This window comes from Bos javanicus, chromosome 15, assembly GCF_032452875.1.
Source record: "Bos javanicus breed banteng chromosome 15, ARS-OSU_banteng_1.0, whole genome shotgun sequence".
NCBI classification, from domain to species: domain Eukaryota; kingdom Metazoa; phylum Chordata; class Mammalia; order Artiodactyla; family Bovidae; genus Bos; species Bos javanicus.
Window position 1 is genome coordinate 48792711 of NC_083882.1, and position 72089 is coordinate 48864799.

At 37.5% G+C, this 72089-nt stretch overlaps 3 protein-coding genes and 2 pseudogenes across 3 annotated transcripts; 4 read left to right on the forward strand and 1 right to left on the reverse strand.

Annotated features, from left to right (window-relative positions):
- The window catches only part of LOC133260987 (olfactory receptor 52A1-like), a 1019-nt pseudogene extending 112 nt beyond the window's left edge, over positions 1 to 907 (forward strand).
- Positions 908 to 14484: 13577 nt separating this feature from the next.
- On the forward strand, positions 14485 to 15588 carry LOC133260988 (olfactory receptor 52A5-like). The gene is made up of 2 exons (XM_061439601.1): positions 14485 to 14502; positions 14578 to 15588. Exons 1-2 carry the CDS (start codon positions 14485 to 14487, stop codon positions 15586 to 15588), a joined length of 1029 nt encoding a protein of 342 aa, XP_061295585.1.
- A 7837-nt stretch (positions 15589 to 23425) lies between these two features.
- Positions 23426 to 25691, forward strand: LOC133261292 (olfactory receptor 52A1-like; annotated as a pseudogene).
- A 10306-nt stretch (positions 25692 to 35997) lies between these two features.
- Positions 35998 to 36948, forward strand: LOC133261293 (olfactory receptor 52A1-like). The gene has a single exon (XM_061439796.1). It carries the CDS (start codon positions 35998 to 36000, stop codon positions 36946 to 36948), a length of 951 nt encoding a protein of 316 aa, XP_061295780.1.
- A 24545-nt stretch (positions 36949 to 61493) lies between these two features.
- Positions 61494 to 62679, reverse strand: LOC133261294 (olfactory receptor 52A1-like). The gene has a single exon (XM_061439797.1). It carries the CDS (start codon positions 62430 to 62432, stop codon positions 61494 to 61496), a length of 939 nt encoding a protein of 312 aa, XP_061295781.1. The 5' UTR covers positions 62433 to 62679.
- Between the last annotated feature and the right edge of the window lie 9410 nt (positions 62680 to 72089).

The window sequence follows — 72089 nt, forward strand, 5'->3', positions numbered from 1 at the left end:
TGCCCTCTGTGTTGACACTAATAGGGATCCCAGGCCTAGAGTCTGTGTAGTGTTGGATTGGGATTCCATTCTGTGTCCTGTATCTCATTGCTACGATCAGAAATGCCTTGCTTCTGATCATCATCAAATGAGATCCCAGCCTCCATGACCCCAAGTACATTTTCCAAGGCATGCTAGGAGTCAGATATTGTACTTCTTACCAGTATTGTGCCCAAGATGCTGGAACCTTCTGGTTTCATGTACCAGAAATATATTTTGATTCTTGCCTGCTTCAAATGTGGCTCATTCACACATTTCAGGGCATAGAATCAGACATCTTGCTGGCCATGGCCCTGGACCACTATGTAGTCATCTGTTATCCACTCAGACATGCTGCCATCTTACCCACTTTCTATTCACCCAAATAGCAGCTGCAGTAACACTCAGGACTGCCATTCTTGTAACCACATCCTTAGTACTGATAAAGTTCCAGTTTCAGTTTTATTATAGAGCAGTCATCTCCCACTCCTACTGTGAGCATATAGCCATTGTGAAACTTGCTGCAGAAAATATCAGGGTCAACAAAATCTATGGTATGTTTGTGGCTTTCAACATCACAGTGTTTGAGCCCACATTCATTACATTGTCCTATATGCAGATATTTATCACAGTTTTTTGATTTCCCCAAAAGGAGGCCAGGTTGAAAGCATTAAATACTTGCATTGCTCACATCTGTGTCTTTCTCCAGTTCTACCTCCTTGGTTTCTTCTCATTCTTTGCACATAGGTTTGGTTCTCACATCCCACCTTATATTCACATCCTCTTTTCTAGCACTTATCTATTGGTCCCTCCATTTCTCAATCCACTTGTCTATGGTGCAAAGACCAAGCAGATCTGTATCCATAGGGTAAAAATGTTCTGTTTATAAAGTTTACCATGAATAATACTTTCAGGCTTTTCCTTTTGTGCAATAGTAACAATCTTTCAAAACAAAACAACAAAAATCCGTGTTATTTGTGAATCCAGAATATTCTAATTGTTATTTTTTACTGTTCTTATCTTTAATTTGCTAGCATGTAAGCTGGTTTCCAGATTCTATTTGCCCGTGACAATTATCTGTCAGAAGGATTGGTGATTCTACTTGGTTAATGAGAATAAGAAACATAAAACAATACAATAGTGAATGTGTGTCTTTTCCTTTTCTTGCAGAAATTATGATGTAATGAAAAATTCAGGAAGGGGTTTGTAGGTGCAAATAGTGTTATATTACTCAAATAGATTTTACATATTTATGCTTATATTGTGAAAAATTATTTAAGCTTTAAAACAAATGATTTGTGTACATGTGTTAGACTTCAACATAAAGCTTTAAAATAGTAAGAAAATAAATCCTTAGAAATGAAAACAAAAGATAGAAGAAAGTCTGAGGAATTCCTGTAGGTTAAAGAAGTTGAAAGAGATATGAATATTAAATACACTGTGTTGATCCTGAATCAGATTGTGGACAGTTAGACTATTTGTCTGCAGAAGGAAATGGCAGCCTACTCCAGTATTCATGCCTGGAAAATTCTATGGACAAAGGAGCCTTGTAGGCTGTAGTCCATGGGGTCACAGAAGGACTGAGCAACAAACACTTCACTTTCCCTCTCTCAATCTTATGAAAAATAAAATGGTTTCTTTCTCATCTTCCATTTGCTTGGGTTTTTTGTTGCTCAGTCACTAAGTTATGTCCAACTGTTTGTGACAACATGGACTGTAGCCCATCAAGCTCCTCTGTCCATGAGTTTCCCAGGCAAGAATACTGGAGTGCGTTGCCATTTCCTTCTCCATGGGAAGCCTGACCCAGGAGCTAAATACACATTTCCTGTGTGTCTCCTGCATTGTAAGAGGATTCTTTACTGCTGAGTCACCAGGAAAGCACCTGGCATTTTCACATAAACACTGTTGTATTTTCAACATAAAGTATAAAATTTGTTGATTCTATATCTTATTCCTAATATTACATATGCAAATGTGCATTCCGCCCCCCCCACCCCACCCCACTTGACTGCTTTCTTGCTTTTAGATTCTAGTTAGGCATTTCCTTTAAGGAGTTTAGCCATTTTCCTTTTTTTTTTTTCTCTTCCCCTCCTAGTAGCACTCATGCTGTGTATAATATAGATCACTCTAATTTATTTGTATATTCATGACCTACACATACAAGACACACTTTAATTATGAATAAATGCATAATGAATGGAACATTCAGAAACTAAATACATAAAAATGCTACCAAATTTTCATAATAAGCATTTATTCTCAGAAGAGTAATAATAATGACAATAATTTACATGATTTCCTAATGAGGGAATGTAGAGGAAGAGGTGTTCCAAACTCAAAAAACTTATTTTCACAGCTATAAAATGATATTTCCTGTTTTTTAATTATTTTTAATTTATTTTTAGAACAGTTTAAGGTGTTTACCAAAAAGTTGAGTAGAATGCCAAATTCCAATATAAACTTTTTCCCCAGGATAAATATTTAACAACTATATTTGAGCTTAGCTGCCATCTTGATCATTGAATCACATCACCACAATTATTTTATGTATTCTAAATTTAAAAGCATATATCTGATATATTTTTTTAGTATGGCTTCTGTATACTATAATGAATCTTTTCTTAAATTTATTGAGATATAATTTACATTCCATGTAGCACAATCTTTTAAGAGTATACAACTCTGGTTTTTGAATGTCCAAAAAATTGGACATTCATCACTATTATCAAACCCCTGAACATTTTCATCATCCCAATAAAGATTTTCCATCCCCCTTTAGCAGCCACTCCCCATTTCAAGGCACACATTAATTGACTTTCTGTGTCTGTGATTTCATTTCTCTGGACATCTCATATAAGTGAAATGAAACAATATTTGGCCTTTTATAACTGGCTGCTTTCACTTAGTCTAATGTTCCCAAGGTTCATTTGGATTGTAGCTCTTGCACCAAGGAAACAGAGCTCTGCCGGGGTCCAGCCCTGGTGGATCCAGGGAATTCGAAGGGGAGACGGCTTCGGCGATCAGGATACGATAGAATTAAAGATATAAAGAGTGATCAAATAAGGATAGCTCAGTGAGAAAATTTAGTGCAGAAAAGAGGCTGAATAACTTGGTTTACGTGGAAAGCTAATAAAATTCCAAAATAAGGAATTTGTGTCACCTACGTAGGCCGCAGGCATCCTCCCATTCTCCCGAAGGAGAGGAGACACTAAGGCCTCCCTGGTCAGATCTTAGAAGCCCAGGCACAATTAGTAGGCTTGATGAGCCTCCATGGTCTGAATTCTGGCTGGGAATTCAGCCAGAAGGTGAGAGAAAGAACGACTTGAGGAGACCAAGCTTCAGTGAACAAGGCCCGCACTTTATTTTCCAAAGTAGTTTTTATACCTTAAGTTGTGCATAGATGATAATGGGGGAAGGTCAGCAGTCCTTGATCCTTATCGAAGCCAGGCTTTCAAACTTATCATATGCAAAAGTTTAGGTGATTTACATCATCTTCTGGCCAGGGGGCCTGTCAATATTTTAAGATCCTTTCTTCAGAAAACTTATTTTTCTCTAAAGGTGATTGTTCTAAAGTTAGGCACCACCCTCTGAAAGTATTAGATAAAGTTGCATTCCTATAGGGCAAAGGTGTGGTGGGCTATAACAAGAAAAGAATTAACTCAAGGGTCCAAGGTTACAAACATTAAAGCTACTACTTACATTCCTGTACACCAATTATATTAATCAATACACTGCCAGGGGCACAGTAGGTAAGGGATATGGAAACTTAGCAGCAAACATTGGCCCAAGAAGTGAAAAACTCTTCACCAATACAATTTCTTGTCTATCTTTTAACTGCTCAAAGGAATCTGTATTTAGACAGTTTAGAACATCTCATGTCTCTCATGATTGGGAGGCTCTGAACAATCATATGTAGCTGGAAGAACCTGTTCAGGCAGGCTAGAGGACTTCTAAAGGAGTTTGTAGGTTGAAACACTCTTGTCATGCCCAGGAATTTTATTAACTGGAGCTGTAAGTTAACTCTTTTTCAGAGTGAGGTGGTGGGGGACAGCCCCCCATAAAGTCAGAGGTGTAGGTGAGAGCACAAAGCAGTAAAGTAGGCAGATTCTGGTTTTGGGGGGTAGATGCTTGAGAATTTCCAGGAGGACTCCTGAGGCTTGATACCGCCTTTGCGTATGCCGAGCCTCCTTCCTCATGATCTTTGCCATGGGTGGAGTTCCTCACGCTGGCTCCCGGCAGATCTCTCTCCAAATAAGCTTTGCTATGATCCCTCTCTCTCTGCCTGGTAATGACATCCATTTTCACTCAGAAAACTCCACAAGGGATGTCCAGGCTTGTTTTTATTTTTCACATTTCACTTAAACTTATTTCTTTTTATTTGATTATGTGCACTGGTTTTGGGTTTTATTTCTCCGGTGCAGATACTCAGCTGTGGCTGATTTCAATCTTCTGATGTGAATCACTGAGTGCCCAGGTGTGAAGACATGCACATACCCTGATCCAGGCTGATCTGGCTTATCTGTATATCTGCCTTCAATCCTATACCATTGCTTTTTCTAAGATGATGATGATTTTATTGCTGTTTAATAAGAGGATGTGGTCAGTGAGTCTCCTAATTCAAAAGGAATAGAGCTTCTAAATAGGACCTGACCCAATGACATAGGGCAAAACCAGTGTGATTTTAATTAAGGCCTTTAGGTAATCCAGGGTTGATAACTTCTCTCTTGTACTTTTCAGAAAATTGAAATGTTTTCCTTCCTCCTTTTGATGCTAAAGTTTAAAATCCCTACTGTGAGTCATAAACCTTGATTAAACCAAGTAAGTATAATACCTGACATAAATAACAGTTTCAGGTTGGGAAATTGATATAAATTTTAGAAGGACATTAAAAATTTTGAAAATGTATACTATTTTTTCATGATCACTCTGAACATAACTGGGACAGTTTGGAGAGAGATGGTTTGGAATCAGAAAAGATTTATGTCACCAGATTTTGCCCAGAAGAAGATCAGAAACTGACTGGTAACTGAGGCTCTGAGGTGAACATTCCCAGTCAGTCCCAACCATGTGCATAAAGAAGAAATATTTGTACCCCAACTAGAATTAAACTACAAAAATACATATTTTCACTTCTCTGCCAGCATGTCCACGCTGATCAATCTGAGTATCTCAAGATGTTATTGAAAGGTTGTTGTTGAATCACGCGAATACACCGGGATTCTTGGCCCCTGGAGGAGAAGAATTCAATCCGGGGCCAGAGACGAGGCTTGATCGCTCAGAGCTTTTGTGTAATAAAGTTTTATTAAAGTGTAAAGGAGATAGAGAAAGCTTCTGACATAGGCATCAGAAGGGGGCAGAAAGAGTACCCCCCTGGTAGTCTTCAGCTGGATGTTATATAGTCACTAGCAGTCTGTTAATGAAAGAAAGGAATGTCTTAAAATTCAGAATGGCACCAGGCCCCTCACCCATAAGATGCATTTTGGGATAATCTTGGCACCAAATGGTTTATCCTGGGCCATAAAATGATTAACTTGAATCTTGAAGAAGGGCAGACCACCATACAAATAGTTTCATTTACATAGATTAAGGGAACAATATCTGAGTATAACATACTGGTTTGTCAAGTAGGTTCTGGGCCAAGAGGCGGAACCAACTTGGAGACAGAGTTTGGGGTAAAGGCATAGTACATTAGCATAGCTTAAGACAAACATTTCCATAAGAAAAAGGCATTGGTTATCTCTAGGCTCAAGAATAGCTAACTTCAGGCCAAACCAGGTGTCATTATGGCAACACAGTATTTTAAGAGAAACCTCCCTTTAAATTTGTATGGAGAAGGAAAAAATATTGCTAGTTTGTTTCCTCCTGCCGCTTAAGAGAGATAAAAATGTCTGACCCTTGTAGGCTATTTCCTCCATTTGGAGACCCCTGGACTTCCTGCCTGTTACCCTCTCATTTTCATCGACTCCAGTCCCCAGGTCCTGGTCTACAAAGACTGTGAAAAGTTTGTCCTTTCTTCCTCCTTGAGAATTCCAGACCCCTCTCTCCTTGGGGACCCCTAGATTTCCTACCAACCTGCCTAGGAAATGACTCTCTCATTATTGTCTACCTTTATTATTTCATTATTTTTTTAATAAGCATCATTGATTTTTGTGTGTGTGTGTGGTCTTGGGACACTGTCTTCTCTTTTAAAAGGAGACTCATTTTATTTCCCAGTCCCAGAGTGAAACCAAAGTTTGAGAAATTTTTCTAGGTGAAAAACCATTAGAGAATAAATCTTGTATGTTCTGAACAACAGTGTGCCTTTTTCATTCTTGTCTCCAGTGAACCCAAAAGCTCACCAGGGACTGGTAAAAACCAGTCCCCCAGGTGCATGCTACAGTACAAAACATTCATCCTTCACTATCTGAAACGTCAGATCATTTTCTGCTTTATGGTTTCAACCTGTTTCACCACAGAGGATTCCTGGTAAGTCTTTGGGTTTGAAATTCTGCACTGAGTGTGGGAAACTGGAGGCTTGCTATTATATACATATATATATATATATATATATACACACACACACACACACACGCACACACACACACACAACTTGATCATATAATTCCAGGATAAAAAATATATAATCTTACAGTAATTAAGTGATGAAACACTAGGAAGACATGTCCTATGCTTTTCACAGCATTTCAGAATCAATTAAGCCATGATTGGTGCCAAACTGTTAAGTGAGGTGGACAAAATGAAGGACCTTTAGAGAATAATATGCATGCTGATAGATGAATGGAAAGCTTATTTTTTAAGAAATCAGGAAATTATACATGTTTAGACTAGAAAAGATGCAAGAAGAAAAGATACCCTTCAAGTAATTCAGTAGAAATTCTCTTTAAGATAAAATGCTCTTTTAATATCTCGAGTGATTTGTGAGAAAAAGGTAAAAGTTCATTTATTAAAAACTGGCATTTATTGAAAGATCAATACATCTTATGTTTCCTTCCAAATATTTAGATGGATTATGTCATATAATACTCACAATCACACTGTAATATGTCTCTATCCACGAATATGTCCTTAGTAATGAAATCGAGACCATGTAAAGTTTCATAACTGTCTGTGTCAGATTTAAAATCTGTTGACTGACTTCAGATCCTGTGCAATTCACTGCCGTGACTCATAGCTAATGTGTGTTGTTGGATTGCATATTTGGGAATTTAATAAGGAATTTAGAAGGAACCCATTTAAGGATGTTGTACAGAAGATCTGTTTGACATTCAGAGCTGACCTGAAATGTGGCAAGCTATCTGAGAAAACAGAGAGTCCTCTGTCACTGGAGGACTTGAGATAGAGCTTAGTGGGTGAATGTCAGAGAGTTCATTGAGGAAAAATTCCTGAGATTGTAGGGAGTGTGGATTTAGAGCCCTGAATTCCTTAAGTCTTTTAGATCCTGAAATTCAGTTTGAATCAAAATTGGACCTGTATGTAACACTAATAATTCAAGTTTTATGCTATAAAGATGACCGAAGTATATTTACCCTAGCTTATGAATTTCAGCATTTAAGATATCTTTCTTCTCTTTCTCTGGGGCTGCGATTGCCCCCTTCCGGCTCTGGCTGTAAGACCAGAAACTATAAAACTCCTAGAGGAGAACATAGGCAAAACACTTTCTGACATACATCACAGCAGGATCCTCTATGACCCACCTCCCAGAATATTGGAAATAAAAGCAAAAATAAACAAATGGGACCTAATTAAACTTAAAAGCCCCTGCACAACAAAGGAAACTACAAGCAAGGTGAAAAGACAGCCTTCAGAATGGGAGAAAATAATAGCAAATGAAGCAACCGACAAACAACTAATCTCAAAAATATACAAGCAACTCCTACAGCTCAACTCCAGAAAAATAAATGACCCAATCAAAAAATGGGCCAAAGATCTAAATAGACATTTCTCCAAAGAAGACATACAGATGGCTAACAAACACATGAAAATATGCTCAACATCACTCATTATCAGAGAAATGCAAATCAAAACCACTATGAGGTACCATTTCACGCCAGTCAGAATGGCTGTGATCCAAGAGTCTACAAGCAATAAATGCTGGAGAGGGTGTGGAGAAAAGGGAACCCTCTTACACTGTTGGTGGGAATGCAAACTAGTACAGCCACTATGGAGAACAGTGTGGAGATTCCTTAAAAAACTGGAAATAGAACTGCCTTATGACCCAGCAATCCCACTGCTGGGCATACACACTGAGGAAACCAGAATTGAAAGAGATACATGTACCTCAATGTTCATCGCAGCACTGTTTATAATAGCCAGGTCATGGAAGCAACCTAGATGTTCATCAGCAGATGAATGGATAAAGAAAGCAGTGGTACATATACACAATGGAGTATTACTCAGCCATTAAAAAGAATACATTTGAATCAGTTCTAATGAGGTGGATGAAACTGGAGCCTATTATACAGAGTGAAGTAAGCCAGAAAGAAAAACACCAATACAGTATACTAATGCATATATATGGAATTTAGAAAGATGCTAACAATAACCCTGTATTCGAGACAGCAAAAGAGACACTGATGTATAGAACAGTCTTTTGGACTCTTTGGGAGAGGGAGAGGGTGGGATGATTTGGAAGAATGGCATTGAAATATGTATAATATCATATATGAAACGAGTCGCCAGTCCAGGTTCGATGCACGATACTGGATGCTTGGGGCTGGTGCACTGGGACAACCCAGAGGGATGGTATGGGGAGGGAGGAGGGAGGAGGGTTCAGTATGGGGAACACATGTATACCTGTGGCAGATTCATTTTGATATATGGCAAAACCAATATAATATTGTAAAGTTAAATAAAATAAAATTTAAAAGAATAGGCATGTAGGATATTATAAAATAGTGGTGAAATAACAACTGCGGCTTTTGAAACCAGTTTTGTAACAAAATATACAAAATAGATGAAAAAAAAAGATATTTTTCTTCTCTTTCTAAACAAACACATCTATACATACAAAGTTTCTTGCATCTTGTCTTTTGTCATTCATTGCTATAATTCTCAACCAAAGAACACTCAGCCTCATCCCTTCCAATTTCTGTTACATAAAGACAATGAGTCCAGCAGATTTTGCATTCTTTTTATTCTTTTGTAGACCACATCTCCTCATAATATAATGTATGGACTGTCACAAATATCTTTCTGACTTAGTCTCCCATCCAAGTCTCATCACACTGAGCTGCCATGTCTTTCAAGCCATTCATCAAGCTGCTAGAAGATGAATATTTTTACCTTCCAAAAAAAAGATGATCTTAAATCCTAAAATGTTAAATCATTTGGTTTAAAACATTAACTTCACTTTTTGTATTCTTTGCTTGTTATTATCCATCATTTCTGCTTATGAAATATATTACATATGAAACACATTTTTTTATATACAGCCCTGCCATAGCTCACAATCTTCTGTGGTTTTTGTACAAACTATTTTCTCTTTGAGTGCCCCCCACATCTCGTTTATCTGATTATGATTCCACTGAAAAATGATTCCACTTCCTAGGCAATTTATTCCCCCAATTTGATTAAAGGCACATAACTGTTAATTCTTAATCATTAAAGACTGTCATTTTTTTTTTTTTTTCCTGCCCTGTAAGAAAACAGGAGAAGGCAATGGCACCCCACTCCAGTACTCTTGCCTGGAAAGTCCCATGGACGGAGGAGCCTGGTAGGCTGCAGTCCATGGGGTCGCAAAGTCAGACACGACTGAGCGACTTCACTTTCACTTTTCACTTTCATGCTTTGGAGAAGGAAATGACAACCCACTCCAGTGTTCTTGACTGGAGGATCCCAGGAACAGAGGAGCCTGGTGGGCTGCCGTTTATGGGGTCACACAGAGTCGGACACAACTGAAGCAACTTAGCAGCAGCAGCAGCAGTAAAAAAGCATTTAATAACCAAGGAAGCCTTACTATAGAAGAATATTAGGACTCATGAAGTTGGTGTCAATGAAAAAAACTAATCTAAGAAATAGAAAGGGCTACAACATAGTAAAAAGCAAAGACATTGCTTTGCTGACAATGATCCATATGGTCAAAGCTATAGTTTTTCCAGTAGTCACATATGTATGTGAGAGTTGGACTGTAAAGAAGACTGAGAGTCAAATAATTGATGCTTTGGAACTGTGGTGTTGAAAACTCTTGAGAGTCCCTTGGACTGCAAGGAGATCAAACCAGTCCATCCTAAGGAAATCAATCCTGAATATTCATTGGAAGGACTGATGCTGAAGCTGAAGTTCCAATACTTTGGCCACCTGATGCGAAGAACTGACCCATTGGAAAATACCCTGATGCTGGGAAAGATTGAAGGCAGGAGGAGAAGGGGATGACAGAGGGCTAGATGAGTGGATGGCATCACTTACTCAATGGACATGAGTTTGAGCAAACTCCAGGAGACAGTAAAGGACAGGGAAGCCTGAAGTACTGAAGTCCATGTGGTTACAAAGAGTCAGACATGGATGAGAGACTGAACAACAACAAGAAATATAAAATGTTATTTGAGCCAAATTGAGGGTTATAACTCAGGAATAGCATCTTAAAAAGCTCTCAGAACTTTCCCTCCTATTAGAACTCAAAGCTACTACTGCTGCTAGGTCACTTCAGTTGTGTCCAACTCTGTGTGATCCCATAGACAGCCCACCAGGCTCCCCCATCCCTGGGATTCTTCAGGCAGGAACACTGGAGTGGGTTGCCATTTCCTTCTCCAATGCATGAAAGTGAAAAGTGAAAGTGAAATCCCTCAGTCGTGTCTTGACTCTTAGTAACCCCATGGACTGCAGCCTACCAGGCTCCTCCATCCATGGGATTTTCCAGGCAAGAGTACCGGAGTGGAGTGCCATTGCCTTCTCTGAGAACTCAAAGCACAGTTATATAAATTTTTTGAGACAGACAACTGTACCTTAAAAGATGTATTTTTAACCCTTTACATGATCCAGATCTACAAGTACAAAGTGGTGGGTTATTCTGAGCCCTTACAAAGAGTTTTAAGGAGTTGTCTTACTGGTTCCAGGAGAGTATTGCTGTTTATAGTGGAGAAGGTATGTCTGCAGATGGGAGCAGTTTGGTCAATGCATACTTCATATAAACAATGCATAGTAGGAAAGAAGGGAGACAAAAGGACAGAGGGTATGTTTTCATGTTTAAATTTTTTGTCTTATGTATATAATACGAATTTTATTTCACATTAGAAATGTAAAACTATCACCTGTAAAGGAAACTACTTTAGTACTTTCTTCATAAGAGATATAATCTTTCAGACAGAAGACACTCTTGTCTATTTTACATATCTGCTTGTTTGTTTACTGCAGTCTTCTCTTGTTGCTCAACTTTCTCTAATTATTCACAATATTTACTTCTGTAGAGCTTTGACTTCCATGGTATTCAGATTCTATTGAACAAATATTCCTTATATGACGAAGTTAAATCTCTCAAATTAACATTCCAGATCAAGAGAATAGCACACATTTTTTTGAGAAAAATCACAGAGATTGTTGGAGTGTATGTGGAGGAATGATATTGCAAGTGGGGTTCTATGTCAGACATGTAGCATCTGATAAACATATACTATATTGTATGTGTTTTGTGGTGAATTAAGAAGTTAATATAGGAGATATTTTCTTTCAGATTCTGAGGAAGAGCAAACTGATTGAAATATTTAGTGTATTTTCATTAAAAACCCATTCCATTATGATTTAGTTACACTCTGATGTCTATCTCAAAATATTTACTAAATTAGATCTGTAAAATCTTGGAGGACACAAACTACCTTTTTATTTTTTCTGGGTCAATAGTCCATAGAATTTAGATCAAAGTATTATTTATAATAGCAAAATGTCTTGGTTTTCACTAAAAAATAAGGTAATGATGTCAATGGCTTCTCTGGTGGCTCAGTGATAAAGAATCCATCTGCTCATGCAGGAGATGTGGGTTTGATCCCTTGGTCAGGAAGATCCCCTAGAGAAGTAAATGGCAACCCACTCCAATATTCAGACATGACTTGGCAACTTAAAAACAACAAAATGATGCCAGTATCTTAATCCAAGGAAAATAAAGTAATTTAAAAGTTAAAAACCTTAAAAACAGAACAACACAAAACATATTCGATAAATGGTCGTTACTTTTTGGACATCACTTTTTGAATTCCAAGCACTCTGCACAATATAGTTACTTCATATGCCTACAATAAATAAGTTGATATTTGTTTCCCATTTTCTACAAATAATACTTGGATCATAGTGGATGTTTAATTAACATGTATTGAAGAAAATCGCTAGGAAATAAACTTTTCAAATGTGTATAGTAGTGTTACATTGTAATTTGCAAAGCATCTATTCTGGCATATTATGTATTTGCTCAATGGAGAGATCCTGAATATAGGTCTCCAAAAGGAAAACCTTGACAGCAGATGAATAAATTAAAAAAAAAAAAAAGAAAGCAATAAATGCTCTTGCAATTGACCTGAGATAGGTCATAGACATCATTTTTTGTCTCAGAGATAATCTACCAGGGAGAAAACTTGAAAGATAACAGAAAGGACAAGAACGTGAGATTTTTCTTGTTCCAAATCTGTTGTTTTAGGACTTCTCCTTGTCTTTATGTTTTATATGTTGTCTTAATAGTTCCAAAAATGAGCTGTACAATTAATCAAAGGAAATATTTACAATTAGCAAATTCAGATTTTACTTTTACTGGGGTTAAAGACACACACATATGAACATATATTTTTTGCTATTCAGGAAGAAATATTAGGGAATTGGTGAGAAGATGTGCTGGAGAAGGGATAGGCTACTCACTCCAGTATTCTTGGGCTTTCCTTGTGGCTCAGCTGGTAAATAATCCTAATGCAATGATGGAGACCTGGGTTTGATCCCTGGGTTGGGAAGATCCCCTGGAGAAGGGAACGGCTATCTACTCCAGTATTCTGGACTGGAAAATTCCATGGACTGTATGGTCCAAGAGATCACAAAGAGTCGGACACGACTGAGCAACTTTCATCAGCAGGCAAGAAAAACCCTGAAGACTTTGGAAAATGATAAGACAAAGCCACTCATAGGAGGCCCTGGAAGCATACAGTGTTATGGGTGAAGTAATCACTGAAGGGCAGAGACTAAGAGATGAATCTGCTCCTATGAAAAACAGCTATATAAAATAAAAAAGTTTACCTTGATAGAAATTGTAGTTTTAGTGGCTATAAGATGCCCAAGGCTTTAAGTAAAGGAAACATTAAATTTCATAGAAAGTTGTATGTTACTGCAAATAGTTAAGAAAAACTAAATATTCAGGCTTAATTTTATTGATAATGAAAGGGAAGCATAGGAGGTATAGGTTGGTATTTGAAATTGAATATAAGTGATGTGCACACAACAGGGCATAGTGAGAAAAGATCTAAAAGGGAGATCTTCAAGCTAAGGATAAAGAGTAACTTGAAGGATGATGGAGAGGACAAGAACATTAGATTTTCCTTCAAGCTATCCTTCAAGCTAAGGATAAAGGTAACACCCATTATCTAAAAAGAAATTATATAAATGAATTTATGTACAAAACAGAAACAGACTCATAGACTTTGAGAATGAGATTAGGGTTGCTGGGGAAAAGGAAGAGGGAAGGGAGTTAGGGAGTTTGGGAACAATGTGTACAGACTATTATTTTATAATTGATAACCAACAAGGACCTACTGTATAGCACATGGAACCCTGTTCAATGTTTTGTGGATGGAATTCTGTTCAATGTTATGTGGCAGCCTGGATGGGAGGGGAGTTTGGGGGAGAACGGATACATATATATGTATGGCTGAGTCCCTTCACTGTTCACCTGAGACTATCACAACATTGTTTGTTAATTGGCTATATCCCAATACAAAATAAAAAGTTTTTTAAAAATCAAAAATAAAATAAAAGTAATGGATTTATCTTATCAGAGTTTAAGAAACGGAAGGTAAAGATGTAGAGCTTGTCTTTAGGAAAATACTGAAAATTTGAAAAATTAGATTTAAAGCAGTCTGAGAGTCTATTGCAGAGGGATCCAATCATGAAGAGACTAACCTAGAAAAAAAAAAGTGAGTTTCAAAATGAAAAAAAATTCTCATTAAACTTGTTTTCTGATTATAATCAAGCAGAATGATTTACCACTGGTATAGATCCTTCATGTCTAATCTAGGTACAGTTTAGTTTTTGAAATTCTTTACTTTGAATTAAATGAATTATTCCCTCAATTTGAATTGGTGGGTCATAAAGACAGCACTGAGGGTGATTAGCAAACACAAACTAAAGGGAATTTATTTGTTCCAATAGTCAAGGACTAGAAAGAAGTTATCCAGTCCACTTAATTTTTCTCATTGAAAATGATAAAGGCATGCAAAAACATAGAATCTCATAATTGATCATTGAAAGACATTGGGAAAAGAGATGGAAAATTAGAGAGGAGCCATGGGGACCGATAAAATGGTACCCTCCTAATTGAACTAAAGTATGTTTTACTTAAATAATTTAACCTTATTTTTAATTTTTTAGACTTAACAGGGAATAGGAGATGAAACAGCGGTATCCCTACTTGAGTCTACTGACCAAATCGCCGTGCTCGGACCCAATGGCTCAGTCTTCATGCCCTCTGTATTAACACTCATCGGGATTCCTGGCCTGGAGTCAGTGCAATGCTGGATTGGGATTCCATTCTGTGTCATGTACCTTATGGCAGTAATTGGGAATACTCTAATTTTGGTGATAATCAAATATGAAAACAGCCTCCATAGTCCTATGTACATTCTTCTTGCTATGTTGGGGGCCACAGACATTGCACTTAGCACTTGTATTCTCCCCCAAATGTTAGGCATCTTCTGGTTTCATTTGATAGAGATTTCTTCTGAAGCATGTCTTCTACAAATGTGGCTTCTTCACTCATTCCAGGGAATTGAATCAGGTGTCCTGCTGGCGATGGCCCTAGATCGGTATGTGGCCATCTGTAATCCCTTGAGACATGCCAGCATCTTCTCCCAAAAACTCTTGACTCACATTGGGGTTGGGGTGACACTCAGGGCTGCCATACTTGAGGCACCATGCCTGGTACTAATCAAATATCGTCTCAAATTCTACCGAACCACAGTTGTCTCCCACTCTTACTGTGAGCACATGGCCATTGTGAAGCTGGCTATTGAAGATATACGGATCAACAAGATCTATGGTCTATTTGTTGCCTTCACTATCTTAGGATTTGACATAATCTTTATCACCTTGTCCTACATTCAGATCTTTATCACTGTTTTTCAACTGCCCCAGAAGGAGGCAAGATTCAAAGCCTTTAATACATGCATCACTCATATTTGTGTCTTCCTGCAGTTCTACCTCCTTGGCTTCTTCTCTTTCTTCACACATAGGTTTGGTTCTCACATACCACCATACGTTCATATCCTTTTATCTAACCTTTACCTGTTGGTTCCACCTTTTCTCAACCCAATCGTCTATGGAGTGAAGACCAAACAAATCCGTGACCATGTGCTAACAATATTTGTATGCTCCAAACATCTTAATCATTAGTGGATCTTTCTAAAGAAAATTTAGGTTAGTTCAAAGTAGCAACATCAATATGCTAAAAGCTAGGTCTTCTACACATTTCTACATTTGAAAAAATATTTTAAATCTCAGATACTCATAATGGAAGGAGACACTTAATGAATCATCCAATACTTAAGAACTTTGGTTTACTACTCTAAGAAACTCTTATATTGTGATTTCCAATTGTTTCCATTATTGTTTTTGCCCTGTCCTTTACAACCTAGAGCTTTCACTTGAGTAACACTTAGACCTGCACAGATAAGTAACTTGTAGAAAACAGCAGTTGATCCCAGATAACTTCTAAGGATCATGTCAAACATTCATATCTTCAAACTATTAATCCAACTCTTAGCTGTAATTCTGGCCATGAGTCATTTTCTGATATCTCCTTGTGAATCTATATGTTGAAAATTTTAATGACATCTAGTTTTGTCTACTTTTTTCTGAAATACTGATATAAAAATAATGTAAAATCAATAATACCAATGACAACAACACGAAACCTATAAGATGGAAACCAAATTCTGTAAACATGGAATAAGTGGTATAAGAAAGATAGCACAAAAAAGATTTATAAAAATAAATTAGGTCTATTCACAGATAAAATGTTTTTAGGAAACAAAATTATTATAGGACTTAAATAGAGCACATCCTTCAAAAGGCATTTTAATATGTTAACCCAAATTTGAGTTTTACCCAAATTTGAAGGTTTAAGTTGTAGAATTAAAAATAGAGACAAATTCCAATTCTTAAAAATCATCTACCACAAGTTTGTAGAGGACAATAGCTTTGTCTTATTTACACTTGTGTGAACAAGGATAATACCTGAGACTTCTTAAAACTTCAATAAAAATGGCATTGTATAATGAACAATTTAACATTTCCCTATTTTTTATCAATTGTATTCAAGATCAATTAATCTGAAGGCTTTAAGATAACATATAACATTATCTTACAGAAAATCAGCATTATAGAGAGTTTAATCGAATATTATCAATGTAAACGATGATGCCCTGAATGAATTAATATATCATCTTAAATATGAGCTAAAATCATGGGAGAAACTGACTTCCAAAAAAAGACTTCAGATCTTTCTTTACTCTTTGCTATTCCTCTGCTCATGCACCTTCATGTTTTCCCAGGATGCTGCACTGATAGAGATCATGTTTAAATTGTCTTCAATGAATCTTTAACACTGAGGACTCATGGGAGTTTTTAAGAAGAACCAAGTACACAGGGAGGGACATTTCGTTTTCTAATAATGGACTGATGCACAGTTCAAGAAAGAAATAAACCAAGGAAACACTTTATTACAATAAAGCAAATGGAGCACACTATTAAAGATATGGAGGCAGAAGAAATTTTGGAATGAAGTCTTGTTGAGTAATGGAGAAATAAATTTGACCCATAAATTATTTGGCTTTAAAAAGCTCTGTAAATATAAATCATGAACCAAAATGTGAAAAAAATACAGTGAGAGAAGGACTACAAAACTTGTTAATGGATAACCAGATATATGTAAAAGATATAAGACTAAATAAAAACTAAATCTAACTATATACTATCTACAAGAGAGTCAACGGATTTAAGAATTATGAACACATGGAGGCTGAAAGTAAACGCGCAGAAGAAACCTCATGACAATGGCAAACAAAAAGCAGGTATGGGGATGCTTTTATCAGACAAAATAAACTTTTAGCTAAAATTGTCAGCATGAGTTCCCTGTAGGTCCAGTGGATAGGACTTAGCACTTTCACTGCCTTGGGCCAGGGATTTGGTCCCTGATAAGGGAACTAAGCACTTCCCAGGTGGCTCAGTGGTAAAGAATCCCCAGCCAATGCAGGAGACACAGGAGATGTGGGTTTGATCCCTGGGTTGGGAAGATCCCCAGGAATGGCAACCCGGCTCCAGTATTCTTGCTTGGAAAATTCCAAGGACAGAGGAGCCTGTAATCTAAAGTCCATGGGGTTAATCTCTGGGCTATATTCCACGGGGTAGCAAAGAGTTAGACAAGACTGAGCAACTAAGCATGCATGCAGAGAATTAAGATCTTGTAAGCTGCAGAGCATGGCAAAAAAAAAAAAAAAAAAAAAAATCACTTAAAAGCAAAGACATCATGTAATATTAAAACGGAGAATTCACTATGAAAATACATTATAAATACTAGAGACGCCAAATATGTGAAGGAAGCATTCATATAACTAAAGGGAGATATACACAGCCACACAAAAATAGTAGGAGAGTTCAATATGCCACTTTCAATAGTGAATGAAGCATAAAACTCATATCAGAATTGCCTCATTAAAAGGAAGGGTCACATAGAAGGAATTCTATTTAAATAGAATTCATTAGCATAGAACATGTTTGCATTTAAATAGACTTTATACTTATTTGTCAATGAGAAAAACAGAAAAGAAATTCAGCCTATGGTGCTCTGGGAGGGATGGGGTGAGGAGGGAGGTGGGAGAGGGCTTCAGGACAGTGGGACACATGTATATACCCATGGCTGATTCATGTTGATGTATTAATAAAAAAACACCATATTGTAAAGTAATTAGCCTCCAATTAAAATAAATGAATTAATTAAAAAAAACCCTCAGCCTATTAAAATTAAATCTCTGTACTTAGCCTGTGTGTGGTGTGGAGGTGGAGAATGGTAAGGAATTATCTGAAAGTTGTAGCAATGATTTCAGGGATATTGCATTTGGTCCCATCACTTCATGGGAAATAGATGGGGAAACAGTGGAAACAGTGTCAAACTTTATATGTTTGGACCCCAAATCACTGCAGGTGGTGACTGCTGCCATGAAATTAAAAGACGCTCACTCCTTGGAAGGAAAGTTATGACCAACCTAGATAGCATATTCAAAAGCAGAGACATTACTTTGCCAACAAAGGTCCGTCTACTCAAGGCTATGGTTTTTCAGTGGTCATGTATGGATGTGAGAGTTGGACTGTGAAGAAAGCTGAGTGCCAAAGAATTGATGTTTTTGAACTGTGGTGTTGGAGAAGACTCTTGAGAGTCCCTTGGACTGCAAGGAGATCCAACCAGTCCATTCTCAAGGAGATCAGTTCTCTGTGTTCTTTGGAAGGACTGATGCTAAAGCTGAAATTCCAATATTTTGGCCACCTCATACGAAGAGTTGATTCATTGGAAAAGACTGTGATGCTGGGAGGGATTGGGGGCAGGAGGAGAAGGGGATGACAGAGGATGAGATGGCTGGATGGCATTACCGACTCGATGGACACGAGTCTGGGTGCACTCCAGAAGTTGGTGATGGACAGGGGGCCTGGCGTGCTGCAATTCATGGGGTCACAAAGAGTTGGACACAACTGAGTGACAGAACTGAACTGAGGTGCAGATAACCCAAGTAGGCATGATTAAAAACCCTGTGTCATTAGCTAGTGGGTAATAAACGCCTTGCTTTGTGTTTATAACTCCTCCTTCACAATTCCATTAGAAAACATTAAAATCAGTAGCTAGCAGCTTTTTGTTTCAATTCAAGCTGAATAAATTGATGCTATATGCCAGAGTAACACATATCTTGTGAGTTTTACTGGAGAATAAATGCAAAAACATTATCTCAGACAGACCTACAAAAAATGAGTGATTTCTGTATTTCACATAAAAAAGAAAAGCATAAAAGGTTATCTCAGAGATGGGCACCCATGGCAGATGGCCCAACACCACATAATTAAAGTTCCTGATGTTGACTAGGTGCAGTTACAAAGGTACAGGTAAAAGGAAGAGGTATTTCAGGACACATTCTGCAAAGGATAAGACAAGCTGAGGAGTTCCAAGCCATGGGTGATAGTGATATGAAAATGACAGTACTCTTCATGTATCTAGTTAGAGCAGAACCAGCTCCCAGCAGTTGGTGAGTAAGTCTCTTTCTGATTAGATCAGATCAGTCGCTCAGTCGTGTCCAACTCTTTGCGACCCCATGAATCACAGCACACCAGGCCTCCATGTCCATCACCAACTTCTGGAGTGCACCCAGAATCACGTCCATCAAGTCAGTGATGCCATCCAGCCATCTCATCCTCTGTCGTCCTCTTCTCCTCCTGCCCCCAATCCCTCCCAGCATCACAGTCTTTTCCAATGAGTCAACTCTTCGCATGAGGTGGTCAAAGTATTGGAGTTTCAGCTTTAACATCATTCCTTCCAAATAAATCCCAGGGCTGATCTCCTGGAGAATGGCCTGGTTGGATCTCCTTGCAGTCCAAGGGACTCTCAAGAATCTTCTCCAACACCACAGTTCAAAAGCATCAATTCTTCTGTGCTCAACCTTCTTCACAGTCCAACTCTCACACCCATACATGACCACAGGAAAAACCATAGCCTTGACTAGACGAATCTTTGTTGACAAACTAATGTCTCTGCTTTTGAATACACTATCTAGGTTGGTCATAACTTTCCTTCCAAGGAGTAAGCGTCTTTTAATTTCATGGCAGCAGTCACCATCTGCAGTGATTTTGGAGCCCAGAAAAATAAAGTCTGACACTGTTTCCAATGTTTCCCCATCTATTTCACATGAAGTGATGGGACTGGATGCCATGATCTTCGTTTTCTGAATGTTGAGCTTTAAGCCAACTTTTTCACTCTCCACTTTCACTTTCATCAAGAGGCTTTTTAGTTCCTCTTCACTTTCTGCCATAAGGGTGGTGTCATCTGCATATCTAAGGTGATTGATATTTCTCCCAGCAATCTTGATTCCAGCTTGTGTTTCTTCCAGCCCAGTGTTTCTCATGATGTAGTCTGCATATAAGTTAAATAAATAGGGTGACTATATGCAGCCTTGACGAACTTCTTTTCCTATTTGGAACCAGTCTGTTGTTCCATGTCCAGTTCTAACTGTTGCTTCCTGACCTGAATACAAATTTCTCAAGAGGCAGATCAGGTGGTCTGGGATTCCCATCTCTTTCAGAATTTTCCACAGTTGATTGTGATCCACACAGTCAAAGGCTTTGGCATAGTCAATAAAGCAGAAATACATGCTTTTCTGGAACTCTCTTGCTTTTTCCATGATCCAGCAGCTGTTGGCAATTTGATCTCTGGTTCCTCTGCCTTTTCTAAAACCAGCTTGAACATCTTAAAGTTCACGGTTCACATATTGCTGAAGCCTGGCTTGGAGAATTTTGAGCATTACTTTACTAGCGTGTGAGATGAGTGCAATTGTGCGGTAGTTTGAGCATTCTTTGTCATTGCCTTTCTTTGGGATTGGAATGAAAACTGACCTTTTCCAGTCCTGTGGCCACTGCTGAGTTTTCCAAATTTGCTGGCATATTGAGTGCAGCACTTTCACAGCATCATCTTTCAGGATTTGGAATAGCTCAACTGGAATTCCATCACCTCCACTAGCTTTGTTCGTAGTGATGCTTTCTAAGGCCCACTTGACTTCACATTCCAGGATGTCTGGCTTGAGGTCAGTGATCATACCATCGTGATTATCTGGGTTGTGAAGATCTTTTTTGTACAGTTCTTCTGTGTATTCTTGCCATCTCTTCTTAATATCTTCTGCTTCTGTTAGGTCCATACCATTTCTGTCCTTTATCGAGCCCATCTTTGAATGAAATATTCCGTTGGTATCTCTGATTTTCTTGAAGAGATCCCTAGTCTTTCCCATTCTGTTGTTTTCCTCTATTTCTTTGCATTGATCACTGAGGAAGGCTTTCTTATCTCTTCTTGCTATTCTTTGGAACTCTGCATTCAAATGTTTATATCTTTCCTTTTCTCCTTTGCTTTTCACTTCTCTTCTTTTCACAGCTATTTGTAAGGCCTCCTCAGACAGCCATTTTGCTTTTTTGCATTTCTTTTCCATGGGGATGGTCTTGATCCCTGTCTCCTGTACAATGTCACGAACCTCATTCCATAGTTCATCAGGCATTCTATCTATCAGATCTAGTCCCTTAAATCTATTTCTCACTTCCACTGTATAATCATAAGGGATTTGATTTAGGTCATACCTGAATGGTCTAGTGGTTTTCCCTACTTTCTTCAATTTAAGTCTGAATTTGTCAATAAGGAGTTCATGGTCTGAGCCACAGTCAAATTTATCTTCATAGTTTTTCATTACCATTTTTTTCAATAATAATCAACCCATCCCATCATCCTTGTATTCACTTACATACTTCCCACCTGCTATTCGTTTCTCTGTACTTGTCAGATCATGTTCAAATCCTACATTAAAATTACCTCTTCATTCTTTTACTTGCATTTTAGCAGCACGAACCACAGCTGCTTCCTGCATTACTGCACGATTTATTAACTATTCATTGTAGGATTTGCTTCTCATGAGATTACTGACATAAAGCAACTTTATTGGAGAGTCTATGAAAGAAAGAAATAAGCTAACTTTATTTTCTCAGAATTATAAACATTTCTCCAATGTATTGAGGATTATTTGATTGAAATTATATAACATTTAACAAGTAATGCTTTTGATCAGAAAAAAAAAATTAATACAATTCATGACCCAGGTTTTCATAAAAAGTTTTTCTCAGTGAATTGAGAAGTGATCAAAAATTCCTCAATTTCTCAGTAGTCTCTGCTCAATTATCTCTAATGTCCCAATGTCAATCCTCAGTTTTCTGTTTCTATTCTATGTTTAACTCCTTTTAAGGAACATATCCTTACATTTCTTCATTTTCTATTAATTCTTTATGTGTGGGTTCAAAGCATGACACAAGTATTCCAGATTATCTATTTCATTAAGAACTGATAAGCCTAAATTATCCAGATCTTATAGTATTGGTAACTTTGAACTGTTTAAACCCACAAAACAAGGCTCTATTTCAGTCAAGTTACATATTTATGCATGTTCCTATATCCTTGAGTATTTAAGAATGAGTCTTAAAGAATGAGTCTTCTTACTGCTATACATGACTCATGATGCTTCTCTTGCTTCCTTGGAGATTTCTCCATTTAGGTATATGTAATATACATTACAGTTATTAAAGACTTTTTTAATCTAATGTAAGGGTAAAAATGTTATGGATTTAAACTATTAGAATTATAGGCAAAAATATAGATTTACTAGAAATGTAAACTGTAGCAATGAACTTTAGCCCAAATTCACTAAATCTTTATGGATTTCAATGACCTTTTCTTAAACTCTTCATTCACATTCTCCTGAAGAATATTCTGTCTTAATAGGGACAGATAGTATAGTTTGAGGTATGTATGTATATATATATAAAACTTTGGGTCAAAAGTATTTATATCTCTATTCTCTTTCATAGGAAACTTTTCACTCTCATATATTGGTCAGAGTCTGAGTATTTGCTGGTCCAAACCGATTCTTTCTGATTTAGAGACAACTGACAAAAAACAGTAGCAAAGCAATTAAGTAGAATGTGGAGAAATTCATCAAACTTTGATTAAAATAAAATTTTCAAGAAAAATTATTAACTCTATTTTTTGGTCCAAAGGTATGAAATTAAAACAGTCAAGTCAGAAGTTTATTTTCTACCTTAGTTGTTTTGCTGGTTTTAAAATATTGTATGAAAGATTTTACTGTGCACAAGAACTGTGTATTTCTACTTATGGGATATCTTTCTTAAAAAGAGTGATGTATGGCTGTGATGAGTTTGGGGTGCCTGTGAGGCCACTGAGGAGAGGCATAAAAAAAAAAAGAAAAAAGAGTGATGTACATCTTTGGATCTTTCTTTCATACTTTAGATATGTAAATTAGATGGATGATATGATCTCAGATTTATATAAAATCAGAAAGACTCTATATGTTGACTTTGGGTGAAAAGAAAAGGAAGTAGCTTTAACTGAGAAACATTTGTTTGCATCAGAAGACCCAAGGACACTATGTCCATTTCCAACATCACAGTCTTCATGTCTTCTGTGTTGACCCTAATAGGGATCCCAGGCCTAGAGTCTGTGCAGTGCTGGATTGGGACTGCATTCTGTGTCATGTATCTCATTCCTAAGATTAGAAATTTCCTTCTGTTTATCATTATCAAATCAGAACACAGTTTCCATGAGGCCATGAACATTTTCCTAGGCATGCTAGGAGTCACAGATATTGCCCTTCATACCAGCATTGTGCCCAAGATGCTTGGAATCTTCTGGTTTCATGTAACAGATTTATTTTGATTTCTGATTGCCTCAAAAGTGGCTTATTCACACATTTCAGTGCATAGAGGTGGCATTCTGCTTGCCATGGCCCTGGACCACTAAGTCACCATCCACTGAGACATATTGCCATCTTCACCCACCCTTTAGTTACCCCAAATCAAGGCTGTGGTACCACTCAGGGCTACCATTCCTGTGTCAGCATGTGTGCTAAGTCGCTTTCAGTTATGTCCATCTCTGAGACCATATGGACTGTTGCCTGCTGGGCTCCTCTGTCTATGGGATTATCCAGGCAAGAGTACTGAAGTGGGTTGCCATTTCCTCCTCCAGGGGATCTTCCCAACCAAGGGACTGAACCTGCTTCTCTTATATCTCCTACATTGGCAAGCAGGTTCTTTACCACTAGCGCCACCTGAAATAATCTGGTGCCTAATATTGATAAAGTTCTAGTTATAATTTTATCATACAGGAGTCATTTCCCACCCCTAATGTGAGCATATGGCCATTGTGAAACTGCTTGCAGGAAATTTCTGGGTCAACAGAATCTATGGTTTTCTTGTGGCTTTCACTGTTGCAAGAGAGTTCCAGAAAAACATGTATTTCTGCTTTATTGACCATGCCAAAGCCTTTGACTGTGTGGGTCACAATAAACTGTGGAAAATTCTGAAAGAGATAGGAATACCAGACCACCTGACCTGCCTCTTGAGAAACCTGTATGCAGGTCAGGAAGCAACAATTAGAACTGGACATGGAACAACAGACTGGTTCCAAATAGGAAAAAGGAGTACTTCAAGGCTGTATATTGTCACCCTGCTTATTTAACTTATATGCATAGTACCTTATGAGAAATGCTAGGCTGGAGGAAGCACAAGCTGGAATCGAGATTGCTGGGAGAAATATCAAAAACCTCAGATATGCAGATGACATCACTCTTATGGCAGAAAGTGAAGAAGAACTAAAGAGCCTCTTGATGAAAGTGAAAGAGGAGAGTGAAAAAGTTGGCTTAAAGCTCAACATTCAGAAAACTAAGATCATGGCATCCAGTCCCATCACTTTATGGCAAATAGATGGGGAAACAGTGGAAACAGTGTCAAACTTTATTTTTCTGGGCTCCAAAATCACTGCAGATGGTGACTGCAGCCATAAAATTAAGACACTTAACTCCTTGGAAGGAAAGTTATGACCAACCTAGATAGCATATTCAAAAGTAGAGACATTACTTTGCCAACAAAGGTCCATCTAGTCAAGGCTATGGTTTTTCCAGTGGTCATGTATGGATGTGAGAGTTGGACTCTAAAGAAAGCTGAGCACCAAAGATTAATGCTTTTGCACTGTCATGTTGGATAAGACTCTTGAGAGCCCTTGGATAGCAATGAGATCCAACCAATCCATCCTAAAGGAAATCAGTCCTGAATGTTTATTGGAAGGACTGATGTTGAAGCTGAAACTCCAATACTGTGGCCACCTAATGCGAAGAGCTGACTCATTTGAAAAGACCCTGATGTTGAGAAAGATTAAAGGCAGAAGGAGAAGGGGATGACAGAGGATGAGATGGTTGGATGGCATCACTGACTCAATGGACATGAGTTTGGGTAAACTCTGAGAGCTAGTGATGGACAGGGGAGCCTGGCATGCTGCAGTTCATGGGATTGCAAAGAGTCGGACATGACTGAGTGAATGAACTTCACTGTGCAGGGTTTGGCCTTACATTTATTACATTGTCCTGTGTATATTTATCACAGCTTTTTCTTTTGATCCAGAAGGAGGCAAAGTTGAAAGCTTTCAATACCTGCATCGCTCATATTGGTGTCTTCCTCCAACTCTACCTCCCTGCCTTCTTCTCCTACTTTGACATAGGTTTGGTTCTCACATCTCACCTTACATCCACATCCTTATTTCTAGCATTTACTTGGTCTTCCCTCCATTTCTCAATCTACTTGTCTATGGTGCAGAGACTAAGCACATTCTTATGCATATGGAAAAACTATTCTGTTCATAAAAATTTTTATGAATAATGCAACCAAGCTTTTCTCTTTGTGCATGGTAACAAAATTTCAAAACAAAATAAAACTACAAAAATTCATCTTATTGAAATTTTTTAGTTTTCTATTTAATTTTTATTGTTTTTAATTTGCTGTCATAAGTCAGTTTTCATAATCTGGCATGACAGCTATGTGACATAGATTCATATACTGTATCTGGGTAAATAAATTAAGAAACATAAAACAGTAAATAGTGAACATAGGTCCTTTCCTTTTCTTGCAGAAATGGTGATGTAATGACCAATTCAGGAAGGAGCTTCTTGGTGAAAATAATGTTCTAAACCTCAGTTGGGTTGTTACACATTTATGTATCCTTTGCAAAAAATCACATAAGCTGTACAAAGTATAATTTCTGTACTTATATTAGACTTTAATATAAAGTTTAAAATATAAAGTATGTGAATCCTCAAAAATGAAACAAAACAAAGGACAAAGGCAATAAGTCTGAGGAATTGCTGTAGATTGAAGAAGTCTAAGGAGACATGAATATAAAATGCATTATATAATCCTTAATTGAATTTTGGGCAAGAAAAATATACATATAGGTCTTTGGATTATTTTTAACCTTGGATATGGACTAATACTTAGGCTATAATATTACTTCAGGGCTACATGTCCTAATACTGTTTATAATACAATTAGGCAGTAGACTACCTTTTCCTAGGGAAGCATACTTAAATATTTAGGAGCAAAAGAACATTGTGTCTCAAATTTACTCATCAGTTCAGTTCAATTCAGTCACTCAGTCGTGTCCGACTCTTTGGGACCCCATGAATTGCAGCACGCCAGGCCTCCCTGCCCATCACCAACTCCCAGAGTTCACTCAAACTCATGTCCATCGAGTTGGTGATGCCATCCAGCCATCTCATCCTCTGTCGTCCCCTTTTCCTCCTGCTCCCAATCCCTCCCAGCATCAGAGTCTTTTTCAATGAGTCAACTCTTAGCATGAGGTGGCCAAAGTACTGGAGTTTCAGCTTTAGCATCATTCCTTCCAAAGAAATCCCAGGGCTGATCTCCTTGAGAATGGACTGGTTGGATCTCCTTGCAGTCCAAGGGACCACAGTTCAAAAGCATCAATTCTTTGGCACTCAGCCTTCTTCACAGTCCAACTCTCACATCCATACATGAGCACTGGAAAAACCATAGCCTTGAGTAGACGGACCTTTGTTGGCAAAGTAATGTCTCTGCTTTGGAATATGCTATCTAGGTTGGTCATAACTTTCCTTTCTCATGAACACCTCATAAAAATTATCTAACTATCATATATCTATCCATATATCTATCGAATTGTTCAGTGGTAAAGAAAAATTGAGCAAAATGTAAAAAAATATATAAATCTGGTAAATTGTATAAGGAAGCTTCCTACAATACTCTTGACAAATTCTGTATATCAATGTAAGATGTGTTTGTATTTTTTTGTTCTTTGAATATCTCAATTTAGAAATGGCTGCCATTATTCACTCTGGAGAAGGCAGTGGCACCCCACTCCAGTACTCTTGCCTGGAAAATCCCTTGGATGGAGGAGCCTAGTAGGCTGCTGTCCATGGGGTCGCTAAGAGTCAGTCACGACTGAGCGACTTCACTTTCACTTTTCACTTTCATGCGTTGGAGAAGGAAATGGCAACCCACTCTATGGGGTCACACAGAGTCGGACACGACTGAAGTGACTTAGCAGCCATTATTCACTCAGTCAACCAATCCAGAAGCATCATTTACCTTTGATGTTGGCCACAATTCCACATTGTACACCTAACCAATCATCTGATCTTAGTATTTATCTCTAAAGTATCCTCAAATAATTTATCTTCTCTCCATTAGTCACTATGTATTCATTTTTTTATTCTTACATATGATCTTATGAAAAATAAAATAGTAGGTTTTTCATCTTTCATTTGCTGGCAGTTTTCATTTAAACACTGTTATATTTTCAACATAAAGTACTTGATGCATCTGTATCTTATTCCTGATATTTTGTATGCAAACATGTATTTTTTGCCTAGCTGACTTCTGTCCTACATTTAGAATTTAGTTAAATGTTTCCTCTAAGAAACTTAGCCATTTTCCTTATTTTTTTTCTCTACGTCTCCTAATAACGCTCATAGCATGCATCACAGCACCTCTTCATTTTTTCTGTGTGTAACTTCTTTTTTCATATATGTCACATGTGTAATCTATTTGTATACTCCTGACTTACACATACATATTACATTTTAAATATGAATAAATGTATATTGCATGAAGGATTTAGAAAATAAATACACAAAAAATTCTACCAAACTTTTCATAATGAACATTTATTCTCACAATAGAATAATTTAAATGGTTTCCTAATGAAGATGTATGAAGGAAGAGTTGTTCCAAACTGAAATAATTTGTCATTTAATGTTTTACTATTTGTTGAATGATGATTTTTTTCTACTATTAAATTAGTTTCAATTAATTTCCTTTACTTTTTAGAGAGTTTAAGGTTTACAGAAAATTGAATAAAAAGCCAGAATTCCCATATAAACTTTCTCTGCAGAATGAATATTTAACAATTCCACCTGAGTTAAGCTGTGTTGTCGGTCACAAAATCGCGTCACCACATTTATTTGATATATCCTAAATTTAAAAGCATATATCTAATATTTTTTTCCTGTATGGTCTGCGTATACCATACTAAGTAAGTTTTTTTATTTATTGAGATATAATTTTCATACCATATAGCACACTCTTTAGAGAGTATTAATCTCTGGTTTTTGACATTCCCAAAAACCTGTGCAATCATCACTACTATCAAATTCCAGTATGTATGTAATACATATACATATTAAAGAGTATGGCAATTTAATATGACGATACAATCAGAGAGTCTTAATTCAAAAGGAACAGGACTACTGAATGGGGCCTGATCCAATGACACAGGACAAAACCAGTGTGACTTCAAGTAAGGTCATCAGGTAATCCAAGGTTGTTAGTCTCTCTCTTGTACTCTTCAATGAATCAAAGTTTATTCCTTTCATAATATTAAAACTTAAAATCCTATTGGAAGGCACAAAGTCTTCTTTCAAGCTAGTAAATACCTGTAATAAATAACAGTTTCAGGTTGGGAAGTTGATATCAATTTGTGAAAATATATACAATCCTTTCATAATAATTCTGAATATGACTGGAACAACTTGGAGAGAGATAATTTGGATACTGGAAAGATTTGTGTAATCAGCTCTTGCATGGAAGAAGCTCAGAAATTTAACTGAGGCTCTGAGGTGAATGTTCCAAAGTCAGCACCTATTAGGACCCTAAATAAGTCAGTGACCTTAAATAAGAAATATAGAATTAGATTAAAAACATATTATTTTATTTCTCTGTCAGTATGTCTCTGCTGACTAGTCTGAATATCTCAAGCTGTTTTTATTTACCTTTATTGTCCCATTATTTTTGTAAATAAGTGTCACTGATTTGTTTTGTCTGGTCTTCAGCACTGTCTTCTCTTAAGAATTTTAAAAAAGAGGCTCATTTTGGTTCCCAGTCCTAAAATGAAACCAAAGTTTGAGAGTTATTTTTAGATGCTAAACCAACTATTAGAGAAAAAATCTTGTATGTTCTGAATGATAGTGAGCTTTCTTTTCCAACCTTGTCCCCAGTGAAATTTAACACGCACTAGAGATTTGTGAAAACCAGTCCCCAGGTGCATCCTATAGTATAAAGCATTCACCCTTCACTATCTGAAACGTCAGAACATTTTATCCTTTATGGCTTCTCTGCGTATTATCACAGATTATCCCGGGTAAGTCATTGGGGATAGAGATTCTGCATTGATTATGAGAAACTGGAGGGTTGGCTTCAAAAAGAATGTGTATGCCATGTCATCCAATATAGTTCCAGGATGAAAAAAAAATAAAAGCTATACAGTCTTATAGTAGTTGAGTATTCAATCACTAGGGATATGTATCCCATGCTTTTCACAGCATTTTTTAATCAGTTAACAATACACTTGGTGACAAGTTGTAAAGCAAGTTTCAAAAAAAAAGATTTTTGGAGAATATCTGTGTTGATAGATGAATGGAAAGCCTGTTTGTTAAAAGGTCAGGAAATTAAACATGCTCAGACTGGAAAAAATGCAGGAAAAAAGATACCCATCAGGTAATTCTGTAGAAATGCTCTTTCACATAAAGGACTCATTTAATATCTCAAGATATTTGTGAGAAAAAGATAAATGTGCATTGATTAATAGCTGTCATTTATTGACAGATCAGTGCCCCTTGTGATTCCTTCCAAATATTTAGATGGATTATATCATGTAATACAATCACATCATAATTTGTTTCTATCCATGATATTTCTTTATAATAAAGAAACTAGACAATGTAAAATTTCATAACTGAGTACAGGGCAGGCAAAGCTAAGTAGGACCATCCAGGATTTAAATTCCGTTGAGTGGCTTCAGATCCTTGACAATTGACAGCCACGACCCATGGCTAATGTGTATCATTGGAGCATATATTTGAGACTTTAAAATTTTTCAAAAAGAGGCAATTTAAGGTTCATTTTAAAGAATACCTATTTGTCATCTGGAGCTTTCCTAAAACATGATAAGCTATTTCAGAAAACAAAAAGAGTCCTCTGTATTCACTGGAGTACTTGAGACAGAAATCAGTGGATGAATGAGATCAGTGGAGACTTTCAAGAGGAAATATTCCTGAGATTGTAGAGAGTATGAGATTAGAGTCCTGGATTCCTTAAATCTTTTAGATCCTGGGATTTGGGTTGATTTAAAATTGGAGTTGTAAGGAATACTAATAATTCCGATTTGATGCTATAAGATGACTGAGATTTACCCAGGCTTATGAATTTCAAGAGTTTAAGATATCTTTACTCCCTTTCTAAACACACAGAGTGTCTTTGAGCTTGTCTTTTGTCATTCATTGCTGTAAATCTCAAACCACACACTTTTAACCTCATCTCCTCTAATTTCTGCTACGTAAGACAATGAGTTTTGCATATTTTCCATTCTTATTATTCTTTTGCTGTACCACATTACTTTACGATATATTTATGCACTGTCACAAGTGTGTTTGTGACTAGATCCCTTTACACTTAGCTGCCATGTTTTTCAAGCCATTAATTAACTTCCCAGCAGGTGATATTTTTTTTTACCTTCCACAGAAACCTATTCTTCAACCCCAAAATGAAAAATCAAATGGTTTAAAATACTAACTTCACATGTAATATTCAATCCTTTATATTAACCATCATCAGCTTATGAACTGATTTATATGTGATAAATGTTCATTGATATACAGCCTCACCATATCTCACAGGCTTCTGTGATTTTTGTACAAACTATCTTGTAGTGCCCTTCTCCATCTCTTTTATCTGGTTAATTTCTATTGACAAATGATTCCCTTTTATAAGCAATTTATTCTGCACATTTGGATTAAGTCATAAAACTATCAATTCTTATACATTAAAAACTGTTTTTTTTTCCTGCTGCATAAAACTATACAACAATGCTTAGCAACTGAGGTGATGTGCTATTCCTTTCACATCCAGGAGATACTTGGTGATACCTGAATATATTTTTCATTGCCAAAACAAGAAAGAGCTACTTACATCCAATGTTTAGGAAAGAAGAATGTTGCTAAACCTTCTACAATGCAGAAAATTACCCCAAAACAAAAAATTGACCTGAACTACATGTCAGCTGCACCAAGGTTATCAAACCCAGGGCTTCCCTGGTGGATCAGATAGTAAGGCCTCTGCCTGTGATGCAGGAGACCCAGGTTCAATCCTTGGGTCTGGAAGATCCCTTGGAAAAGGAAATGGCAACCCACTCCATTACTCTTGCCTGGAAAATCCCATGACAGAGGAACCTGGTAGGCTACAGTCCATGTGGTCACAAAGAGTCAGACATGACTGAGTGATTTCTCCTTTTTTCTTTTCTTTAGGAAACCCTGCCCTTAGAAGAGTATCATCAGGACTCATAACGTTGTGTCAATGAAAAAAGTAATCTAAGAAGTGGAAAATTTTATTTGTGCCCAACTGAACATTGAGCTTCCCTGGTGGCTCAGATGGAGAAAATTCTGCCTGCCATGTAGAAGACCCAGGTTTGATCCCTGAGTTGGGAAGATCCCCTAGGGAAGGGAATGGTTACCCACTTCAGTATTCTTGCCTGGAGAATTACTTGGATAGAGGCGCCTGACAAACTATAGTCCATAGGGTAACAAAGAGTCATATAACAGAGTGACTAACACTTTACCACTCCTGTACAACCTGCTTCTCTTCACTCTCCACCTCTTAAAGTCTTCCTTGGTGACTCAGATGGTAAAAAAAAAATCCCCTAGGAGATCCAGGTTCAAAGAAAGTAAGGGAAAACCACTAGGCCATTCAGGTATGACCCAAATCAAATCCCTTATGATTATACAGTGAAAGTGACAAATAGATTCAAGGGATTAGATCTCATAGACAGGGTGCCTGAAGAACTATGGACAGAGGTTCACAACATTGGACAGGAGTCATTGACCAAAACCATCCCAAGAAAAATAAATGCAAGAAGCCAAAATGGTTGTCTGAAGAGGCCTTACAAATAGCTGAGAAAAAAGAGAAGTGAAAGGTAAAGGACAAAAAGAAAGATATAACCAACTGAATGCAGAGTTCCAAAGAATAGCCAGGAGAGATAAGAAAGCTTTCTTAAGTGAACAATGAAAATAAGGAGGAAAACAATAGAATGGGAAAGAGTAAAGATATCATCAAGAGAATTAAAGATACTAAGTGAACACTTCATGCAAAGATGGGCACAATAAAGGATAGAAATGCCAAGGACCTAACAGAAGCAGAAGAGATTAAGAAGACATGGCAAGAATACACAGAAAAACAACATAAAACAAGGTCTTAATGACCCAAATAATCACAATCGTGATATTATTCACCTAGAGCTAGAATCCTGCAATGTGAAGTTGAGTGGGCCTTAGGAAGCATTACTACAAACAAACCTAGTAGAGATGATGAAATTCCAGCTGAGCTATTTAAAATCCTAAAAGATGATGTTATTAAAGTGCTGCACTCAATGTGCTCCCAATTTTGGAAAACTTGACAACATTTTTGTTTGTTGAGTTGTCCACAACAGCCACAAGACTGGAAAAGGTCAGTTTTCATTCCAATCCCAAAGAAAGGAAATGCCAAAGAATGTTCAAATTATTGAACAGCTGTACTCATTTCACATACTAGTGAGGTAATGCTCAAAATCATTCAGCTAGGCTTGAACAGTACATTAAGTGAAAACTTCCATATGTACCAGCTGGATTTAGAAAAGGCAGAGGAACCAGAGATCAAATTGCTAACATCTGTTGGATCATAGGAAAAAGCAAGAGAATTCCAGAAAAACATCCACTGTGCTTCATTGATTTGGCTAAAGCCTTTGACTGTGTGGATCACAACAAACTGTGGGAAATTCTTCAAGAGATGAGAATTCCAGACCACCTTACCTGCCTCCTGAGACATCTGCATGCTGGCCAAGAAGCGACATTTAGAGCCAGAGATGGAGCAATGGACTGGTTCAAAATTGGAAAATGAGTACATCAACTCTGTGTACTGTCACCTTGTTTCTTTAACTTATATGCAGTGTACATCATTTGAAATATTGAGCTGTATGAAGCACAAGCTAGAATCAAGATTGCTGGAAGAAATATCAATAACCTCAGATATGCAGATGATACCACCTTAATGGCAGAAAGTGAAGAGGGCCTAAAGAGCCTCTTGATGAAGGTGAAAGAAGAGAGTGAAAAAAATTGGCCTAAAACTCAACATTCAAAAAACGAAGATGAGGACATCTCGTCCCATCACTTCGTGGCAAATAGATGGAGGAACAATGGAAGCAGTGACAGATCTTATTTTCTTGGGCTCCAAGATCACTGCTGATGGTGACTGCACCCATGAAATTGAATGACAACTGCCTTTTTGGAAGAAAGCTTATGACAAACCTAGACATCTTATTAAAAAGCAGAGACATCACTTTGCTAACAAAGGTCCATCTAGTCAAAGATATGGTTTTTCCAGTAGTTATGTATGGATGTGAGAGTTGGACCATTAAGAAGGCTGAGGGCCAAAGAATTGATACCTTTTAATTGTGATGTTGGAGAAGACTCTTGAGAGTCCCTTGGGCTTCAAGGAGATCAAACCAGTCCACCCTAAAGGAAATCAACCCTGAATATTCAATGAAAGAACTGATGCTGAAGCTGAAGTTTCAATACTTTGGCCACCTGACGGGAAGAACTGACTCATTGGAAAAAACCTTGATGATGGGAAAGATGGAGGGCAGGAGGAGAAGAGGATGACAGAGGGTTACATGGTTGAATGGTATCAATGACTTGATGGACATGAGCTTGAGCAAGCTCTGGGAGATAATGGACAGGGAAGCCTGGTGTGCTCCAGTTCATGGCGTGGTAAAGAGTCAGGGATAACTTAGTGACTGAACAACAAATTGAAGATTATAAACCAGGAACATCATCTCATAAAGCTCTGAGAACTGTACCCTCTATTAGAAGTCACAGCATAGTTATATAAAATTTTTGAAACAGAGAGATGTACTTTAAGTGATGTATTATTGATAGTTTACAGTATTCACATCTGCAAGTACTATTTGGTTGGTTGTTGTGACCCCTTACAAGATCATGAATCCCATTTTCATGCTCCCATTACACAGCAACCATTAAGTATTCCAGATTATCTATTTCATGAAGAATCCATGACCCTCAATTAGGCAATTCTCATATTAATGGCAGCTATGTGAAAGTCACTTAGTCATGTCAGACTCTTTATGAACCCATGGACTACACAGTCTATGAAATTCTCAGGCCAGAATACTGGAGTGGGTAGCCTTTCCCTTCTTCAGGGACTCTTCCCAACCCAGGGATCGAATCCAGGTCTCCTACTTTGCAGGTAGATTTTTTTACCAACTGAGTTACCAGGGAAGCCCAAGTATTCCAGATTATCTATTTCATGAAGAATACATGAGCCTCAATTAGGAAATTCTCATATTAATGGCCATTATGGACATTTTAAACCCAAGAAACAGCCTGTATTTCAGTCAAGTTACATTTTTGCCCATGCCCTACACCCCTGAGCCATTAAGAATGAGTTCTCTTGCCGTTGCTGCTGCTGTTTCCCTTATGTCCTAGAGATTCCCTCTCCTCTAGGTATCTTATACTACATATAAAAGAAATTTTTTAATCTTTGATTTGAAATCTTTAATTTTTAAGCACATGATAAATTTTATGTAACTCAGCTTTTAGAAATATAGGCAAAAATAGTACAGTTTTATTAGAAATGTAAAATGTAACAAAGAAGTTTTGCCCAAATTTGCTAAGCACACATGGATTTGAATGACCTTTCCTTCAATTCTTACTTCACCTTCTCATAAAGGACTACCAAACTTACATAAAGACAGATTGCATTGATTGGTAGATATACATATTATGCTTTTGAATTACAAGAGTTTCTACCTCTGTCATCTTTAATAGGGAATTTTTCATTCTAATATACTAATCAGAGATTGTGTATTTGCTGGTCCAAGCCAACCGTGCCTGATTTAGAGACAACTTAGAAAAAGAGATGCTTCCCAAGTGGTCCTAGTGGTAAAGAACCTGCCTGCCAATGCAGGGGACTCAAGAGATGAAGGTTCTATCCCTGCGTCAGGAAGATCCCCTGGAGGAGGTTATGGCAAAACACTCCAGTATTCTTGCCTGGAGAATCCCGTGGACAGAGGATCCTGGTAGGTATAGTCCTTGTGGTCACATAGATTCGGACATGACTGAAGTGACTTAGCAAGCAGCCAATAGAGAAAAAACAGACTAGTAAAGCTGTTAACTGAACTATGTAATGTGGAGAGAGTCATTAAATTCTGATTAAAATGCAACTTTCACACAATATAAACAAGTCTATTTTCTTTGCCCACAGGTCGGGAATGAACTAATAGTCAACACAGCAGTTTATTTCCCAATTCAATTATTTTTCAGGTTTTAAAGCGTTGCCCAGCTCTGCACATAACATTTTATTGTGGTACAAGAACTGTGATACTGTGTCTGTGGATGTCTTTCCTAAAAACAGTGATGTTTCTCTGTTGACCTATGTTTTATCCTTTACATGTAAATGAGACTGATGATATTATCCAAGATTTCTGCATAAATCAGAAAGACTCAATATGATGATTTTGGGCAAAACTAGGAAGATGGAAAGAAAGTAGAATTGAATGAGAAACTTGGGTTTGCATCAGGAGGCTCAAGGATTATGTCCATTTCCAACGTTACAATCTTCATGCCTTCTGTGTTGACCCTTATAGGGATCCCAGGCCTAGAGTCTGTGCAGTGCTGGATTGGGATTCCATTTTGTGCCATGTATCTAATCACTATGACTGGAAATTTCTTGCTTTTGATTATCATCATATCAGAACACAGCCTCCATCAGCCCATGTATATTTTCCTAGGCATGTTAGGAGTCACAGATATTGCTCTCAGCACAAGCATTGTGCCCAAGATGCTTGGAATCTTCTGGTTTCATGTAACAGAGATATATTTTGATTCTTGCTTGCTTCAAATGTGGCTCATCCACACATTTCAGTGCACAGAATCAGGCATCCTCCTAGCCATGGCCCTGGACCGCTATGTAGCCATCTGTTATCCACTCAGACATGCTGCCGTCTTCTCTCACCAGTTAGTCACTCAAATAGCAGCTATGGTAACACTCAGGGCTGCCGTTCTTGTAGCACCATGCCTAGTACTGATAAGGTTTCGATTACAGTTTTACCATACAACAGTCATCTCTCATTCCTACTGTGAACATATGGCTGTTGTGAAACTGGCTGCAGAAAATATCAGGGTCAACAAAATCTATGGTTTGTTTGTGGCCTTCACTGTTGCTGGGCTTGACATTGTATTAATCATGTTGTCCTACATACAGATATTCATCACAGTTTTTCGTTTGCCTCAGAAGAAGGCTAGGTTGAAAGCATTCAACACTTGTGTCGCTCACATCTGTGTCTTCCTCCAGTTCTACTCCCTTGGTTTCTTCTCCTTTTTTGCACATAGATTTGGTTCTCACATTCCTCCTTATATTCACATCCTCTTTTCTAGCACTTATCTGCTGGTCCCTCCATTTCTTAATCCACTTGTCTATGGTGCAAAGACCAAACAGATCCGTGTCCCTGTGGTAAAAATATTTTGTTCAAAAAATTTACTGTGAGAAAAACGTTTATGTTTACCTTTTTGTGAATAGCAACACTATTTCACAACACGATAAAACAACAAAAAGTCCTTGTTATTGAAAATGCTAAAGTTTTGTATTTAATTAATTTTTTTCAACTTGCCAGCATGTTAGCTATTAGCTATTAGGGCATGAAAGCAGTCAATAGGATTGTGGATCTTAGCTGGATAATGAGAATGAGAAACATAAAGGAGGAAAATAGTGAATATTTCTCTTTTAAATTTCTCTTTCATTTTTTTTAGTACCTGCTTGAGTCCTCTTGTAAATATCCAACTCTGGAAAGATTCACAAATTATGGATCTTTCAATGAATTTAGATACACCCAAGGCTTAATGTTCTGCAGTGTCCAGGTACTCAATAAATCTAGTTCTTGATTTTGTTTCTTTGTCATCTGGGTCTTCTTTAAAAAAAAAAAAAAAAAAAAAATGGAGGAAGCGTATGTTACTGTTCTTATCAAAAACAAAGCAAAACAGAAATTCTATTTTTATGTTAGTAATGAGAAAATAAAGTCTGAAAATTTCAGTATATTTTCAGGGTCATTCAGGAAGTTACAGGCACAAAAAGCATGAGCAGTAAAGTGCTTGATTTTCCACAACAGTACTTTTTCTGCTGTTTTCATCATTTACTTTTTATTAATTCTTCTAATGTTATTAAAATCTTAGGTCATTATAAATACTATGCTACAGAATAACAGCATAATGGCAAATTTGACACAGCGATTAATTATATTGGGTTTATAAACTTTGTAGCCTTATATTTCTTAGCAAATAAGAGGAAAAGAGACACATGACAATGAGAGAGAAATGGCTGTAGAATGCATGAATAAATCTCTGGATTTTATAAGAAATTAAATACTTAGAGGACCAGAGTGTCAGTCTCTCACATTGTGAGAAACATCCAATCTTCATGAGAATTTTATTATCTTGACTCCCCTGGGTCCAGGTGTGGAAAGTCACACTATCTACTCTCCCAAGATCAGGGAATAAGGAAACTACAGGACAAATCATGAATGTCCTTACTCTCTGAAATGCTAAGATTGGAGCAGGAAATAGGAAAATCATGGGCAGGAGAGATGATAGTCAGTAGTAGCGGTAGAGACAAATACAACTTAGTAAGCCTTGGCAACTATTAGTAACTTAGTGAATTTTTCTTCAGCTTTAGGTTTTAACTACAATTCTGAGAAAACAGAAAAGAAATTAATTCTATATTATCTTCTCTATGAAATGGATACTAAAAATTGATCTTTAATTTATAGCCTAAAGTTTTTATCCTAATATAGCAAAGGAGATTTTAGCAATTTGGGAAACTATTCCAGAACAGTTTTCAGTTAACCATAAGTAAAGGTGTACATTAGGGCAGGTAATTTGACAACACTAATTAAAATTTAAAATGTGTACAATCTTGGGTGCCAGGAAACCTCAGTTCAGTTCAGTTCAGTTCAGCTGTCAGTCATGTCAGACTCTTTGTGACCCCATGGACTTCAGCACACCAGGCTTCCCTGTAGATCACCAACTCCAGGGGCTTGCTCAAACTCATGTCCACTGAATGGGTGATGCCATCCAACCATCTCATCCTTTGTCATTCCCTTCTCCTGACCCTACTCTTTCCCAGAATCAGGGTCTTTTCCAATGAGTCAATTCTTTGCATCAAGTGGCCAAAATATTGGAGTTTCAGCTTCAGCATCTGTCCTTTCAATGAATAGTCAGGACTGATTTCCTTTAGGATGGACAGGTTGAATCTCCTTGCAGTCCAAGGAACTCTCAAGAGTCTTCTCCAACACCACAGTCTAAAAACATCAGTTCTTCTGCACTCAAATTTTTTTATGATCCAATTCTCACGTCCATACATGACTATTGGAAAAACCATATTTGACTAGACAAACCTTTGTCAGCAAAGTAATGTCTCTGCTTTTTATGCTGTCTAGGTTTGTCTTAGCTTTTCTTCCAAGGAGCCAGTGTCTTTTAATTTTAGAGCTGCAGTCACCATCTGCAGTGATTTGGAGGCCAGGAAAATAAAGTCTGTCATTGTTTCCATTGTTTCTACGTGTCATGAAGTGATGGGACTGGATATCATGATCTTTGTTTTTTGAATGTTTAGTTTTAAACCAGCTTTTTCACTCTCCTTTCACTTTCATCAAGAGGCTCTTTAGTTCCGTTTTGCTTTTTGCCATATGGGTGGTATTATCTGCCTTTCTGATGTTATTGATATTTCTCCAGGCAATCTTGATTCCAGCTTGTGCTTCCTCCAGCCTGGCATTTCCCATGATGTACTCTGTATATAAGTTAAATAAACAGGATGACAATGTACAGCCTTGATGTACTCCTTTCCCAATTTGGAAACAGTCATTGTTCCATGCTGGTTTTAACTGCTGCTTTTTGACCTGCATACAGATTTCTCAGGAGGCAGGCAAGGTGGTCTGGCATTCCCATCTCTTGAAGAATTTTCCACAGTTTGTTTTGATCCACACAGTCAATGGCTTTGGTGTAATCAATGAAGCCAAAGGAGATGTTTTCCTGGAACTCACTTGCTTTTTCTATGACCTAATGGACATTGGCAATTTGATCTCTGGATCCTCTGACTTTTCTAAGTCCAGCTTGAACATCTGGAAGTCTTTGATTGACGTACTGTTGAAGCCTAGCTTGGAGAATTTTGAGCAGTAACTTGCTACAGTGTGAGATGAGTACAATTGTGTGGTAGTTTGAATATTCTTTGGCATTGCCCTTCTTTGGGATTGGAATGAAAACTGCCATTTTCCAGTCCTGTGGCCATTGCTGAGTTTTCCAAATTTGCTGGCATATTGAGGGCATAATTTAACAGCATCATCTGTAAGATTTAAAATAGCTCAACTGAAATTCCATCACCTCCACTAGCTTTATTCGTAGTGATGCTTCCTAAGGCTCACTTAATTTCACACTTTGGAATGTCTGATTCTAGGTGAGTGATCACACTATCGTGGTTATCTTGGTCATGAAGGTCTATTTTGTGTAGCTCTCCTGTGTATTCTTGCCACTTCTTAATATCTTCTGATTCTGTTAGATCCACACCATTTCTGTCCTTTATTGTGCCCTTCTTTGCATGAAATGTTCCCTGGGTGTCTCTAAGTTTCTTGAAGAGATATCTATCATTTCTATTTTTTTTTTTTTCCCATTTATTTGCATTGATCACTGAAGAAGGCTTTCTTATCTCTCCTTGCTATTCTTTGGAACTCTGAATTCAGATGGGTATATCTTTGCTTTTCTTCCTTGCCTTTAGCTTCTCTTCTTTTCTCAGCTGTTTGTAAGGCCTCCTCAGACAACCATTTTGCCTTTTTGCACTTTTTTCCCCCCTTGGGAATGGTCTTGATTACTGCCTCCTGTATAATGTCACAAAACTTTGTCCATAGTTCTTCAGGCACTCTTTCTATCAAATCGAATCCCTTGAATCTACTTGTCACTTCCACTGAATAATCATAAGGGCTTTGTTTAGGACACACCTGAATGGTCTAGTGGTTTTCCCACTTTCTTCCATTTAAGTCTGGATTTTGCAATAAGGAGTTCATGATCTGAGCTACAGTTCACTCCCCGTCTTGTTTTTGCTGACTCTATAGAGCTTCTTCATCTTTGGCTGCAAAGTATATCATCAATCTGATTTTCTTATTGAGCATCTGGTGATGTCCATGTCAAGTCTTCCCTTATGTTGTTGGAAAATAGCGTTTTCCATGAACAGTGCATTCTCTTGGTAAAATCGTGTTATCCTTTGTCCTACTTCATTTTGTACTCCAAGGCCAAATTTGCTTGTTATTCCAGGTATCTCTTCACTCCTACTTTTGCATGCCTGTCCTCTGTGATGAAAAGGATATCTTTTTTTTTTTGGTGTTAGTTCTAGAAGGTCTTGTAGGTCATAATAGAACTGTTCAACTTCAGCTTTTTTGGCATTTCTAGTTGGGGCATAGACTTGGATTACTGTGATATTGAATGGAAATGAACAGAGATCATTCTGCCATTTTTGAGATTGTACCCAAGTACTACATTTAGTGGCCACAGGACTGGAAAAGGTCAGTTTTCACTCTAATCCCAAAGAAAGGAAACGCCACAGAAGGCTCAAACTATCAGACAATTGCACTCATCTCACACGCTAGTAAAGTAATGCTCAAAATTCTCCAAGCCAGGCTTCAGCAATACATGAACCATGAACTTCCAGATGTTAAAGCTGGCTTTAGAAAAGGCAGAGGAACAAGAGATCAAATTGCCAACATCCACTGGATCATCTAAAGACCAAGAGAGTTCCAGAAAAACATCTATTACTGCCTTATTTACTATGCCAAAGGCTTTGACTGTGTGGATCACAATAAACTGTGGGAAATTCTGAAAGAGATAGGAATGCTAGACCACCTGACCTGCCTCTTGAGAAACCTGTATGCAGGTCAGGAAGCAAAAGTTAGAACTGGACGTGGAACAACAGACTGGTTCCAAGTAGGAAAAGGAGTATGTCAAGGCTGTATATTGTCACTCTGCTTATTTAAATTATATTCAGAGTACACCATGAGAAGTTCTGGACTGGAAGAAGCACAAGTTAGAATCAAGATTGCAGGGAGAAATATCAATAACCTCAGATATTCAGATGACACCACCCTTATGGCAGAAGGTGAAGAGGAACTTAAGAGCTTCTTGATGAAAGTGAAAGAGGAGAGTGAAAAAGTTGGCTTTAAGCTCAACATTCAGAAAACTAAGATCATGGCATCTGGTCCCATCACTTCATGTGAAATAGATGGGAAACAGTGGAAACAGTGGCTGACTTTATTTTTCTGGGCTCCAAAATCACTGCAGATGGTGACTGCATCCATGAAATTAAAAGATGCTTACTCCTTGGAAGGAAAGTTATGACCAACCTAGACAGCATATTAAAAAGCAGAGACATTACTTTGCCAACAAAGATCCATCTAGTCAAGGCTATGGTTTTTCCAGTGGTCATGTATGGACATGAGAGTTGGACTATAAAGAAAGCTAAGGGCAGAAGAAACCAGATTGACATTGTCAGAAAAAGTCTGAATTTATTCTTTAAGTAAAACATGCTAATATGCCCTCAAGATTTATGACCACTTAAAAATATTTTTTTATTTTTTAATTGAAAGATAATTGCTTTACAGAATTTTGTTGTTTTCTATCAACATATGTCCTGTCCCTCTTGTAGCTCCCTCCCATCTCCCTTCCCATCCCACTGGCACAGAACCCCTGTTTGAATTCCCTGAGACATACAGCAAATTCCCATTGGCTATCCTAAAGGTAATCAGTTCTGAATATTCATTGGAAGGACTGATGTTGAAGCTGAAGCTCCGATACTTTGGCTACCTGATGTGAAGAACTGACTCAGGAAAAGACCCTGATGCTGAGAAAGATTGAGGGCAGAAGGAGAAGGGGATGAAAGAGGATGAGATGGTTGGATGGCATCACTGACTTGGTGCACATGAGTTTGAGCAAGCTTCAGGAGTTGGTGATGGACAGGGAGGCCTGTTGTGCTGCAGTCCATGGAGTCACAAAGGGTCAGACACAACTAGGTGACTTACCAGAACTGTATTGAATCTATTTTACATATGGTAATGTAAGTTTCCATGTTACTCTAGCCATACATCTCACTCTCTCCTCCTCTCTCCCCTTGTCCATAAGTCTGTTCTCTATGCCTGTTTCTTCAATGATGCCCTGCAAATAAATTCTTCAGTACCATCTTTCTAGATTCCATATGTATGCATTCAGTTCAGTCTCTCAATCGTGTCTGACTCTTTGCCACCCCATTGACTGAAACACACCAGGCCTCCCTGTCCATCACCAACTTCTGGAGCTTGCTCAAACTCATGTCCATCAAGTTGGTGATGCCATTGAACCATCTCATCCTCTGTCGTCTCCTCCCTCCCTCAATCTTTCTCAGCATCAGGGTCTTCTCAAATGAGGCAGTTCTTCACATCAGGTGGCCAAAGTATTGGAGTTTCAGCTTCAGCATCAGTTCTTCCAATCAATATTCAGGACTGATTTCCTTTAGGATGGACTGTTGGATCTCCTTGCAGTCCAAGGGATTCTCAAGAGTCTTCTCCAACACTACAGTCCAGAAGCATCAATTCTTTGGCACTCAGCTTTCTTTATGATCCAACTCTCACATCCATACATGACTATTGGAAAAAGCATAGTTTTGACTAGACAGAACTTTGTCAGCAAAGTAATGTCTCTGCTTTCTAATATGCTGTCTAGGTTTGTCTTAGCTTTTCTTCCAAGGAGCAACTGTCTTTTAATTTCAGGGCTGCAGTCACCATTTGCAGTGATTTTGGAGTACAGAAAAATAAAGTCAGACACTGTTTCCACCATTTCTCCATCTATTTTCCATGAAGTGATGGGACCGTATGCCATGATCTTTGTTTTCTGGATGTTGAGCTTTCAGCCAACTTTCTCACTCTCCTGTTTCACTTTCATCAAGAGGCTCTTTAGTTCTTCAGTTTCTGCCATTAGGGTGGTGTCATCTGCATATCTGAGTTTATTGATATTTCTCCTGGCAATCTTGATTCCAGCTTGTGCTTTATCCAGCCCAGTGTTTCTCATAATGTGTTCTGCATATAAGTTAAATAAGCAGGGTGACAAGATACAGTCTTGATGTATTCTTTTTCTTATTTGGAATCAGTCTGTTGTTCTATGTCCAGTTCTAACTGTTGCTTCCTGACCTGCATACAGATTTCTCAGGAAGCAGGTCAGGTGGTCTGGTATTGCCATCTCTTTCAGAATTTTCCACAGTTTATTGTGATCCACACAGTCACAGGCTTTGGCATAGTCAATAAAGCCAAATAGATGATGTTTTTCTGGAATTATCTTGTTTTTTCAATGATCCAGCAGATGTTGGCAATTTGATCTCTGGTCCCTCTGCCTTTTCTAAAACCAGCTTGAACATCTGGAAGTTCACAATTCATGTACTGCTGAAACCTGGTTTGGAGAATTTTGAGCATTACTTTACTAGCGTGTGAGATGAGTGCAATTGTGCGGTAGTTTGAGCATTCTTTGGCATTGCTTTTATTTGACCTTTTCCAGTCCCATGGCCACTGTTGAGTTTTCCAAATTTGCTGGCACATTGAGTGCAACACTTTCACAGCATCATCTTTCAGGATTTGAAATAGCTCAACTGGAATTCCATCACCTCCACTAGCTTTGTTCTTAGTGATGCTTGCTAAAGTCCACTTGACTTCACATTCCAGGATGTCTGGCTTTAGGTGAGTGATCACACCATCGTGATTATCTGGGTCATGAAGATCTTTTTTGTACAGTTCTTCTGTGTATTCTTGCCACCTCTTCTTAATATCTTCTGCTTCTGTTAGGTCCTTACCATTTCTGTTTTATTGAGCCCATCTTGGCATGAAATATTCCCTTGGCATCTCTTATTTTCTTGAGGAGATCTCCAGTCTTTCGCATTCTATTTTTTTTTTTTTTTCCTCTATTTTTTTGCACTGATCACTGAGGAAAGCTTTCTTATCTCTCCTTGCTGTTCTTTGGAACTCTGCATTCATATTGGTATATCTTTCCTTTTCCCCTTTGCTTTTTGCTTCTCTTCTTTTCACAGCTATTTGTAAGGCCTCCTTAGATAGCCATTTTGCTTTTTTGGATTTCTTTTTCTTGGGGATGCTCTTGATCCCTGTCTCCTGTACAATGTCACGAATCTCCATCCATAAATCATCAGGCACTCTGTCTATCAGATCTAGTCCCTTCAATCTATTTCTCACTTCTACTATATAATCACAAGGGATTTTATTCAGGTCATACCTGAATGGTTTTCCCTACTTTCTTCGATTTAGTTCTGAATTTGGTAATAAGGAGTTCATGATCTGAGCCACAGTCAGCTCCCAGTCTTGTTTTTGCTGAATGTATAGTTTCTCCATCTTTGGCTGCAAATAATATAATCAGTCTGATTTTTATGTTGATCATCTGGTGATGTCCACGTGTAGAGCTTTCTCTTGTATTGTTGGAAGAGGGTGTTTGCTATGACCAGTGTGTTCTCCTGGCAAAACTCTATTAGCCTTTGCCCTGCTTCATGCTGTACTCCAAGGCCAAATTTGCCTGTTACTCTTTGTATCTCCTGACTTCCTACTTTGCATTCCAGTCCCCTATAATGAAAAGGACATCTTTTTTGGGTGTTAGTTCTAGAAGGTCTTGTAGGTCTTCACAGAATGGTTCAACTTCAGCTTCTTCAGAATGTTGGGGGCATAGACTTGGATTATCAAGGTATTGAATGGTTTGCCTTGGAAATGAACATAGATCATTCTGTCGTTTCTAAGACTGCATCCAGTACTGCATTTCAGACTCTCTTGTTGACTATGATGGCTACTCTATTTCTTCTAAGGGATTCTTTCCCACAGGAGTAGATATAATGGTCATCTGATTTAAATTCACCCATTCCAGTCCATTTTAGTTTGCTGATTCCTAAAATATTGATGTTCACTCTTGCTATCTCCTGTTTGACGACTTCCAATTTACCTTGATTCATGGACCTAACATTCCAGGTTCCTATGAAATATTGTTCTTTACAGCCTCAGGCTTTACTTCTATCACCAGTCACATCTACAACTTGGTGTTGTTTTTGCTTTGGCTCCATCTCTCATTCTTTCTGGAGTTATTTCTCCACTGATCTCCAGTACCATATTGGGCACCTACTGACCTGTGGAGTTTTTCTTTCAGTATCTCTTCATTTTGCCTTTTCATACTGTTCATGAGGTTCTCAATGCAAGAATACTGAAGTGGTTTGCCATTCCCTTTTCTAGTGGGCCATGTTTTGTCAGAACTCTCCACCATTACCCATCCATCTTGGGTGGCCCTACATAGCTTGGCTCATAGTTTCATTGAGTTAGACAAGGCTGTGATCCATGTGATTAAATTGGTTAGTTTTCTGTGATTGTGGTTTACATTATAGTTATGTATGCATTAGTATACAATATTTATCTTTCTCTTTCTATGTCCACTTTTAATTCTTAGATAGAAATAAGGAATGCAAGAAGAAGAAGAAGAGAGAAATGAGAGTGATAAGTTAGGAAAAGAAAGAAATAAGGCAAGAAGGATATTAGTTTATGAGCAGAGCTTTGCTGAAAGTCCAACATTCTCTACCATCTTTTTCCTAATCTTGCCATCAGAGAAGAGACCCGTGTTCATGAATTGTGCCTTTGTTAAGCATCCTAGAGATTTTCACAACCTGGGAGAATGTGCCATGATCTTGTTAAGAAGAAGAAGGGTATTGTGTAGAGAGGAAGCAAAAATGGTTGTAACATATGGATGACAATATCATCCTATCACATTGGATCTTTGTAGGGACTGAACATAAAAATATATTAAGTGTCTGGCACATAATAAAAATTTATAACATGTATAAAATTTATTAAAATTTTGCCTTTATATGTATATTATTTGGGGGCTTCCCAGGTGGTGCTAGTGGCAAAGAACTCACTTGCCAATTCAGGAAACATAAGAGACACAGGTTTGATCCCTAGGTAAGGTAGATCCCCTGGGGAAGGAAATGGCAACCCACTCCATTATTCTTGCCTGGAGAATCCCATGGACAGAGGAGCCTGGTAGGGTTACAGTCCATAGGGTCACAAAGCACAGATACTCACGCATGTGATGTTTTATGGTTTCAAATTTGTTATTTGTCAACAATCACAGAGGTAAATAAGTATGACTCATCTGCATAAGAAATACTATAATCAATTTCTGCCTGGTTATATTGAGAGAAACTTCTTTGATCAGGCTTTATAAGATGGAGTCAGTCCATGCTGAAGAATGAGAGTAGTCAATACACACAGGAACAGAGCTCAAAGCAAATCACATTCTACCTGATTATCTGAGTACTTCCTCTGAATAATAAATATTTTATCTGAATAAATAAAATCTTATATACTGAGAGAATTTATTGTGTTCAGTCAAAGTCCGAGTTAATAGTCCACCTCAATCCCATATCAACTCTGTGAATTTAAGGAAGTAGCAGAACTTTCAGAACCTTTGTGAAATCATTCCTAAAACAGTGTCTCCTGATAATTATGAGGGTAATATATTACAATACAAATGCACTTCTTGCCTTTCTTTAAAAGATTACCATTGATGTTTACATTACATTCTACTATTAATAGCATTAGGATCTATGCTGTGCTATGCTCAGTCATGTCCAGTTCTTTGTGACCCCATGGATGGTAACTGGCCAGGTTCCTCTGTCCATGAAATTTCCCCAGGCAAGAATACTGGAGGTGCCGCCATTTCCTTCTCCAGGGGATGTTCCTAACCCAGGAATTAAACCCTTGTCTTTTGTGCCTCCTGTATTGCAGATGGGTTCTTTACCACTAAGCCACCTGGGAAGCCCAAATAGCATATGTTAAATGATTTTCATTCAAATTTGATCACTTGTAAAGAGGACGACAATTATGAATAAATGTGAAAAAAATTAGGTATGTGTCATGCATAACGAAAAGGCCGTTAAGAATCTGTATGTTCTCCGTACAGTTCCATCTGATCTTTTGAATGAAGGGGTGGAGGAGACTAATTTCTTCCTAATTTCTGAGGCCCCATCCTTTCAACACTATGGCTGCTCCTTTCATAATGGCCGACCGTCTGTCATGTCTTTCTATTGCCTGACCCCCTCCTCCCTTCTTCTTCCTGCTTTATAAACCTCTTCTAGATTCAAACAAAAAGGCCCAGTTATCTCAATTTTTAGCATAGACTAGCCTTGCTAATTGGAAAGTCCATTCCTAGTCTAACATGTAGTAGTCTGTAATCAACCCCCAAATAAACAGTAGAGCTTTCTAGGCCTTGCTGTTTTCTGCTAAATATGGTTTAACCCATTTTCTTTTTCAATTCCCAGAGGAATCACACTAAAGCCAACAACTCTAGTAACAGTAGAGGGCAGTAACACTAGACTCAGACATACTGACAGGGATGAAGCAGTATACACAAATTTTTCACAGTTGACACATTAAAAAAAAAAATATATATATATATATATATATATCACCACAGTATACAACCATAACAAAACTCTCCTCAAACTATGAGTGACACATTCTGTGACCAAACTGTGTCTCCTCATAAGTCATATATAGAAGCCTACCTCCCAGTATGATGGTCATTGGAGATGGGACCTTTGATAATTAATTAGGTTTATTTGCAAGCCATGAAATTAAAAGATGCTTACTCCTTGGAAGGAAAGTTATGACCAAACTAGATAGCATATTCAAAAGCAGAGACATTACTTTGCCAACAAAGTTTCGTCTAGTCAAGTCTATGGTTTTTCCTGTGGTCATGTATGGAGTTTTTCCTGTGGTCATGTATGGATGTGAGAGTTGGACTGTGAAGAAGGCTGAGCACCGAAGAATTGATGCTTCTGAACTGTGGTGTTGGAGAAGACTCTTGAGAGTCCCTTGGACTGTAAGGAGACCCAACCAGTCCATTCTGAAGGAGATCAGCCCTGGGATTTCTTTGGAAGGAATGATGCTAAAGCTGAAACTCCAGTACTTTGGCTATCTCATGTGAAGAGTTGACTCATTGGAAAAGACTCTGATGCTGGGAGGGATTGGGGGCAGGAGAAGAAGGGGACAACAGAGGATGAGATGGCTGGATGGCATCACTGACTCGATGGACGTGAGTCTGAGAGAACTCTGGCAGTTGGTGATGGACAGGGAGACCTGGCGTGATGTAATTCATGGGGTCGCAAAGAGTCGGACACGACTGAGTGACTGATCTGATCTGATCTGATCTGATGTCATAAGGGTGAGGTCTGCATAACAGAATTAGTGACCTCATGAGAAGATAAACCAGAAAGGTTAAAGTAAAAATTTTTAAATTGCTAATACATTTTAATCAAAAATTCACAGTAGAATACATGATCAGAAACAAAAAAAAAACATAGAATTGGAAGAGGAAAAAGATGGAAATCATACAGGATAATGAAGATAAGATGCTATCACAGAAAATAGTACTATTTTACCAAAAAGACATTTTATACAAATCTTATGGTTTAAACAAATTACAAATCTAGAAAAGAGACACAAAATTGAAAAAAAAAATAAAAGAAAAGAAACAGAGAAACATTAAAGAAAACCATGAATCGGTAGTGGCAGAGAAAAAAAAAAAAAAAAAAAACAAGGAAAAAATATAGATCTAGAGCAACCAGAAAACAAAAATGATAAAATGGCAGTACTAAGTCCTCATTTGTCAATTTTCATCATAAATAAAAGTGGATTGAATTCAATCAAGAGATGCAGCCTGGTTGGATGGACTAAAAACAGGACAGAATTATATATTACTGATGGGAAACTTAGCTCTAAAGACGGAAGTTGGCTAAAGTGAAAGGATGGAAGATGATACTCCAAAGAAATGGCAGTGTAAAGAAAGCAGCTTTTATTACACTCACATCAGACAAAATAGACTTCAAACCAAAAAAGGTAACAAGAGCAAAAGATAGACATTATATACAGGGTAATTATATACAAGGGAAAATTCACCATAATAACATGAGTTAATAATACCTAATGTGGGAGCACCAAAATATATAAAGGAATTATTAAAAGATCTAAAGAGAAAAAACAATATCACCACATAATAGTAGAGGTCTTTATCACTTATAGCAATGGATATGTCACGTTGACAGAGAATCACAAAGACAGGAAATAATGGCCTTAAATAAAACTTTAGACCAGATGGACCTATCAGGTTTGAACAAATTATGCTCTCCAAAAGTAGCAGAACACACTCTCCTCAAGTGCATGATCAATTTTCTCAAGAATAGAACATAATTTGAGGTGCAAAATAAGGCTCCATAATTTTATGAAGATTTAAACCAACCATATCAAGCATCCTTTCTCACCATAATCATATGAAACCAGAAATAAAAATAAGCTACAAGAAAACTGGAAAAAAATACTTGGAGACTAAACAACATGCTATTGAACAGCTAATCTATTAATGAAGAAGTCAAAAGAAAAATTTCAAAAATATCGGAAGATAAATGAGGCTGAAAATAAAAGTCTATGGGATGCAGCAGAAATAGTACTAAAACGGAAGTTTATAGCAACACAGGTCCACTTCAGGAAACAAGAAAGTATAAAGATCAACAAAAAGACAATATAAAAGCTCAACAAAACTGAGAATAGATACTTTAAAAAGATAAACAAAATTAACAAACCATTAGAAAGACTCACTAAGAAAGAAAGATAACTTAGATAAATGAAATCAGAAAGAAAAGAGGTGAAATTATAGTTGACATCACAGAAATACTATAAATCAACTATATGCCAACAAATTGACAACCTAGAAGAAATGAATCCATTTTTAGAATCATTCAATTTTAAGACTGAATCATGAAGAAATAGAAAACCTGAATAGAATGATCACTAGTAAAGAGTTAGAAATGTTAATTAAAAATCCACCCCCCCTCCCCAACAGAAGTTCAGGACCAGAGAACTTCACAGTTGAATTCTCCCAAAACATTCAAAGTCAATTTAACAGCTATCTTTCTCAAGCTCTTCTAAAATATTGAGGAGGAGAAAATGATTTCTAAATGATTTTATTATTGCCAATATTTCCCTGAAACCAAACTATGAATAGAAAAGGGCACTAAAATAAAGAAAAATTAAAAGCCAAAAACTCTGATGAATTTGAATGGAAAATACTCAGAACAAAATATTATCAAACTAAATGATATGTGGCATTAAAACATGTATAATATCATATAAGAAACGAATCGCCAGTCCAGGTTTGATGCAGGATACAGGAAGCTTGGGGCTGGTCCACTGGGATGACCCAGAGGGATGGTATGGGGAGAGAGGTGGGGCGGGGGACAATCACGATGGGGAACACGTGTACACCCGTGGCGGATGCATGTTGATGTATGGCAAAACGAATACAATATTGTAAAGTAAATAAATAAATAAATAAAATAAAAAAAAATCATATATCATGATCAAAAGGAGCCTCCTGCCTACCTCCCACTACTTCTAGGTTATCACAGAGCATGGATCTGAGCTCCCTGGGTTATATAGCAGCATCCCTCTAGCTATCTAATTTACTCATGGTAGTGTATATGTCAGTGGTGGTGGTGGTTTAGTTGCTAACTCATGTCTGTCTCTTGCAACCGTATGGACTGTAGCCCATCAGTCTCCTCTGTCCATGGAATTCTCCAAGCAAGAATACTGGAGTGGGAAGCCATTCCCTTCTCCAGGGGATCCTCCTGACCCAGGGATTGAACCTGGGTCTCCTGCCCTGCAGGCAAATTCTTTACTCTCTGAGTCACCAGGGAAGCCCATTTATGTCGATATCAGTCTCTCAATTCGCCCCACCTTCCCCTTCCACCCCGTGTCCACAAGTCCATTTTCTACATCAGTGTCTCTATTCCTACCCCTCAAATAGGTTCATCAGTTCCATTTCTCCAGATTCAGAAACTAACACAACACTGTAAAGCAATTATTTTTTAATTGAAAATGAAATAATTAAAATAAATAAAAGAGAGGAACGCAAAAAAAATTAAAAAGAAGAGAATAGAAAAGAGAGATACTAGGAAATACTGGTAAACAGTGGCAATGTCTAACACAGGTGTAGAGACAATCTGCTGTCTTTTAATCAGAGTACATCCTGAGAAGAATGAATCTTCTGAACATTATGTGACATTTCAAGCTATATTTATTGTCACCTCTGTTCTATCACCCATTCAGTCAGTATTCTTCCTATGAAACTGATATATGACAATTTAATAGTCTCTACTTGCCTGGAAAATCCTATGGAAGGAGGAGCCTAGTAGGCTACAGTCCATGGGGTCACAAAGAGTGACACGACTGAGTGACTTCACATCTCTTATTTACTGATTAACCTATGTGTGTGTGCATGTTTAGTCAATTCAGTTGCATCCAACTCTTTGCAACCCTATGGACTGTAGCCCGCTAGATTCCTTTCTCCATGAGGTTCTCCAGGCAAGAATACTGGAGTGAGTTGCCATTCCCTCCTTCAGGGGATTATCCCAACCTAGAGACTGTACCCCTGTCTCCTGTGTCTCCTGCATCTCTGGTGGATTCTTTACTCACTGAGTCACCTGGGAACCTTCCTTTAATTTCTAACAGGAAAAGAGGAAATACTATGTATCAAGTTTATTAAACGTGATTTCAACATGAGGTACTATACCTGGCACAGAAAGAATATGATGCCAAAATTATGCCTTTCATCCATATCTGAAATAATTAAAATACTTATTAGGGTAGAAATATTATAGAAACAAAAGAAGCTAAATATGGAACTGTAGAGACTAGGGAAGACTGAGCAATGGAAGAGTTTTTCCCGTACAAAAAAGGCAGAAACTTTGCTGTTCTATCCAATTCTTAGCTTTCAGGAAAAAAAAGTCCTGTGTTAAAGTGTTTTCAAATAAAACTACATAGGTAAAATTTTAGGCTATTAAGAATAATAATGATATGATTATTTGAATAAATCTCTAGCATATGCTAAAATTCTTATTCTTCTTGCAGAAATACTAGGAATGGGAATGCTGGGGCATTTGCTATATGTAAGGTTAATGCACTGGTCATAGCAAACACTTTCTTTCAACAACACAAGAGAAGACTCTACACATGGACATCACCAGATGGTCAACAGTAAAATCATTTTGATTACATTCTTTGCAGCCAAAGATGGAGAAGCTCTATACAGTCAGCAAAAACAAGACCAGGAGCTGATTGTGGCTCAGATCATGAGCTCCTTATTGCCAAATTCAGACTTAAATTGAAGAAAGGAGAGAAAACCACTAGACCATTCAGGTATGACCTAAATCAAATCCCTTATGATTATACAGTGGAAGTGAGAAATAGATTTAAGGGACTAGATCTGATAGATAGAGTGCCTGATGAACTAATGACTGAGGTTCGTAACATTGTACAGGAGACTGGGATCAAGACCATCCCCATGGAAAAGAAATGCAAAAAAGCAAAATGGCTGTCTGGGGAGGCCTTACAATAGCTGTGAAAAGAAGAGCAGTAAAAAGCAAAGGAGAAAAGGAAAGATATAAGCATCCGAATGCAGAGGTCCAAAGAATAGCAAGAAGAGATAAGAAAGCCTTCCTCAGTGACCAATGCAAAGAAATACAGGAAAACAACAGAATGGGAAAGACTAGAGATCTCTTCAAGAAAATTAGAGATACCAAGGGAACAATTCATGCAAAGATGGGCTCGATAAAGGACAGAAATGGTACGGACCTAACAGAAGCAGAAGATATTAAGAAGAGGTGGCAAGAAAACACAGAACAACTATACAAAAAAGATCTTCATGACAAGATACTCACCATAGTGTGATTATCTCACTTAGAGCCAGACATCCTGGAATGTGAAGTCAAGTGGGCCTTAGAAATCATCACTACGAACAAAGCTAGTGAAGGTGATGAAATTCCAGTGGAGCTATTTCAAATCATGAAAGGTGATGCTTTGAAAGTGCTGCACTCAATATGCCAGCAAATTTGGAATACTCAGCAGGGGCCACAGGACTGGAAAAGGTCAGTTTTCATTCCAATCCCAAAGAAAGGCAATGCCAAAGAAGGCTCAAACTACCATACAGTTTCACTCATCTCACACGCTAGTAAAGTAATGCTCAAAATTCTCCAAGCCAGGCTTCAGCAATACGTGAATGGTGAACTTCCAGATGTTCAAGCTGGTTTTAGAAAAGGCAGAGGAACCAGAGATCAAATTGCCAACATCTGCTGGATCATCAAAAAAGCAAAAGATTCCCAGAAAAACATCATCTATTTCTGCTTTATTGAGTATGCCAAAGCCTTTGACTGTGTGGATCACAATAAACTGTGGAAAATTCTGAAAGAGATGGGAATACCAGACCACATGACCTGTCTCTTGGGAAACCTATATGAGGATCAGGAAGCAACAGTTGGAACTGGACATGGAACAGCAGACTTGTTCCAAATAGGAAAAGGAGTACGTCAAGGCTGTATATTGTCCCCCTGCTTATTTAACTTATATGCAGAGTATATCATGAGAAACGCTGGGCTGGAAGAAGCACAAGCTGGAATAAAGATTGCCTGGAGAAATATCAATAACCTCAGATATGCGGATGACACCACCCTTATGGCAGAAAGTAAAGAGGAACTCAAAAGCCTCTTGATGAAAGAGAAAGTGGAGAGTGGAAAAGTTGGCTTAAAGCTCAACATTCAGAAAATGAAGATCATGACATCTGGTCCCATCACTTCATGGGAAATAGATGGGAAAACAATGGAAACGTGTCAGATTTTATTTTTCTGGGCTCCAAAATCACTGCAGATGGTGATTGCAGCCATGGAATTAAAAGACGATTACTCCTTGGAAGAAAAGTTATGATCAACCTAGATAGCATATTGAAAAGCAGAGACACTACTTTGCCAACAAAGGTCCATCTAGTCAAGGTTATGGTTTTTCCAGTGGTCATGTATGGTTGTGAGAGTTGGACTGTGAAGAAAGCTGAGTGCTGAAGAATTGATGCTTTTGAACTGTGGTGTTGGAGAAGACTCTTTGAGAGTCCCTTGGACTGCAAGGAGATCCAACCAGTCCATTCTAAAGGAGATTGGTCCTCGGTGTTCTTTGGAAGGAATGATGCTAAAGCTGTAACTCCAGTACTTTGGCCACCTCATGTGAAGAGTTGACTCATTGGAAAAGACTCTGTTGGTGGGAGGGATTGGGGGCAAGAGAAGAAGGGGACGACAGAGGATGAGATGGCTGGATGGCACCACTGACTCTATGGATGTGAGTCTCAGTAAACTCCGAGAGTTGGTGATGGGAAGGGAGGCCTGGCATGCTGCGATTCGTGGGGTCGCAAAAGTCAGACACGACTGAGTGACTGATCTGATCAAGAAGAGAAAAGAATAAACTTTGATTCACTGTAAAGAACAAAAGAGAGTGGCTAATAACCCTGGATTACCAGATGACCATACTTGCAGTCACACTGGTTTTGTCCTGTATCATTGGGTTGCTGCTGTTGCTGCTGCTAAGTTACTTCAGTCGTGTCCGACTCTGTAGGACCCCATAGATGGCAGCTTACCAGGCTCCCCCGTCCCTGGGATTCTCCAGGCAAGAACACTGGAGTGGGTTGCCATTTCCTTCTCTGCTGGGGTCCAGCCCCTGCTGACCCAGGATATTTGAAGGAGAGACGGCCTAGGCGACTATTTATATGCTAATTAGAGATATAAAGAGTAATAGAATGAGGATAGCTCAGTAGGAAAATTCAGTGGAGAAAAGAGGCTGAGTAGCTTGGTTTACGCCGAAAATCAATATAACCTGTGACACCAGGTTAGCTCTGACCACGGAGGCCGCAGGCGCCCTCTCAAATAGTGGAAGGTGCCCCACCTTAGACACCTTCTCGAGTGGGTCTTAGAAGCCCAGGCAAATAAATGGTCACAGAGGATATCCATGCTCCAGATGGAGACTCAGCTGGAAGTTAAAGGGAAGAATGACATGGGGAGACCAAGCATTGGTGAGCAAGGCCCATAGCTTTATTTTTAACAGGGGCTTATATACCCTAAGTTACACATAGAGGATAATAGGGGATGCAAAGTCAGCAGTTTTTGATCCTTATCAAAAACCAGGGTTTTTTTTGTTTTGTTTTTGTTTTGTTGATACATTTATTATAAGTGTTGATAAATTTATTATAAGTTCAAATATCAATAAGAAATTTTCCAAAGCATTTTTAATAGGAATGTATGCTATGAATGAATGAAATAAATTAGGAAACAGTAAATTTTCAGAAAAGGCACTTATTTCCCAATGTTAAAAAAAAAAAAAGAGAGAGAGAGAGAACAATTTAAAAACATAACCAGTTAGAAATTGAAGTCAAATAGCTTTACTACAAGATGGCTAATAAAACTCATCAAATTAGTAGAAATATGATTAAATGAAATATGAAAAATAAAAATAAAAATGAGAAGGGTCTGAACATGCCTATAGTGTTTGTAGAATTGTCTAAATGAAGATGGTGATCCTTACCATTCAGAGAGAAAAGTATCATGAAAAAGCTTATTTGGCCAGATATCTGCTTACTTGGTCTAAGAGCATATTCAGGTACATCATACAATAGAATATCATTTAAGCATAAAGGTAAATGACATGCTTGTTTATGTACAACCCAAAGAAACCTTGAGAACATTATTCTAAGTGTTCTCTTAGTTCATTAGTCTTTCTTTCTTATATTTAATTATCTTGATAGAACTGTACATTAATTGATAGGTAGACATCTTTCTTATCTTTATTTCTTATTTTACCTTATTCATTATTCTTTCTTTCTAAGAAGAGAGCCAGACATACAAAGCCAAATATTGTTTCATTCCACTTATATGAGATGTCCAAGGTAGTGAAAGCACAGACACAAAAAGTCAATTATGGTTGCCCTGTAATGGGGCAGGAGAATAAGTACCTGCTAAGGGGAGTGGAATATCTTTATTGGGATGGTGAAAATGTTCTAGAATTTGATAGTAGTGTTGGTTGTGCAATTTTTTTTTTAAATTTTATTTTATTTAACTTCACAATATTGTATTAGTTTTGACATATATCAAAATGAATCTGCCACAGGTATACACGTGTTCCCCATCCTGAACCCTCCTCCCACCTCCCTCCCCATACCATCCCTCTGGGTCATCCCAGTGCACCAGCCCCAAGCATCCATTATCGTGCATCGAACCTGGACTGGCCACTTGTTTCATATATGATGTTATACATATTTCAATGCCGTTCTCCCAAATCATCCCACCCTCTCCCTCTCCCACAGAGTCCAAAAGACTATTCTATACATCAGTGTCTCTTTTGCTGTCTCGTATACAGGGTTATTGTTACCATCTTTCTAAATTCCATATATATGCATTAGTATACTGTATTGGTGTTTTTCTTTCTGGCTTACTTCACTCTGTATAACAGGTTCCAGTTTCACCCACCTCATTAGAACTGATTCAAATGTATTCTTTTTAATGGCTGAGTAATACTCCATTGTGTATATGTACCACAGCTTTCTTATCCATTCATCTGCTGATGGGCATCTAGGCTGCTTCCATGTCCTGGCTATTATAAACAGTGCTGCGATGAACATTGGGGTACACGTGTGTCTTTCAATTCTCAGTGTGTTTCCTCAGTGTGTATGCCCAGCAGTGGGATTGTTGGATCATAAGGCAGTTCTATTTCCAGTTTTTTAAGGAATCTCCACACTGTTCTCCATAGTGGCTGTACTAGTATGCATTCCCACCAACAGTGTAAGAGGGTTCCCTTTTCTCTGCACCCTCTCCAGCATTTATTGCTTGTAGACTTTTGGATCACAGCCATTCTGACTGGTGTGAAATGGTACCTCATAGTGGTTTTGATTTGCATTTCTCTGATAATGAGTGATGTTGAGCATATTTTCATGTGTTTGTTAGCCATCTGTATGTCTTCTTTGGAGAAATGTCTATTTAGTTCTTTGGCCCATTTTTTGATTGGGTCATTTATTTTTCTGGAGTTGAGCTGTAGGAGTTGCTTGTATATTTTTGAGATTAGTTGTTTGTCAGTTGCTTCATTTGCTATTATTTTCTCCCATTCTGAAGGCTGTCTTTTCACTTTGCTTATAGTTTCCTTTGTTGTGCATAAGCTTTTAAGTTTAATTAGGTCCCATTTGTTTATTTTTGCTTTTATTTCCAATATTCTGGGAGGTGGGTCATAGAGGATCCTGCTGTGATGTATGTCAGAGAGTGTTTTGCCTATGTTCTCCTCTAGGAGTTTTATAGTTTCTGGTCTTACATTGAGATCTTTAATCCATTTTGAGTTTATTTTTGTGTATGGTGTTAGAAAGTGCTTTAGTTTCATTCTTTTACAAGTGGGTGACCAGTTTTCCCAGCACCACTTGTTAAAGAGATTGTCTTTTCTCCATTGTATATTCTTGCCTCCTTTGTCAAAGATAAGGTGTCCATATGTGCGTGGATTTATCTCTGGGCTTTCTATTTTGTTCCATTGATCTATATTTCTGTCTTTGTGCCAGTACCATACTGTCTTGATGACTGTGGCTTTGTAGTAGAGCCTGAAGTCAGGCAGGTTGATTCCTCCAGTTCCATTCTTCTTTCTCAAGATAGCTTTGGCTATTCGAGGTTTTTTGTATTTCCATACAAATTGTGAAATTATTTGTTCAAGCTCTGTGAAGAATACCGTTGGTAGCTTGATAGGGATTGCATTGAATCTATAAATTGCTTTGGGTAGTATACTCATTTTCACGATATTGATTCTTCCAATCCATGAACATGGTATATTTCTCCATCTATTAGTGTCCTCTTTGATTTCTTTCACCAGTGTTTTATAGTTTTCTATATATAGGTCTTTAGTTTCTTTAGGTACACATATTCCTAAGTATTTTATTCTTTTCATTGCAGTGGTGAATGGAATTGTTTCCTTAATTTCTCTCTCTATTTTCTCATTGTTAGTGTATAGGAATGCAAGGGATTTCTGTGTTTTGACTTTATATCCTGCAACTTTACTTTGTTCTGTGTGCAGGCCTGGCGGTGTCTTAGGCTAGGGCTGGCTTTTCGCATGGTAGATATCCCACAGTCTGGTTTGTTAGCCCAAATTATTTCTCTCAGGTAGCGCTCGGGGTATTCACGCCAGATCCTTACTCTAAGCCATGCAGCCCGCACTGCGCCTCCCTGCCCAGCCCTCGCTTGCTAATCGCAGATGCAGGCGACTGCGCTGCTTCTCCGCTGGGGGAGTTACTGTAGGGCTTGTAATCTGTGGGTTTTAATTGTTTATTTTTCCTCCCTGTTATGTTGCCCTCTGTGCTTCCAAGGCTCGGCACAGACTCGGCAGTGAGAATGTTTCCTGGTGTTTGGAAACTTCTCTCTGTTTAAGACTCCCTTCCCGGGATGGAACTCCGTCCCTCCCTGTTTTGTCTCTTTTTTGGTCTTTTATATTTTTTCCTACCTCCTTTTGAAGACAATGTGTTGCTTTTCTGGGTGCTGATGTCCTCTGCTGGCATTCAGAAGTTGTTTTGTGGAATTTACTCGGTGTTTAAATGTTCTTTTGATGAATTTGTGGGGGAGAAAGTGTTCTCCCCGTCCTATTCCTCTGCCATCTTCTGATAGATCTCGGTTGTGCAATTTTTTGAACATATCAAAAACCAGAGACTTGTACTCTTTAAAGGGTGAGTTACATGGTATGTGAATTGCATCTCAATGAATTAAAAAAAAATTTGTGTCAGTATATTTATAGAAAGAACATACTAGAAAAATTACTAGATGCATGTTTTTAAATTTAGGATATACCAAATAAATGTGGTGACATGAACTGATGATCAAAAAGGCAGCTAAGCTCAAATGTAATTATTAAATATTTATTCAGGGAAGAAAGGTTATATGGGAATTCTGACTTTTTACCTATTTTTTTGGTAAAACTTAAACTGTTCTAAAAATAAAGTGTAGAAATTAAAGATAATTTAAGAGTAGGAATAATTATTCTACAACTATGAAAATATTATTAATTATTAAATAATTAACTTAATTATTAAATTATTAAACACCTCTTCTTCCACATGTTTTTTAGTGCATGCCTGCTTAGTCATTCATTCAGGTCCAACTTTTTGCAACTCCTTGGACTGTAGACTGCCTGGCTCCTCTGTCTATGGAATTTTCCTGGAAATAATACTGGAGTGGGTCGATATTTCCTACTCCAGGGAATCTCCCTGACCTAGGGATTGAACCTGCATTTCTTGTGTCTCCTGCACTGTCAGGGGAATTTTTTACCATTGTGCCACCTGAGAAGGCTTTGTCTTCTTTAGGAAACCATCCAGATTATCCTATTGTGAAAATAAATTCTCATTATGAAAGTTGTGGTAGAATTTTTGTGCATTCATTTTCTAAATCTTCAGCAATATGTATTTGTTCATATTTAAAATGTTTCATATATGTGTAGGTCAGGAGTATACATATAAATTACATATGAGATCTATATGAAAAAAGAAGTTACATACAGAGAAAATGTTGTGATACATGCTATGAGAGCTATTAGAAGGGATAGAGACAGAAAGGAAAATGGTCTAAATTCCTTAAAGGAAATGCCTAAGTTCTAAAAGCAGGAGAGCACTCAGAATATAAAAAAAACTACACATATTGATATGCATAAGATCAGGAATAAGATACAGATTCATCAAGTACTTTCTGTTGAAAAATCCAGAGCATTTGTATGAAAAATACCAGGAAATAAAAGATGAAAAATATTATTTTCTTCTTCATAGGCTCTTATGTAAGGTTGAAAACAGGAATAAGATGATCCCTTGGAGGAGGAAATGGCTACCCAATCCTATATGCTTGCCTGGAGAATTCCATGGACAGAGGAAACTAGTAGACCACAGTCTAGGGGATTGCAAAGAGTCAGACACAACTGAACACACTCACACACACAATAGAGAGAAGGCAATTTATCTGAGAATTTATTTTAGAAATAATCACTGAGACCTGTACATTTTATAGAACTGAGGACAATAGCAAAAGCCAATGATGTTCTTGGCTTGGTTGAATGAGTAAATAATGGTAACCATTTCTCAATTGAGAATACTTTTCAAAAGTACTTGATAAAAATACAATTTATCCTGATGTGCAATATTTTTCAAGAATAGTACAGTGAACTCCTTTATACAATGTACCCAGGGTCACAAATGATTTTTTACTTTGCCCAATTTTGCTTTATCACTCAACAAATGACTAGATAGATGGATTGATAGGTAGATAATTGGATAGATTATTTTTCTGAAGTGTTTTCGAGTAAATTAGAGACATAATATTCCTTTACAGCTAACTATTTTGTTATATATTTCCCTAGGAAAAGGGTAATCTATTGCATAACTATAGTAGTATAGCCATTATCAGAACATTTAGCACTAAAGACATTACAGCCTAAGTAGTATTCCATATTCCAAGTTTGAAAATAGTTCAAAGACTTCTATACCTTTATTTTCTTGCCCCAAATCCAATTCAGATACACAGTGCATTTAATATTCATGTCCTTTTAGACTTCTTTAACCTATAGTAATTTCTTTGACTTGATACATTTTCTCCTTTGTTTTGTTTTATTTCTGACAATTCATTGACTTAATATTTTAAAACTTTGTGTTGAAGTCTAACATATGTATAGAAATATATTGTACAGCTTAAATAATTTTTCACAAAGTAGGCAAAAATACATAACAACCCAGTTGAAGAAGAGAATACATTACTTGCACCTAGAAGCCCCTTTCTGAATTGTTCATTATATCACCATATCTGCAAGTAAAGGGAAAGATGTTCCTTTACACAATTCCCCTCTTTTATGATTCTTACTCTCACTACCGAGGTAGAGTCCATAATCCTATTAACAGAGAACTGACATGTGCTAATAGGATCCTAAAACCATCTAACATGCTGGCAGATTAAAAACAACAACAAATATAACAAACAGAAAACTCAAGAATCTCAAATAGCATGTTGTTTTATTATATTGTGAAATACCATTACCATTCACAAAAAGTAAAACAACAAAGTATTATTTATGGTAAATTTTACGAATGGAACATTTTTACCATTTGGATACGGATCTGCTTCATCTTTGCACCATAGATAAATGGATTGAGAAATGGAGGGACCAGCAAGTAAATGCTAGAAATGAGAATATGGATAAAAGTGGGGATGTGAGAACCAAACCTATGTGCGAAGAAGGAGAAGAAGGCAAGAAAGTAGAACTGGAGGAAGACACAGATGTGAGCGATACAAGTGTTGAATGCTTTCAACCTAGCTTCCTTCTGGGGCAAACGAAAAACTGTGATAAATATCTGTATATAGGACAATGTAATGAAAGAGAGATCAAACACTGCAATGTTGAAAGCCACAAATAAACCATAGATTTTGTTGACCTGGATATTTCCTGCAGCCAGTTTCACAATGGCCATATGCTCACAGTAGGAGTGGGAGATGACTGTTTTGTGGTAAAATTGCAATCGGAATTTTATCAGTACTAGGCAAGGGGCTACAAGAAGGGCAGCTCTGAGTGTTACCACACTTGCTATTTGAGAAATGAGGTGGGGAGTGAAGATGGCAGCATGTCTGAGTGGATAACAGACTGCTACATAGCGGTCCAGGGCCATGGCCAGCAAGATGCCTGACTCTATGCCCTGAAATGTGTGAATGAGCCACATTTGAAGCAAGCAGGAGTTGAAATATATCTCTGGTATGTGAAACCAGAAGATTCCAAGCATCTTGGGCACAACACTGGTAAGAAGTGCAATATCCGTTACCCCTAGCATGCCTAGGAAAATGTACATGGGCTCATGGAGGCTGGGCTCTGATTTGATGATGATCAGAAGCAAAGAATTTCCGATCATAGCAATGAGATACATAATACAGAATGGAACCCCAATCCAACATTGCACAGACTCTAGGCCTGGGATTCCTATCAGTGTCAACACAGAGGGCATGAAGACTGTGATGTTGGAAATGGACATAGTGTCCTAGGGTCTCCTGATGCAAACAAAAGAATATCTCAGTCAGTGCTGCTTCCTCTTTTAATTCCTATTTTCATCCAAAGTCACAATATTGAATGCATGATTTTTGCTAGAACACTAAGATCATGTCATCTGCCTCATTCAAATATAGGAGGTAAAATAAAGATCCATAATGATACATCATTTTTTAAAGACAGACATCTAAAGACAGACAAGCCTTAAAAATGTGATTTTCCACTGCATTAGATAGAACCAGTCAAATTTCCGAGTAAGGGGATCAACTACTGACTCATCTGTTATTTCACTTCAGACCTGTGGACAAAAACAGTATGCTTGTTTATTTTGCTGGCAGCTAGATTTTAGGCAGAAATTGATAATTCGCTCCATATTCCACATTCCAATTTCTGCTTTAGTATTCTGTTATTCTCAGTCGTTTCTCAGTCTAAAACAGTGAGTTTGGACTGGCAAAAACTCAGACTTGACCATTATTAGTGCAGAATGCTATCCAAAAAAGAGAATAGACCTAGATAAGCTTGTCACCTGAAATAAAAATATATTTGTTTATGTAGTGATCTATATTATATATTTCTATTGAAGACTAGATATCTTTCAGAGGAAGGTGAAGGGAGATTTGTAGAAAAGATCACTCAAATCCAAAGTTTCTTGCCACCTTTTTACATTTCTAGTAAAACTGCATTAGATTTGCCTATATTTCCAACAGCTGAAATAACTAAGATTTTGTATTTAAAATGAATAAAATACATTACTGAATACACATACAAAATAAGTAGAGTGGACCTTTAGGAGATAAGAAATACAGTAGCAACTGAATAGAGAGGTAAGAGGACTCATTCTTAATGGTCTAAGGATATAAGAACATGGGTAAATGTAAATTTAATAGAGTCTTCTCTTTTGAGTTAAAACCTTTCAGAGCTGTCATTAGCATGAGATTTGACTAATTTAAGCTCATTGATTTTTCATTTAAAATAGATAGCCTGAAACACTTGAACCGTTTTTTCTGAGCTCAGGCATAAAAATTCAATAGAAAATGACGGGATGGAAGGATATGCTCCTTGCTGTTGCTGCTGCTAAGTCACTTCAGTCATGTCTGACTCTGTGCGACCCCATGGACTGCAGCCTACCAGGCTTCTCCGTCCATGGGATTCTCCAGGCAAGAACACTGGAGTGGGGTGCCATTTCCTTCTCCAATGCATGAAAGTGGAAAGTGAAGTTGCTCAGTCCTGTCTGACTCTTAGTGACCCCATGGACTGCAGCCTACCAGGCTCCTCCATCCATGGGATTTTCTGGGCGACAGTACTGGAGTGGGGTGCCATTGCCTTCTCCCATGCTTCTTAAAAGATGTCAAATATAGAACTACACACAGGAGACAGAAAGCTCACCTCAGGATTTCAGAAATGTTTAAGAAGAGAAATTTAGAACAAGTGAAAAAATGTAATCATTACTCAATTCACTGACAAATGGTTTTTTTTTTTAAACTTTGGATCTTACCCATTATATCAAATTTGATAACCTGATCAAAGAGTCAGACACGACTGAGCAACTGAGCTGAACTGAACCTGATCAAAATTATTTCCTGTTAAGCACTGCATATTTTTAATCAAAAACTTATCAAACTGAACATTAGAGAAATGTTTGTAAGTTTGTGGAAATAGGGTTAGGTTTTTTTCATTCCTTCATAGGTTCTCCAATAAAGTTGCTTCATGTAAGTAAACTCATGATCAGTTAACCCTACACAGAATGTCAACAAATGGGGCAGTAATGCAGGAAGCAGCTGTGGTTCCTGCTGCCAAACCACAAATGGAAGACTCAAGAGGTCATTTTAATGCTATCGCTTGTATCAGTTAACATAGATTTATGATAGACTAGTCATTAAAATAAACAACTGGATATCCATAGGTTTGCTCCTCAATGACTAATCGTATATCAATCCATGCATACTTAACTCTAACAATAGTCAAGTTGTTCTTTCTAAAACGTATTCAGAATGAGAATGGAAATCCACAGTATTTAACTTTCTGAAGAAGTAGGAGCAATATTTGAGCATGATCTGATAATTACAGATAGTGGATTGGCAGGTGGGAAGTACATGATTGAGTGCAGAGTTGAATGGATGAAGTGACTACTGTTGAAAAAGCTGACAATGAAACATTACAGAGGTAAACTTGGGAACAGTGAGACTTACTTGTTAATTGTTGAGTGCCCATTCTGCTTTTACCAGATATCTGAAAAGTATTGTCAGTTCTTCATATTGACATCTCTCAACATTTATAACACACTGACTCTGCTTATTCCTGTGTGTTATGTGTTCTAAGTCCCTCTTCATTCTATCTGGACTCCCTGTAACAGCACACAGTCAATGTCAGGAACACGAATCCATTTGGTGCTGGGGCCATCTGCGATGAGTAGATATCTCTGGGACAGACTTTCATGTTTTTTCTCTTGTCTCTGTAATAGACATATTCCATCTTTTGTAAGTTTGTCTGAGATCATGTTTTTGCATTCATTCTCTAATAAAACAAAAGGCAATATCTGTATTACTTGGAGGCATAGCATCAATTTATTCAGCTTGAATTGAAGAAGAAAGCTGCTAAACATTAGTTTAACATTCTCTAATAAATGTGTGGAGGAAGAGGATTTATAAACATAAAATGAGGGCTTTATTAGCCACCAGTTAAACCACAAGGGACCCACCAAATTTTAGTTATGTCCTCTTGGGTTCATCCACACTTAATATCCCTGAAATTATTACTACAACTTACAGATACCTCCTTGGTCTTTTTTATCTTTTGCATAAAATTCTAAATAAGAGATATTTATATACACCAGTGTTCATTTAATAAGCAGAGTTCTTTTTCTGCCTTCCTCATTTCTCAAAGGAAAAAGCAAACATAAAGTCTACTACTATTATAGACATGTTTCTTTGCTAATGAATTCTACTTAAGTAAATAACCTGGAATACTCCCTTTCAATCAGACAATTTGGGAAGAAAAATCTGTATCCATAATGTTCTTTTATTATGCACTTATTTCCTGCAGTCTCACTCCTTTGATTTGTATTTTATTGAGACTATTTTTGTACATTCAGTAAATTTGTTTTTGGTGAATTTCTCAGAGTGACCAATTGTAGTGGACATTTCTAAATCCTACCAGTTGGAGTTATGAGTAACTGGTTGCACACATGACTTTATTTTTTCCACCCCTCTATTTATAACTTCCCTTCTGTTGCTCATCTCTTCCTTCAAAAGAAGTTGTTATGTGTGTCAGATATATGAAGGAATCATTTCATGTTCTGTTAATGAAAAAAAGTATTTCTTAAAATTTTTGGAAATGCAGAGAGATGAATTAGTATAACTTTTATCATGTGTGCAAGTAATACATTCTTAGAAAGTCTTATGCATATGATACCTTTCTCTTTGACGTATTTCACCCAGTTTCTAGACTTTATTATATGTAATTAACCTTTAGATATACTTGATGTAATTTGGATATGTTGGCAAATTTAGGACGAATCTTTTCTGTGGGCTGGAGGAAAGTACTGACAGTGGATTTCAGGGTGAATGAGAGATAGTGATGAAAAGTGAAAGATCTAAATTCTCTTTCCAGAAATTCTTCTGTGAAGGAGAATGAAAACATTATACTGACTCATGTTGAAGGCAACTGATTCAGAGATTTTACTGACAACTATACTTCTCTTCAGCCTATTTTTTATTTCCTAATTTACCATTTTGTGTCCCATCTATTCTCGTCTAATAATTGTGTTTAAATTTTGGTGACTCCAAAAGTTCTTTCCTGGGTCCTGATGTTCAAGCTATACAAATACAACAGTTATTTTATCTACTCAAAAGAATTCTGTTATCTCCAATATGTCATCTACTAGAACAATATTGCACACAATTTTTTTCATTTTCTTCACTCCGTTCCCATTAGAGAAGGCTAGCATATCTTATCCAGATTTCAGTTCATGCTGAATATTCTTTGAAAAACTGTCCCCAGTTAATTTTACTCCCAGAAGGATAACAAGTTTTTTCTTTATTTTAACATTTGGAAATACATTCATGCCTGCCAATCCTTATGTTTGTTGGCTTTCACTTTCTTCTCTTTTTTCTTGTTTACTTTTTAAAAGTAATTCAATATTCTTTAATACAGAGTGCCATAAATTTTAACTTTTTTACCAAAATTGTGGGTATGTATTCATTATGAAGCATCCATCAATCTTGCAAACTAGGCCCTCAGCAGAGTAAGACTTAAGACCTATTTTCTGTCCATTTCTTATTTTAAAAAAGCTAGTCATTGAGTGACTTGAATCTCCAAAATCTGCTAAAGTGCCAAAATCCATAAATTATGAAGTTGTTATTAATCCCTATATTAAAAAATCAATTGAGTCTCAAAAATGATGCTGAGATAATTCAATGGAAAATAGTACTTTATACAAATAATGTTTAAACAACAGGGTAGTCATTTTAAAAAATTAATTTTTTTCTTAACAAATAATAATAACTTGAAATTGATTATAAACCTAAATGTAAGATCTAAAATTATACAATTGCTAGGAGTAAACAGCATTTTTGTGATCATTTAGGCAACGGTTTCTTAGAAAAGACCAAAAAACATAAAACAAGAGTATAGGCTGATTAATATTAGACTTCATGAAAATTAAAAATATGCCATGAAAAGTGAAAGTGAAGTTGCTCAGTCATGTCCAACTCTTTGCAACATTATGGATTGTAGCCTACCACGCTTCTCCGTCCATGGGATTTTCCAGGCAAGAATACAGGAGTGGGTTGACATGCCCTTCTTCAGGGGATCTTCCTGAGCCAGGGATCAAGCCCAGGTCTCCTGCATTGCTGGCAGATGCTTTACCCTCTGAGCTACCAGGGAAGCCCTAGCATGCTATAGAAAGAGTAAAATAAAACCAGAGACTGGGAGGCAATATTTGCAAAATACGTGAGTGTGAAGGTATTAGTCACTCAGTCGTGTCCGACTCTTTGTGACCCCATGGACTGTAGCCCATCAGGCTCCCCTGTCCATGGAATTCTCCAGGCAAGAATACCGGAGTAGGTTGCCATTTCCTTCTCCAGGGGATCTTCCCAACCCAGGGATTGAACCTGCATCTCCTGCATTACAGGCAGATTCTTTACCATATGATCTACCAGGGAAGCAAAATACATAGATAGTCATTTTTTTCTTTAAATCCAGGATATGTTTAAACATTCACAACAATTAAAAAGATTAGGGTAAAATGGCTTTATTTAATAACTCTTCAAATTTTTGCCCCTCATGAGATGGTATTGTAATACAGAAGAGAGCATAGTGTAAAGTTACAATTATTATCGCAATTGAAGAAGCTAGAGATAGAAAACTAATTAATAAAATACACATAAACCCAGAAATGCATCCTTACTAGATAGCTGTGCTGTGCTCAGTCATGCCCAAATCTTTGTGACTCCATGGACTATGGCTCACCAGGCTCCTCTGTCCATGGTATTTTCCAAACAAGAATCCTGGGGTGGATTGCCATTTCCTTCTCCAGGGGATCTTCCCCACCCAGGGATCAAACCAGTCCTCCTGCATTGGCAGGTGGATTATTTATCACTGGGCCACCAGGGAAGCCCAGAAGTATTAAGAAATATTTAGGAATATTTCTAAAAGTACATCACAGAGATTTTTAAATTACTTAACATAGGCACACAAAAATACACATATGGCATTTAAGCACATGAAAAGAACCACAGCATCTTTATCTTTTAGAGGATGCAAATTAAAATTATGATCAGATGTAATTACTCATCAACTACAATAGATCAAGATTTAAAGATTGATATTGCCAATCATTGGTGATAATGAGGAACATCCAGAACTCTCATACACAGCTGATGAGAGCATAAAATTGTATGGCCATTAGTGAGAGCAGTTTGAAATTTGTTTTAAAAGTTAATCTTGCACATAACAAATGCCCTAGCATTTCCATGCTTAGTATTTATACAAGAAGAATACAAATGTTAATGTATGTGAGACATTTACTCAAATAATCAGATCAGTATTGTTCTTAATGGTGTAAAATTTTAAATATGTAGTTCTGTTTGAAAATACATTAACATAAGACTTTTATTCTTGAGGGGAGGGAGGTGGGAGGGGGGTTCAGGATGGGGAACACGTGTATACGTGTGGTGGATTCACGTTGATGTATGGCAAAACCAATACAATATTGTAAAGTAAAAATAATAATAATAATAAATAAATGATAAATGGTTTAAAAAAAAAAGAATTGGCTGGAACTGCATAGCTTCTGCCTTTTTTGTACAGGGAAAAGTCTCTTCCATTGCTCGGTCTTCACTAGTCTCTACTGTTTCATATTTAGTCTCTTTTGTTTCTGTAATATTTCTGCCCCAATAAGTATTTTAATTATTTCAGATTTAGATGAAAAGCATAATTTTGACATCATGTTCTCTCTGTGCCAGGAGACTATTTCAAGAATATGTCTCTCTTCTCTGATGGCAGGGTTAGGAAAGTTCTGGTAGAGAGTATCAGACTTTCAGCAGAGCTCTGCTCTTGAACTAACCTCCTTTTAGCCTTCTTTCCTTCTTTCCCTCACACCCCACCCTCTTTTCCCTCTTCTCCTCATTCTTATTCTCTTCTTTGCTTCTTTCTATGAATTAAAAGTAAACATAAATGTGGAGGGCGTAGTAACATGTTTGACTTAAAGAATAAATTTGGACTTTTTCTAACAATGTCAATCTGATTTAAACAATGAGAACTGATTTTTGTAAAATTGGTACACATTTATCATTTTTACACAGAAAAGATATATTGCAGATCCAAAGACTTAGCAGAAATGTATTGAAATCACATTGCAATAAAATATTGTAAAATAATATATTTTAAATCTATTTAGAGTTAAGGTGAAAAATGTTAGATGTCAACATTAAAATATAATAATTGATACATAATTGGTTTTAAAAATTTAAGGAGTATTAGAGTGAATATGGTTGAAGACTACTGCTCTAGAATCCCCACTCTTTTTTTTTAAGTTAATTTATTCATTTTAATTGGAGAATAATTACTTTACAATATTGTGATGATTTTTACCATACATCAACATGAATAGGCCACAGAATATTATTTTTAATAAGGAAGAGGTATCAATGTGTACTTGTTCAAATAAAAGTTGTTTTGTTGTTCAGTGACCAAGTTGTGTCTGATTCTTTGCAAACCCATGGACTGCAGCACGCCAGGCCTCCCTGTCCCTCACCATCTCCCAGAGTTTGCCCAAGTTCATATCCATTGAATTGGTGAAGCCATCCCACCATCTCATCCTCTGTTGCCCTCTTCTCCTTCTGCCTTCAATCTTTCCCACCATCAAGGTCTTTTCCAATCAGTCAACTGTTCACATAAGGTGGCCCAAGTATTGGAATTTCAGCTTCAGTTTCAGTCCTTCCAAAGATTATTCAGTGTTGATTTCCTTTAAAATTGACTGGTTTGATCTTCTTGCTTTCCAGAGGACTCTCAAGAGTCTTCTCCAGCACTACAGTTTAAAAGCACCAATTCTTTGACACTCTGCCTTTGTTGTCAGGCTCTCACATCCATACATGACTACTGGAAAACCATAGCCTTAACTATATGGAACTTTGTTGGCAATGTCTTTGGTTTTTAATACACTGTCTAGGTTTGTCATAGCTTTCCTGCCAAGAAGCAATGGTCTTCTAATTTCATGGCTGCAGTCACCATTCACAGTGATTTTAGAGCTAAAGAAAAGAAAATCTGTCACTGCTTCCACTTTTTCCCCTTCTATTTGCCATGAACTGATGGGACTGGATGCCACAATCTTGGCATTTTTAAAAAAAATAATTAATTTTAATTGGAGGCTAATTCTTTACAATATTGTCGTGGTTTTTGCCATACATTGACATAAATCAACCATGAGTGTACGTGTGTCCCCCATCTTGAAACCCCTCCCACGTCCTTCCCCATCCCATCCCTCAGGGTCGTCCCAGGGCCCCAGTCCTGAGTGCCCTGTCTCATGCATCAAACCTGGACTGGTGATCTATTTCACATATGGTCATATACATGTTTCAGTGCTATTCTCTCAAACCATCCCACCCTCGCCTTCTCCCACAGAGTACAAAAGTCTGTTCTTTCTATCTGTGTCTCTTTTGCTGTCTCGCATATAGGGTCATTGTTACCGTCTTTCTAAATTCCATATATATGCGTTAATATACTGTATTGGTGTTTTTCTCTCTGACTTACTTCACTCTGTATCATAGGTTCCAGTTTCATCCACCTCATTAGAACTGATTCAAATGTGTTCTTTTTAATAGCTGAGTAATATTCCATTGTGTATATGTACCACAGCTTTCTTATCCATTCATCTGCTGATAGACATCTAGGTTGCTTCCACATCCTAGCTATTGTAAACAGTGCTGTGATGAACACTGGAGTGCATGGGTCTCTTTCAATTCTGGTATCCTTGGTGTGTATGCCCAATAGTGGGATTGCTAGGTAGCATGGCCATTCTAAAGATCAGTCCTGGGTGTTCTTTGGAAGGACTGATGCTAAAGCTGAAACTCCAGTACTTTGGCCACCTCATGTGAAGAGTCGGCTCCTTGGAAAAGACTCTGATGCTGGAAGGGATTGGGGGCAGGAGGAGAAGGGCCACGACAGAGGATGAGATAGCTGGGTGGCATCAATGACTCAATGGACGTGAGTCTGAGTGAACTCGGAGTTGGTGATGAACAGGGAGGCCTGGCATCCTGCAATTCATGGGGTCACAAAGAGTCGGACATGACTGAGTAACTGAACTGAACTGATGGCAGTTCTATTTCCAGTTTTTTTAAAGGAATCTCCACACTGTTCTCCATAGTGGCTATACTAGTTTGCATTCCCACCAACAGTGTAAGAGGGTTCTCTTTTTTCCACACCCTCTCCAGCATTTATTGTGTGTAGATTTTTTGATGGCAGCCATTCTGACTGGTGTGAGATGATAACTCATGGTGGCTTTGATTTGCATTTCTCTGATAATGAGTGATGTTGAGCATCTTTTCATGTGTTTGTTAGCCATCCATATATCTTTTTTGGAGAAATATCTGTTTAGTTCTTTGGCCCAATTTTTGATTCATTATTTATTTTTCTGGTATTGAGCTGCATGAGCTGCTTGTATATTTTTGAGATTAATTCTTTGTCTGTTGCTTCATTTGCTATTATTTTCTCCCATTCTGAAGGCTGTCTTTTCAATTTGCTTATAATTTCCTTCATTGTGCAAAAGCTTTTAAGTTTAATTAGGTCCCATTTGTTTATTTTTGCTTTTATTTCCATTACTCAGGAGGTGGGTCATAGAGGATCCTGCTGTGATTTATGTCAGAGAGTGTTTTGCCTATGTTTGCCTCTAGGAGTTTCCCAGCACCACTTGTTAAAGAAATTGTCTTTTCTCCATTGTATATTCTTGCCTCCTTTGTCAAAGATAAGGTGTACATTGGTGTGTGGTACAACCCCCACTTTTTATTGCCCCCCATTATACTGCCCATTCAGTAAACAGCAAAACATGCCCAAACTTATTAATAGGAGAATAAAAGTTTAATCAACAATGAAATTTCATCTTTTCATCCCTCAGACTGCTAAAGATTTAAAGTCTGATAAAGTCCAG

Excerpts from the sequence above, each read along its gene's own strand:
- LOC133261294 (XM_061439797.1), bottom strand. The coding sequence starts at position 62,432 with ATGTCCATTTCCAACATCACAGTCTTCATGCCCTCTGTGTTGACACTG.
- LOC133261293 (XM_061439796.1), top strand. The coding sequence starts at position 35,998 with ATGTCCATTTCCAACGTTACAATCTTCATGCCTTCTGTGTTGACCCTT.